The 72,089-nt window shown below is 33.2% G+C and overlaps 3 protein-coding genes and 2 pseudogenes across 3 annotated transcripts; 1 reads left to right on the top strand and 4 right to left on the bottom strand.

The window, feature by feature from the left end:
• The first annotated feature begins 6,703 nt into the window (after positions 1-6,703).
• On the top strand, positions 6,704-11,798 carry LOC131606278 (vacuolar cation/proton exchanger 3-like). The gene is made up of 11 exons (XM_058878528.1): positions 6,704-7,075; positions 8,320-8,387; positions 8,499-8,527; positions 8,858-9,054; positions 9,333-9,545; positions 9,630-9,755; positions 10,555-10,671; positions 10,766-10,819; positions 10,897-11,013; positions 11,158-11,248; positions 11,676-11,798. Exons 1-11 carry the CDS (start codon positions 6,779-6,781, stop codon positions 11,711-11,713), a joined length of 1,347 nt encoding a protein of 448 aa, XP_058734511.1. The 5' UTR covers positions 6,704-6,778; the 3' UTR covers positions 11,714-11,798.
• Positions 11,799-12,023: 225 nt separating this feature from the next.
• On the bottom strand, positions 12,024-13,458 carry LOC131604217 (uncharacterized; annotated as a pseudogene).
• A 31,499-nt stretch (positions 13,459-44,957) lies between these two features.
• LOC131604216 (uncharacterized) lies at positions 44,958-50,369 on the bottom strand. The gene is made up of 5 exons (XM_058876676.1): positions 50,169-50,369; positions 49,888-50,057; positions 49,509-49,728; positions 48,873-49,022; positions 44,958-45,095 (listed from the first exon to the last, which is right to left on the bottom strand). The coding sequence occupies exons 1-5, from the start codon at positions 50,367-50,369 to the stop codon at positions 44,958-44,960; spliced, it is 879 nt and encodes a 292-aa protein (XP_058732659.1).
• Positions 50,370-53,038: 2,669 nt separating this feature from the next.
• Positions 53,039-54,616, bottom strand: LOC131604215 (receptor-like protein 9b; annotated as a pseudogene).
• Positions 54,617-54,823: 207 nt separating this feature from the next.
• Positions 54,824-61,785, bottom strand: LOC131604214 (receptor-like protein 15). Its single transcript, XM_058876675.1, has 4 exons — positions 61,380-61,785; positions 59,506-59,652; positions 58,854-58,922; positions 54,824-54,918 (listed from the first exon to the last, which is right to left on the bottom strand). Exons 1-4 carry the CDS (start codon positions 61,783-61,785, stop codon positions 54,824-54,826), a joined length of 717 nt encoding a protein of 238 aa, XP_058732658.1.
• Positions 61,786-72,089: the final 10,304 nt, after the last annotated feature.

The raw sequence follows: 72,089 nt of genomic DNA, 5'->3' as shown, positions 1-72,089 counted from the left end.
TGCACAACTACTGGCAGCTCTACAATTAGAATCATTTTGATGATCACAAACAGCAAGAGCAAACTATTACAATTCTGCGGACAAAGATGATTGAATCTAAATGTCAGTAACAAAATAAATGCAACAAAATGAGATACTCCAGGACCAAATCTAGTCTTTGGGAGAACTAGATTGTTGCGGCAGAATGTTTCTAAAATGGCAAAAATTAACTCATTATAGTCAATGAAAACATACCTGCTCAGGTGGTGGAAGAGGGTGGGGTTCGTGGTTTCTCTTGGAATTAGAAAGGTCCCTCAAATTACCCTGCAGAATTTCATTTCCAAAAATGTGACTGTTGTACTCCCAAAAACACAATTATACAACTACTGGCAGCTCTACAATAAGATATTAATTAAATTTATAAAATTAAAAGTTGAAAATGAATCAACTCCTTTGAAAATGGTCCACCACTGGCATCAAATTCATTGAACCTAGCAACATACATTCAATATAAATAAGAAAATACTAAATGTTACTTCAATAATATCATTAGAAAATTAAGAATTACTTCTGCAACTCAAACATTTGATAGGCTAAAGTCTCATCAAAATAAGGTATATGACACACATGCAAAGCACATTCACAAACATCAACACGGTGAATCACTTCTAAGCAAAATACAAAGTAAATTAATAACCTTAACCGCAGAAAAAGCTGCAGTTCACTACAAAAACACATTCCAAGAAACAATTTTACAAGACATTGCATAAGAGAACTAAAGTTTAGTAGAGCCACAATCTCAGCACAAATCTAGTAGTTTGACCCTTGAAAATGCATGAACAAATGCTAGGCTTCTTTTTATTAAGCTCTATGATTTTCTACTCTATTCTCCTCAATATAGACAAAAACATGTAACATCAAAGACAACATAATTCATTAGTGAACACCATGACTTTCACAATAACAATAAGTAGAAGAAGAAAACTCGAAACGTTTTATATCAGTACGACATATAATAAATCATCCAGTCTTCTCTAGACTCAAATCCTGTACATATTAGTTGGTGAAAAAGTGACATATTCTAGAGTGATCTGTAGGGACATCATCTAGTTATTTCACAGGGACCCAATTCCAAGGTTTTTCTACATAATTCTGAAACTAAATAATTCTAGACAAAATATTAATATTTATTTATGAATAACTCTAATTATATACACAATTTTCTTACCTATTTGTCAATTATCAATGTGTCAGTAGTCATATGAGTACATTGAATGGGATACTGAACTCTTTTAAGTTTGAAAAAGTTTTTGAATTTGAAAATATTTGGCAATGTTTTATTTTCATTAATGGAAAAGGACAGAGAAGGTACTAGTAAAAGTTTAGCTTCTTTGAATTAAAGTTGCAGAAATTTTGAGTTGGATCACAATCACATATATGCTGCTTCAATTGTCTGGGAACCGCTTGAAATCAAAATATGAAAATGGAAGAGAAAAAGTAATGGACATGGTCTTTCCTTACTTTATTTGTTTTTCGATGTAGATACTTGAAACTATCTTATGGGAGCTAAAAATGTCTATTATCTATTTTTTTTAAAACAAGTAGATAGTCACAAAAAAGGTTAAAGCAACTTCTAAATGTACTATTTAAATTTTACAAAACAAGAGGATGTATGCACTATAGGATTATATATGCTATTGTGTCATATGAGTAAAATAAAAAGAATACAAATCAAACATTAAAATAAGAAATGCTGAAGAACCAGATAGTTGTAGAGTATATAGTAATTGTTTACCAATGTCTCCCTGTGGAGCTGTCTGTGAAGAAACTCTATCACTTTGGCAAATTTATCAGTTCCAGCTATCTGCCATTTCAAATACATGTATAGAGTGGTTCAGCACATCAAGTTTTAAGAATACTTATCAAACATAGGATTCGGCTCAATAAATTTATCCCGAAATCCCAACTTTGGCCAGAGACAACTTTTTCTTATATCGAGGGGCACCACATTTAGGACACTCATTCAACGCTGCATACTCGTTTCGAAACAAAACGCAATCGTTTGGACATGCATGTATCTTATCACAGCTCATGCCAATAGAGGACAACATCTTTTTGGCCTCATACGTTTGATTGGGAAGAACATTATCATCTGGTAGCATATATTTCATAAGGGCTAATAACTCTGTGAAACTTTTATCAGACCATCCATTGTCCGCCTTTAAGTTGTACAACTTTAACACCGCAGACAATCTTGTGAATTTTCTACAACCATCATACAACGGTTTCTCTGCATCGCTTACCAACCTCTCAAACATTTTAGGACAATCCTCAAGATCTTCTTCAATCGCTTCTGCAATCTCTTCGACTCGATCATAATCATATGCGTCTGTGCAATTGTCGTTTGAAGCATACTTCATATTACACCTCGACTCAACATTCCCGTTACTTTTCTCACCATGCATTGTCCAACATGTATAACTTCTATCAATTCCAAACCGTAGTAAATGCGATGCCAACTGATTCCCGTCAACCTTACCCCCATAACATAAACCCAAGCAAGGACACACCATTTGAATCGGGTCTTCGGCGTGCGCAACCGAAAACTTAACGAATTCCCATACCCCTTTCTCGTACTCTTTCGATAATCGGTTTGAATTCATCCATGTCTTAACATGTCTTAATTAAGCTAAACAAAAATGATCAAACTTTCACTCTTCACAAGTAACCCCTATAGCGAATTCAGAAAGTTATTAAGTTCATCACTTAACGATTAACGAAATTGACATTAAGAATATTCCACATGTCGGAATAATGAGCAAAGCTCTTGAGCCTCTTTCATTTCTTCTTTGAAAGTAGATAACATGACTATAGTTTATGTTTGTAGTTTACCATTAAACAAAATATTAAAATCAAGTGGTTACAAAAAGTAGGTGCATGTGATCATATTATAAGACATCATAATGTCAGTATAATGCGTTTCTGTCAAAACGCAAAGTATAAATGAAATGAATCCGGAGCAATAAAACGCAACATATATAATCACACAATTTCAGACAAAATCATCGTAATACCAGCAATTTGAGAAAGACAAAATCGATTGAAAGAAACTTGAAATACTAACTTTCCTTTTAATTTTCAATCCAACAAAAATAAATTTATATGTATAATCGATTGAAAAAGAATTATAATCGATTAAGCATCACTATTATAAAAATATATTTTTACAAGGTAAACTGTTAAAACAAATACAAAGCAAATACAAGATATCAATAATAGCCCACCTTTCAACAGAGGAGCTATATAAGAGCCAATGAACCTGTAGCTACAAAAGAACCCGCAAAAGACAAAAAAATATGCGAAAGAAATTAATTAGTGTATATGTTTGTGGAACTTTGTGTTGCAGATACAAGTAATTTGAGAAAGAAATTTACCTTGGATTTTACCGAACTCAAGAAAACGCAGAGAATGAGCGTTGTACGTCGAACTAGGGTGGGAAACACTACTAATTCAAAGGAAAGAAGAGAATTAGTAAGTAATCAAATTTTATTTTCATACTGCACAAATGTACTATTAGAGTTAATTCTGATTTCATAACTAGAAAAATAGAGTTATCAAGACATTTCAAAAATTAGTCTAACTTGAAACCATCTTATTAATAACATCATACAAGATAGTTGTTTCATAAATCAGTCTAACTTCAAACCATATAAGTATTAGCATATCATATATAAAAAAGATATTCTATAAACTATTCGCATACATCAATAAGAATTTAAAAATCTAAACATGTATAAACCAATTTCTAAACATGTATTAGTAATACTCGACTTTTTATGCTTTTCAGCTGGTATCATAATAGTCCGTAAAATAGTTATCTTACTATAATATTATTATTGATAATACATGGAAACTATTAGAAGAAAATAATTTCTATTTGGAATGCTTAACTTGGTCACTATTTTTTGTTTGTTTCATGAAACTAAAAGATAACAGGAAGGCTTCAATATATTTTTTATTCATGAATCTGTGTTAAATTTGACCGTTTACATTGCAATCCTCGTATCTCATATTGATATGTTAAGCTTTATAAACTAATTGCAGGTATAATAATGGACCTCATTTCCCTATTGTTTCAATCTGTGTTAAATTTGACCGTTTACATTGCAATCTTTCAACAGAACTACTGGAGTAATGACAACAACATTGAACTACAACAGAACCACAACAAAGACAACAGAACCACAACAACAGTAATAACAACTAGAATCCTTAAGAAACATACCTCTAACGTGGCTGAGATGGTGAATCTTCTTTCACAACAACAGAACCAAACAATATATTGAGTCTTCTTCTCCGGTGGCTCACGGTTTTCTGATTTGGAATGGTGGCAACGAAGACGGTGGCAACGAAGTGGTGGCTCACGGTCTTGGTCTTCTTCTCCGACAGAATTCTGAGTTCTATGAGAGAAAGAGGGAATTAGGGATTTGTGAGGGGCAAACGCGCATTCTGTCTAATTTTGTTTTCAGAAATTTTAATTTTAAAACATCTATGAAATCGCTTTTGAAAAGCGCCTTAGTACACATGGCTATACCAGCGCTTTTTAGGGTAAAAGCGCTCTTGTACCCCACCCCCTATAGCAGCGCTTTTGAAAGTGCTTTCGTACCCATGCCTTTACCAGCGCTTTTTGAAAGCGCTTTCGTAACCCCCCTATAAGAGCGCTTTTTTTGCGTGTTTTTTAATTTTGTTTTTAGCAAAACCTATACCAGCACTTTTTCCTAAAAGCGCTTTCGTAGGGGTGCTGCTAAAAGACAAATTTGGCATAGTGAACATATATGGTTTCAAATCTCTCAACAAAACTACATCATCAATAATAAACCTATAACATCAGTTTCTTAATAAAATTACAACAACATCAACCATAAACCTAAAACATCAATCTCAATTTTTAAAAAAAAGATTAAGCCTCTAGGATTTTGGATCTCACCAACAACAAGCACAACAACGACAACAACAACAACAACAATATTAATGTAAACAGAGTAATGACGTTTAACGAAACAGATCTGTGAAGAAAAGGTGAAACAAATGATTTATATTTTTCATTTTGGTAAGTACCAAGCAAGATACCCAAACACATATCATCATCGTATTGAAGATGATAAGTGTTTAAATTTCTCGTTGTTTAGGGCTCTTTCTTAGGGTCATGTCTCTATTGTTTTTAGTATGTTATTTTTAGGGAAGTAAAATTGAATGTTAATATATATATATATATATATATATATATATATATATATATATATATATATATATATTAGAGAAAAAATTTCACCTCGGTTGAAAAATATAATCGATGTGAAAAGGGGTTTATTTATGGATTAAAAATAAAATAGGCAGGAAGTGGTTACTTTTAATGAAATATAAACATAAACTGAAGCTGTTGGGATTAGAAGCAGGTACTCTAAATTAGTTTAACCATCGATTTTCAACTAAAACCGATGGAATAGATTATATAATTTTAAAAGAAAAAAGACATGGCGCATTCAAGAATTATACGTCGATTTCTTCTATTACATCATTGTCATAAATTAAATATAGGTTTTTTGGTCGCCTATTTTCTGGATCGAACGTCCATTTTCTTGATGCGTCGCCCCTCCTAAAGTATGTCGTCCACTCTGTTGGCTATTCACCCAAATGTACATACTTGGGAAGTGACATAGCGTTATCGTTGCTGCCATTGCTTATGCAGCTGCTGCCAGCGGCTCTCCCTATTAGAGCGCTGGGCCGGATACGCCTAAGTGGCTAACGGAGGTTGCCGGTTCCTTCTCGGTTGCTTCTTGTTTTAGCGAGATGCATAAGTTAGCTTGTCCGATTGGTCCGGTAAACCGTTATGATTTCATTTATTCCAAGGTGTGGAAGGTTGAGGTTCCCCTTAAAGTTAAAGCCTTTGGGTAGAGATGTTTCAGGAATAGGATTCCTAGAAGAAATTTGCTTTTGAAACGAGATATATCTCTATCTTCTTCGAATCTTGTTTGCGTGTTTTGCGAAGAGACTATCGAAATTTCTAAGCATTTGTTGTTGGATTGTCGGATGGCCGAAGCGGTTTGGCATAATATGGCTCTTTGGATAGGAATGAATTTTGAAAAACCTTATGACTTTATGGAGAGTTATTGGAATTGGAGTAGTTTTTGTCATAAAAAGAAAGTAAGGAGAGGCAAAGAGGGTTGCATTTGGTTGGCTATTATGCGGAGTCTTTGGCTTAATAGGAATGATATCATCTTCAAAAATTCCTCTTGCAATGTTAATGATTTAGTTTGGTCTTGTAAATTCCTTGTGTGGAGATGGTCTTTTGTAGGGAAAATTAATCATCGTCCTAATTGCAACATCTATGAGTTTTGCAAAAACCCTTTGTATTACTTAAGTTAGGTTCAATTTGGTGACTAATTTTCTGTTTCGGCGGTCATCGCCTTTTGTAACCGAGTTTGTAGAACTTTCGTTCTCATCTTGCTTTATTATATTGTATGATTGTATGATATCTTAATCTCTTTTACATGTATTTTCCTATTTTCACAGGCTTGCATAAATATTTTGAAATAGTAAACAAACAAATATATTAATACCATATTTATGATAATTTACTTTCTCCATTTAAATTATATTTTGAAAATATATAAAACTAAATGTATAAAGCTTCTTAGAAATTGCACTACACAAAATCCTATGCCACATTACCAAAACCCCTCGTGTATCACAGCAATTGTAACATATCCAAGTTCCTCGTTTTGTGTCCTATTCAAAAATGAGTTCTCTTCACCATCAACATGATCATGATCGTGATTACGAAGCATGTTTGATAGAGAATGTAGAGAACACAAAGGCAACAACATTGAGCAAGGAAAGTATGAAACATGGTAGAACAGCACATAACATATCATCATCTTCATTCCGTAGGAAATCTAATGTCACTCTTGTCTCTAATCCTCGTTATGGAAATGTTTTGGCTAATTTTCAAGAGGTTATTCTTGGAACAAAGCTTTCTATTCTGTTTGTAGCGATTCCTTTTGCCATTTTTGCTCAATGCTATGGATTTTCAAAAGTAAGTATACTATACACTATACTTTTTGCATGTGTATGAATCATATAGTTTTAAATTGTGATCACAATTACACTTGATATTGTTGCAGTCTTGGATATAAAATTCTAAGATTTTGATACTGTGGCTGTAATTGCAGTTGCGAAATGCAAATTAAAACGGTATAATAAATGTGTGTATTAATTATTTTTTCATTTTTAATAAATTTTTACCTACACAATTAATTTATGTGCCTGTGTCGTAAGTTACAATGCATTCTGAGTTTTAAATTGTAGTAGGACCCAGATGCATCATATCAAAATTTATATTTGCATGTTATGCACTTTTCTAGAAATATCAGTAATGAAGGCCATCAATGCCAAGGATATTGGTTGTCTCAAGGGAAAGAACCTAATTATAAAGATTAGGTCTCTTTTATTGCAAAATTGGATTCCGGTTGCGGTCACTGTGGTTGCAGCTATTGCGAATGTTGCTATGCGAATTGGGTCGTTGCACCATGAATTTATATTTTATGAATATAAAATATTATATTTTATCATTTATTTTATGTTTCATATGTCTTTTATTTCTTATATAAATTTTCATATACACTCCACATTTTAATTATATCTATTTTAATCCTTTTAAAACATACTTTAAATTTTTGATATAAATAAGAAGAAAGATAAACCAAATAATTTTTACGAGAATTGCACAATCTCTTGCGGTGTGATGCGGTCTGATGTGGGTTGATGAGACAATTGTGGTGTTATGATACAGCCGTTGCGGCATTATGATGCGGTTTTTATTGTGATTTACAATCACAAGAAATTGCTTCCTAATGCGGATGCGGACATTACTGCAACCACAATATTACGGACGCATCAAGTGATGCGGTCCGCAATTTAAAACCATGATTGAAACATCGGGAGACTAATTATTGTTTAAATTGTTTAACTAGAAGTGGAATTGATCTTCTTGAAACTATGTGTATTTTTTATGCATGTCCAGCCTTCATTACTCATTTGTTAGAGCATGATTTGTTGGGACCTCCCTGTTTCCCTGTTAATACTGATGTAATCTTCTGAAACTAATCATATGCTTTTATAATTAACTAGAGATTAAAAAAAATTGGATTTTTATAAGAATCAAAATAAAATAATTAACATACCAATTTTGTAGTATTATAAAACACATTTAATACAGTTTATTAGAATTATTACTTCTATATTTCTTATCTTAAGTAAAGCCTTTTTTTTTCAATGTAGCCTTTGGTTTTTGCTTTGAGCTTACTTGGCCTTATCCCTCTTGCAGAAAGAGTCAGCTTCTTGACAGAGTAAGAAAACCATGATATTTATTAATATTATTATTACTTTTTTCTGCTATGAATGATGATTCTGACTTATGTTCTTTTGTCATAAAAATGGGGATGTTTCAAATATGGAAGAGAGATAGCTTATTACACAGGTCCTACAGGTATTCTACAACTAAGCTTTATAAATTATTTTTTATTCACGTCGCAATCTTTGATATTGTGAAGAATCGTGGCAAAAATGATGTTTCGGCCGAAATTGCAATCCCAAAAAAAAGACGGTTATTGAGACTAACGGTCTTCTATATATGTCAATTTGTACTATTAGAAATAAAAGTTCTTACAAACGACAATTAAGTCTAAAAGAATAGATTAAACTCTCACAACGCCTTGATGGAGAGGAGTGAGGACCTTAAAAAAAACTTCGGAATTGTGGTTTCGAATTTGTTTAGATTTTGTTACTGAAATTTTTCATTATGTTTTTTGGATAATAGTGGGAGGACTTTTGAATGCAACTTGTGGGAATGCTACAGAGCTCATCATTGCAATATTTGCACTTAGCAATAACAAAATTGATGTGGTCAAGTATTCTCTACTTGGTTCAATCCTCTCCAACCTTCTTCTTGTTCTTGGAACCTCTCTATTATGTGGCGGCATTGCAAATATTCGAGCCGAGCAAAAATTCGACAGAGTAATTTCCTACATTTCATTTAATTGCATTTCTATATTGAGATTTTCGTTGTCAAAGCCGTCTTTAGTTTTTGAAAACCCTGTGTAGATCTGTCGTAGTTTAACTATGACGAAACAAATAAAGATATAATATTTAGTAATGGCTTAAACGTGACAAATATTTTATAATTCCCTATTTAGTCTTGGTTTAATCGTAACAAATTTTAAACCCTGTCTGTTGTAGTAATGTTATAATGCTTGATACTATGGAAGTTTTTTTCTTGGATGTTTCATTTGCAGAGACAGGCAGATATGAACTTGCTTATGCTTCTTCTGGCATTGTTGTGTCACTTACTGCCCTTATTGTTCCAATATGGTGGGGCTTCGGTTGCTATCGATGCAGATTCATCTCTGCAGTTCTCAAGATTTGCGAGCATTTTGATGGTGATTGCATATTTGGTATATCTTATCTTCCAACTATGGACGCATCGGCAATTATTTGAAGCTCGAGATGTATGTTTTGTTTTCTACTTTTCTTTAACTTTGTTTATGTATATTTTTTTATTAGTAATAGTCAGTTTCATTAATTTATTGTAGGAAGAGGATGAAGAGAATGAAAATGCTTCAAAAGCAGTTATTGGATTTTGGAGTGGATTTGCTTGGCTTGTTTTTATGACGGTGTTTATTGCGATTTTGTCCGAATATGTGGTTGACACTATTGAGGTAACTGTTTTATTTTTTAAATTGAGTTTTTATATATATGCGCAACACTTGGTTAATTAATCACGTGCAAAAATGTGGTTAATTCAGTTGATCAGATGAATAAACCAATTCATACTTAAAATTGTGATTAATTCAATCCGATGAATTAACCATATTTTTTAAGGTGAATTGACTTAATGATCTGTTCAGCTGAATTAACGATGATGTGAATTGAAATGATTATCTATTCAACTTAATTAACCATATTTTTATTTATCGGAGACAATTGAGTGCTTCTATTGTGACCAAGGTTGTCAAGATCGAGATCTTACATAAGATCGGGAGAGAATAGCAAGATCGTAAAATATAAAATCGTAGTTAAGATCGGAAGATCCTACCCAATTGTTTTTGTAAGATCGAGAGGGAATAACATGACCGTAAAACATAAGGTCGCAACCGAAATCATAGGATCTTGCTTAAATAAAAAAATAATAGTATATATTTTAAGTATTTTTACATGGTATATGTTACTAGACAAGTGTATTAGTGACAAAATGACTCCTTTTCAAATTCTTTAGACATGTATGATTCAGTTTTTATACGTTATTACTACCAGATGGACAGTTTGTTAGACATTAGGGACATATTTGGCCAATTACTAGACATAAGGGATATTTTTTTACAATTTGACTACAATATGCGATTCTACTTAAGATCGGGATCGTTGGGGGTGAGCAAGATCGTAAAATTTTAAGATCTTAAGATCTAGATCGAGATCTTGACAACCATGATTGTGACGACTATAACACTTTTGAAACAGGATGCATCGGATTCATGGGGTCTATCTATCAGCTTCCTCTCCATAATCTTGCTACCAATAGTTGGCAATGCAGCTGAACACGCAGGAGCTATCATATTTGCTTTCAAGAATAAGCTGGTTGGAATTTTTAGTGTTTCTTTTTCATTAAACTTTATCCTTCCAATTTTTTTAAACAAAATTTCTTGAAACTAATCTATTGATATTACAATAGGACATCTCTTTGGGTGTTGCTTTGGGTTCTGCAACTCAAATTGGAATGTTTGTGGTAAGAATTAATCCATATTATCATCCACATAAAAAAAATCTATATTGTAAAATTAATTTAATTTAATTACTATATAGGTTCCCTTGTGTGTAATTGTTGCTTGGATTCTTGGCATCAAAATGGACCTTAACTTCAACCTTCTAGAAACAGGTTCTCTTGCTTTGGCAATTATAACAACAGGTTTCACATTACAGGTATACCGAGTCTTCTGTTATAGAAATAACTTATACATAAGCACTTATATAATAATTACTTATGCTATAACGATTTCATTAAGTTATACCTTGATTTAATCGTTCAATGACATTTAAGTATTCTTGGTAAATCTTTTTTCATAGGATGGAACTTCTCACTACTTGAAAGGCCTTATTCTCTTGCTCTTGTATATTGTTATCGGGGCATGCTTTTTCGTACAAAGAACACCCTCTGGTATGCATAATGAGTAACACTATCAGATCGAGTTTCTCAGAGTTGTTGTAGTCATCAAATTAATATTGTTAGATGAAGATCAGACGACTCATATTTAACATTGATATTGTGAATCATATTCACTAAAGTCAACATGAGCCGTCCAATCTTGATCAGACATTGTTCATTTGCCAATTGTGACCTTGTGATAACAATTGCGGTCGCGATCTTTTATAGCATGGAGAATCATGATCAAATGTGGCTGATGCAGCCTCAATCGTGACCCTATTTGGTTTCAACAACGTCAAAAAACACGTTATGTCCAAGTCCATATCGCGGTTGTAGACCTTTATTTAAAACCATAGTGGCTTGCTATCATGTTTTGTAAGCAATATTTTCCTTGCATAAATATACTTATATGGAACTAACTCCATGAACTTGATTGCAGGCTTTGGAGCATTTTCGTCTTTTGGAGGTGAAGAGTAGTTGGAGCAACCAAACTTATGCAACAAAATTTATTGGATTTGTTGTTTTGTTCCTCATATATCCTAGAAAGATAGCTAGTTATTTGTGTACATAATATATACCTTTCAAAGGATTGAGTCAAAAAATTCCAACACATACATATAATATATTGGATTACTCAAAATGCACAAGATATAATATTTATTATATATGAAAACAAATAGCAACAAAACATTATTATTATCTAAATACAATACTTGGCTTATCATTAAGCATTACAAGTCTGAAAACAAAGGAAAACATAAAAACTCCCAACACAAATAACAATTATTCAACTAACTAAAGAATAATCAACTTGATATTTTATATGTCTAAAACACCAATCAAAGAGATAGAAATTTCCATCAAAAACTCCTCCACTATGTGTGTATATTTCTATTGGTTTATCAACATTCCTCCATTCATACATAATACAACCTGATCTACCACCAACTTCATACACATAATTACTTTCATATCCAAATCTCTCGGGGTTGCTCAACGCACAAATTTTATACGGAGAAACAAAAAATAATGCAATGTCACCCAAAGTTTCCATCTTAACATAATTCATGGTGGACAAGTCTATCTTGTAAACAACACCTCTTTTGTACGAGGATCGGCAATCAAACACTAAAAGTTGCTCATCACAATTAACCAACTTAAAGGATATTTTTGAGGGATCTGTATAGGGAACTTTATCAGGAGCATTCTTGAGGCTTAGAAATTTAATATTTCTAGAATTCAAGTTTAGCACACCTATGTTGGCAAGGTTAGTGACAACATATATTATATTATTCAAAACCACAAAGTCAACTACCATCTCTGGTTCAATTTCAACCTCTGATTTTAATGTTGAATAAGTAAACCAACCACCGCATCGAGATTGATAGACATACAAAGAGCTAGAACGTTTGCATAAAACGAGCAAAACAAATTCCTCAGAGCATTTCTCAAAAGCAAGTAAGGCTTCGTACTGGAAACATATCAAATAATTAACCGAAAAGATAGCATTTTTTACTACCATTTTTATTTCTTGTAAATGGATTGAATAGCATAAATGAATTATTTCTATGGGCAAAGATGAAATATCCGCTGGAAACTCTAACGTAGACACAGTTGGGGTACTGGAAGTAACTCGTCGTCTTCAAATCATAAACTTTTTGATTGCGTATGCTAATAAAGGAATGCGAGTCAGCAGCTATACGATTGTTAATAGTAATGCGAACAAGCAATGGTTCCTTGGATGAGAAGAAATTTGATTTATGAAAAGTCCTCCAATTCATGCAAACACCCGAAAACGAAAAGAGGTCGTCGAAATCCAACGCTTTGCAAATGATATCAAGCACATCCCATGGAAGTTGAGCAAATTGACCATTATCTTTTGTAGGATCAAAACAATGATAGTGTTAGGAGATTTCTTTCTAAACAATACAATAGAAAAGCAACAACAACACACACAAAAAAAAAAAAAAGAGAAGAAACTAGTACTAACCGGTGGTCTTGATACGATATTGAGATGGCATGAATGTGTTGAATTCAATAGTTTGATAATCCTTGATAACTTTTACAAAATCACTATATATATATTCAACGGCGGTGCCTAAATTTTGCTTTTGTGAATTAGAGGAAGAAACATATTTATACCTGTTTGAGAAGAAGCCGTATTGTATGGATTGGGCCGCACTTTTCATTTCAGATATAAGGATATAAGAAGAATCTACCATATTCCCAAAATATTTCTAATACTATTAACTCAAAATTTTTACTATTATTGAAAACAAATTACTTTTGGAAAAATTAGCCAAAAAGTAAATTTTTGGTACCCTTTAACAAATTTTCGATACCTTTATTTGTGCGATACGAGAAATTATTTGATTTTTAACAAATTTCCGGTATCTATTTACCGGAAATTCCAAATTTCCGGTGCGATTTACCGGGAAATTTAAATTTTCGGTACTTTTACGAAACTCATTTTCCCATACCAGAAATTTCCCAAAATTCCAATATATAACCCGCTGCGGAGATTTCGTTAAACCTGAAATTTCTGGTATGACAGATGAAGTTTGATATCTTTGCGGTCCTGAACCGGAAGCTTCAGCTTCTTCTATGGATTCTTGCAGTGATGTTACGCAGTACTTCGTGACAAATATGGTATGTTTACCTTACTCATACACAATTTTTTTTTTTATAAATTAATACAGTTATGTGATTGTACATTTTTATGATTGTCAGATTTTTGAATCATGAGATAAGGTTCTAGAATGGGCACATGCTATTGGAAGAACTCATGTGTTGTTGTTGTTACAAACCGATCTGACTCTGTTAATAGAATGCGAGGGAGGAAGGATAAATTGATTATGGGTTGTGACCGAGGAGGAAATTATAAAATGAAAAATGAAGTTGCGGCCCCTTTTGATGACAATTTTACTATGAGGCTTAGATGCCCATTTAGGCTGAGATATGCTCCGAGTGGTATTAGTTGGAAGGTGGTGGTTAAATGTGGGATGCATAATCATAGACTAGATAAGGATATGTTAGGTCATGACATCTTGGGGCGTCTAAAAGATGATGAAAGAAAGTTTGTGAATGACATGACGAAGTACAATGTGGCACCAAGGTACATCGCATCTACTTTGATAGACAAAGACCCAAACAATCTCACGAGTATTACCCAGATTTACCGAGCTAGAGAAACATACATACTAGGTAAGAGAGGTGCACTGACAGAAATGCAAATGTTATTGAGCCTTATTCACCAAGAAAAATACATGTGTTGGTCTAGAAATAAGGAGAATTTAGATATTATGGCTGATATCTTCTGGACACACCCTGACTCTGTCAAGTTGTTGAATATGTTTCTTCAGGTGTTGATTTTTGATTGCACGTATAAGACAAACAGGTCAGAATATTAATATTAATTTCTCTCATCTTAAAAATATGTAGAGTGATCTAGTTTATGGATGCGTTTTTTAATCGTGCAGGTCACAACTAAAATAAGTCATGATAGTGATGGTTTTTACTGACTGAATTTTAACTTTGGTCTCTAATTCTTTAGTCGCAAATCTCAGTGACGGATATTTTTATATTGATTTAATTCTTTTAACCTTGCTTTGTAAAAATCTAATTTATTTTCATATTCTAAAAGGTGTTTTATAATTCTTTCAATTTCAAAATCAACTCCTATTATTAAATAATAATCTAGTCTATCATATAATATTTTTATGTGACCTCTTGTTCTTTTAATTAAACTATTAAGTTCTATAATTCGTAATCTTTCATTAACTATACTATTTTTTAGTTTTAAAATAATTTTTTGTTTTTCACGTTTTTATTAAAAAAAAATTAATTAATTTGAATCTTAGTGCTCTGATACCAAAAATGATACTTCATTATTTTTTGAAATAATATTAATTTAATCATCATCTAAATAGTCCCAAATTTCATCATTTTCTATTAAAGTTAAATCTATTATAAATTCATTATCATACATACTTTCAACTAATAAATTATAATCTATATCTCTTAAATCACACTCTATTGCATAATCTATTTCATTTTAAAAAAGTATAGCTTGTCCAAATAATTTTCCATATTCTTTACATATTTTTGTTTTTATGTCATTTGGTAAATTAAATTTCCAAATACTTCTTATTTTTTCATAAAAATATTTTTCTTTATTTTCAATATCATAAAAAAAAAATTATAACCATATTTTTTATTTTAATAATTATTTCCTTTTCTTTTTCTTTAATACTTAATTCAGCAATATTCATTTTATTTTAAAATTATAACCTGTTCTTTAAATAGGTTGTTAAGTCCTTTACTTGGTTTGATAATTTATCAATATCACTTTCTTCAATTTTTTCAGTATCATAATATTTAAGTGGCTTTGGTATTTGATTTTTTCTCAGTTCTAAGAATTTTGATTTAGTCATAAAAGTTCCAAGCTCAGTTATTTCATTTTTCTTTGGTTAGTAAATTTTTCCTATATCTTCAAAAAGACTTGGTTATGATTTTCTAAAGGTAATATACTATGATGAGAATTAGTTAGTTCATAATTGACACAATAGGTTATTGAAAATATTTTATCTCCTGGTCTCATTAAATTCCCTCTAAGGAATTTGTGTTCAAGAGTTAAAGTTTGGTCTAGTCTTTGAGTATTTAAAGGTATTCCAATATTAGAATGTATTTCAAATTTTAGTTTACCATAAGCTAAATTTCCTTCTACCACTCTAAGTATTTTATCTACTGGATCTGTAATTCTATCATCTTTTAATATTAGTTCTACTGGAGAATTTATTCCTTCTTGAAAAGTTGCTTTGATAAATACTTGCACTGTTCCTATATGAATATATCCTATTTTATTTCTATGTTCATCTTTCTTTATATTTTTCTTGAGTTCCATGAGTTTCTTTTTATTTAATAATTATATATAGGTATGTCCTTGGGCATCTGCTATATCAGTTGGTGTTTCATTAATTATTTTACCATAGTATATAATATTATCCTTTTGGTTAAATCTTTTCATTATTCCTCCAAGTCTCCGCACACAATGATAAGAAACAAAAGAATATGTTGCTCCACAATCAACTAACACAAACAAAGGTTAATTATTGACATAACACGTACCCGCAACAAGATTAATGTTCCCTTGAGCCTTCCTAGCGTCCAAGGTGTAAACACGACCTTTAGTCTTCTCAGGAGTATCGTGCACAGGGCATTCCTTCCTAATGTGACCAAATGCTTGACATTTGAATCATTGCATTGTACAACAAACTACGAAAAAGATTAAGATGATTCAGGAGAAGATAAAAGCTTCTCAAAGTCGTCAGAAGAGTTATCACAACAAGAGGAGGAAAACACTTGAGTTTCAAGAGGGAGATCATGTGTTTATGAGGGTTACTCCTATGACGGGTATTGGTCGGGATTTGAAGTCAAAGAAGTTGACTCCGTATTTTATTGGTCCGTTTCAGATTTCAGAACGAGTAGGCGAAGTTGCCTATCATATTGCTTTACCGCCGATGCTTGCAAATCTGCATGATGTATTTCATGTGTCTCTGTTGAGGAAATACGTCGTGGATCCGTCTCATGTGATCCAGATAAATGATGTACAAGTGAAAGATAACTTAACCGTCGAGGCTTTACCCGTGAGGATTGAAGATCGAAAGCTGAAGCAGTTACGTGGCAAAGAGATAGCTTTGGTCAAAGTGACATGGGGAGGACCAGCTGATGGGAATGTCACCTGGGAGCTAGAAAGTCGGATGAAGGATTCCTATCCGAAACTCTTTACTTGAGGAATGTTTTCGAGGACGAAAACTCTTTTAGTAAGGGAGAGTTGTAACACCCCATAAATTTTGATTTATTAATTTAATTGAATTTTTAAATTAATTAATTAATATCAGTATTTTAAATTGGGATTTATTGGAAAATTATGGATTAAAGGTCATTGGGTCGGATGGTGAGATTAGTAGTGTGGGGGTGCTAAGTGAGTAAGCCCATTACTAATTATTTTATGTTTTCATAAAGTAAAGGAAATAAGGGAAAAGAGTCAGAACGTGAAAAAGGAGAAGTTGAAGAGAAGAGCTGAGGAATGTAAAGAGGAACATAAGAGGAAGGGACCAAAATCAAGAATTTGGCTAGGGTAAGGAGGGAATCTTCCAATTACCATCTCTTATCGTGTTATAAATGATAGGGCATGATTAGGGATATTGTTTGAGTCAATTTGATCATATGTCAGAGTTGGGTTTTGAGATAATTTTAATAGAAGTTGAATAATTGATGAACACCTCTATGAATTCTATATAGAATTGTATGTTAATTGATATTTATGTTGTGGGTATTATATCAATTGATGTGTTGTGATTTTTCTTCCTAGAAAACTAAATATGAACATATGAGTTCTAATTGATTGATGAGAAATTGGGCTTTGGATGTATAAAACTAATATAGGGTAATAGAGTAATGAAGCTGAATGAATCCTATGAGTTAAAACATGTTTAAATGTTGTGTTGGGACCTAAATCGCAGCCTGTTATGAGTGAAAACAAGTGGAAAAACAGACTGGTACGAAATTGCAGGTTTTTTTTGTAGAATACTGGTGTTTTGCGTATGGAATGGAGTCATACGCGTATGGGATGAGGTCATACGCGTATGAGGATGTTGATACGCGTATGGGAAATTTTAGTTAAAAATCAGTTCTCTTGATACGCGTATGGGATGACTGATATGCGTATGAGTATGTGTGATACACGTATGGGAGGTGCCATACGCGTATGGCCGTTGTATGTTAAATTTTCTGTTTTTGTGATTTTCTTCGAAAGTTCAATGATGCGTAACTTTTGATCCGTAACTCCATTTTTAGTGTCGTTTCGAGCATGATGAACCTTATGAGATAACCTATGTGATTAAATGAGGAAATGAGGTGTAACTTGTGATATGATCTTATGTTTATTGATGATTTGAATTATATTGAATGATGCTAATACACATATGAACATACTTAATGATGATGACTATGATGATGATGATATAAGTATGTTGTGTATGTTGCATTCATTCATAGCCATTTGTTGAGGGATGAATCCTAATGATGAGGGGATTCAGTGAAGGGCATAATTCCTATTGTGTGGAATTTGTGCTGGCAGGGCCGTATCTTGATGATGTTGGATTGGTCGGTGGGTTAATCCCATTGATGATGTTTGGTACCACATGCATAGATTCAGTTGCATTCATATGCATGAATTTATTTATAACGTGACTGAATGTACTTCATTGTTATGGTTTGGTGATATATGTTTTATTTGATGATGGATTATCTAAATGTAGATGAATTGGGTGAATAATATAACTATTGATGTGTTGTTATTTATAATGCAATGATATTTGTTAATTGCGAATGAGACTCATCCTTAAACTATATTTTTCAGATTGAGGATAACGGCTTCGACTTGGTGAGGATTAGCTCATGAGTCTTTGTTTAGTTAGCGTCGAGTGTCATGCTCTGATAGATGTGACACTGAGGAACGTTATGTTTTGAAATTAATGTGATAACACTGTTTTCTTTTAAATTAATTTTGAGGATTTGTGGCATTGATGATGAAATACTAATTTTGATAATTTATTCCGCTTTGTAAACATGAGGTTGATGAGTTATCACAAATTATTCCCTAGTAAATGCATGACAGTGACGAATAATGTTTATTTTATTATCAATTGTGGCACCCTTGTTCGTATGTATTCTGATTTAATTATTAATTGTCGCGGGGGATTAGAAGGGTGTTACAAACAATATTAGGGGTAGCAAAATGGATGGATTGGATGGTTAATGGATGGACCAAACCAATCCATTAATCCATTATCAATCCACTAAACTCTCTTAATAATATCCAATCTAATCAATTCACTAAAGAAAAAAATCCATCCAATTCATCCATTAACATATTTCTAATGGATGAATATCCATCCATTCATAAAATAATTAAAAAATTTTATTTTTTTTAAATTTCATAAAAAAATAATTTAAATATTTTAAAATATTTTTTAAATTTCATAAAAAAAATTAAATATTCTAAAATATTTTTTTCGTTCTTCTGAAAAATCTCGATTTTTCGTTTTTCTGAAAAGAAAAAAAGATGACATTTTGGTTTTTCCGAAAAAACTCGATTTTTGTTGTTGTTGTGTTCAAGGTTTTTTTTAATCAATACTGCGTTCTTTTTTTTGTACGATAAACATCCTAACTCAGTATAAATACTGTACTTTTAGTTTTTACAGAAAAAGTTTACTCATCATAGTAAAAAAAAAAGCACGTACAATCATCCAGAAATTCTACAATTTTACACTCACAATCTCTCACAACTATTTTACAAACTCTTACAATTTTTCATACACTGTTTTTCTTAGTTTTCAATTTTGGCCAATGATTTCAATATGTGGCCCCCTACCTAATTTTAATTTGTTTATTATTCAACCAGATGATGATAATTCTGATGGTACCTTTTTATTTAAATTACTGTATCGACAATTCCACTAACAATTTCTCTCATTTTAGACATCTAAAAATAAAATTTTTATGAACTTTCCACAACACATGAATAGGATTATACACTAACCTTCTCTAAAGGACATATATTTTCAACATTCTTCACATCACTTACAATGTTAAGCACATTGCTTTGGGTTGAGTTAACATTTTCTAATTTGACAAACAAATTGTTTCCCGGAAGAGCAATCCTCTTAGATCTTAACGAAAGATAAGAAACGCAACAACAATAACAAGCCATTTATCCAGTGTTACTTATTAGCAAATGCTAGACAGCAAATAGTTCTGAATGATTTGCTTAAGTTCACAACGGTGTTTTGACATAGACATCAAAATAGCTCTGAATGATTTGCAGAAGTTTGCAACGGTGTTTTGACATAGACATCAAAATAGTTCTAAATGATTTGCATAAGTTTGCAACGGTGTTTTGACAACCCGATTATACTTGTGAAAATTATGCTAAAACTTAGTACCGGAAAACCTTTTCAACCGTCTATAGAATCAATTTTTTCTGCCTGTTCAACTACCATTTTCCTCAGGTTCTCTATTTCTTTGTCTTGTTCATTGACCCTTTCCTTTAATCGGATAAACTCTAGGGGTAGAAAAATGGATGGATTTGATGGTTAATGAATGGACCAAACCAATCTACTAAGCTCTCATAATTAAAATCTAATCCAATCCATCCACTAAAGAATAAAATCCATCCAATCCATCCATTAACATATTTCTAATGGATGGATATCCATCCATCCAAAAAATAATTAAAAAATTCTTAATTTTTTTTAAATTTCATAAAAAAAAAATTTAAATATTCTAAAATATTTTTTAAATTAAAAAAAATTAAATATTCTAAAATATTTTTGGCTTAATTGCAACTTTGGTCCCTCTATTTTGTCTTTTTCTAGATTTTAGTCCCCCCATTTTTAAAATCACGATTTTTGGTTTTTTCGAAAAAACTCGAGTTTTCGTTTTTCTGAAAAAAAACTTGACTTTTTGGTTGTTTCGAAAAAACTTGACTTTTCGAAAAATCTTGCTTTTTTCGTTTTTCCGAAAAAGCTCGTTTTTAAGAAAAACTAGATTTTTTTCGTTTTTTTCCAAAAAAAACTCAATTTTTCGTTTTTCTGAAAAAAACCTCGCCTTTTTTTTCGTTTTACAGAAGAAAAAAAACTCGATTTTTCGAAAAAAACCTTGATTTTTCTTTTTTTTCGAAAAACCTCGCATTCTTCTTGTATATTCATAACACATCTCAGACTCTTAGAATAGTTTGATTTCCGTTGTCATCTAGTATATTCATAACACATTAAATCTTAGACTCTTAGAATACATTCATAATAACATTTCATTTAATTTGTCTCTTTAGAAAATGAAAAATGGACAGCCTGACAAAAGAATGCTTTGAGAGCTGCAGTGAATAACAACCAAGCAACAGCCGAGGTACACCACTCCAAAGATGGTATTCCATTCAACAACAAGTCGGGCTGATGGATCGATCCATAAATGCTATTATGATTCAAGCGCGGAGACTTGAAGACAGTAATGCAGTTCATGCCATACCAGCTCAGGAGGCTATACCAGCTATCCTGGTTATTCCGAATTGGGGAAGACACGGAAGGAGAACCATACCTAATTTGGTTTCTGATAAATACCATAGGTTAAATATAATTTGATTAATGGTAAGAAATAAAACTTACATTCAAATGTTGCAGGGACTGTTGTTGAAAACTTGTCTATTGAGCCTGGAAACTTGCCTATTGAGCCTAAAAACATGCCTATTGAGCCTGAAAATTTGCCTCTGATTGTTGATGTTGCTACTGCGCAACACGGTATCCTGATAAATACAGATTTTAAATTGATATCATATGTTAAATGTAATTTGATTAATGGCAAGAAATAAAACCGACATTCAAATGTTGCAGGGCCTGTTGTTGAAAACTTACTTATTGAGCCTGAAAACTTGCCTATTGAGCCTGAAAATTTGCCTTTAATTGTTGACGTTGCTGCTGCACAACACGGTATCCTAATAAAAACATACAGAATTAAAAATTGATATCATATGTTAAATGTAATTTGAATAATGTTAAGAAACTGACATCCAAAGGTCTTAGGGCCTGTTGAAAACTTGCATATTGAGCCTAAGAATGTGCCTCTAATCGTTGACGCTGCTGCACAACACGGTATGCTAATAAGAGGAATGCTAAGGTCAAACATTTTAACACACTCTTCTAACACACTCCAATTATAATCATCCACGTCATCCACTATATTTAATGTTGCACTTGATACGGATTACTCCTACATCTTAACAGATGCCATTATTTATTTTATTATTTTTATTTAAACTTTAACTTTTCATCTTCTTCTTCACATTTGATCTTTATTACTTCAACCTTCTACCAAGACTCTCATGTCACTAATAAGGTCAAGTTCCAAAAATCAACATTCCAAGTTATTGAAAAAAAGTTACAAAAAATCCAAAATTAAAGTCCATCAAAACATTTTCAAGAGCTGTAAAAATGATATCGTGGTTGATAATACTCAGATCCAGATCTGTCGTAACTAAATTGAACCAAAATCAAAAATTAAAATTGGAACCTAAGTCAGTTATAAGAAATGAAACCCAGTAGTCAAAAGCAATTTAGATTGAAGAATAAAACTTGGAACAAATCTTAATGGAGATATGAAGTTTACTAACAGTGTGCTTGGAACAGAGAAATAAAAATGACATTATTTATTTGTTAAACAATAGTGGCTAATAACTTGATATAGATATGAAGTAGATGCGTGTAGTGTAGCTATGGAGATGAAATATTACCGTTTTTGTTTTTTTTAATTGTTTTGTTTTGAGAGTGTTGCAGATAAATTTTAAAAACTAAAATAAATTGTACCTTTCAACTTGTATAATCGGTTACCGATAAAAATATTAAAATAGATGGATGACATGGCTAATTATAATTGGAGTGTGTTAGAGGAGTGTGTCTAAGAGTTTGACGCTAGCATTTCTCATGCTAATAAATACATACAGAATTATAAACTGATATCATATTGAGCCTGAAAATACTCTGAATACAAATGACGTGCCTATTGATGTTGGAGAGCTACCTGCAGATACTGAAGTTGTTATTGAGCATCATGCTAGAGATAAAGTTGATGAACCTCAACCCGATGCTGAAGACAAACTAGGAACCTATTGAGCCTGAAAATACTCCGAATGCAAATGACGTGCATATTGATGTTGGATAGCTCCCAGTAGGCACTGAAGTTTTTATTGAGCATCGTGCTGGAGATAAAGTTGATGAACCTCGACCCGATGTTGAAGACAAAATAGGTACCTATTGAGCTTGAAAATACTTCAAATGAAAATACTCTGAATGAAAATGACGTGCCTATAGATGTTGGAGAGCTACCTGCAGGTACAAAAGTTGTTATTGATCATCGTGCTGGAGATAAAGTTGATGAACTCGACCTGATGTTGAAGACAAACTAGGTACCTATTGAGCCTGACAATACTCCGAATGAAAATACTCCGAATGCAAATGACGTGCGTACTGATGTTGGAGAGCTCCCTGCAGGTACTAAAGTTGTTATTGAGCATCGTGCTGGAGATAGGGGTGGAAATAGGCTAGGTTAAGCTAGGCTTTTTAAGGCTTGGGACTAGCCTACGATAAACTAAAAAGGATTGAGCCTGGCCTGTGTCCTAACATAGGCTCTCTTTTTTGGCCTGACTTGGCCTTTTTAAAAAGCATGACCTGGCCTGAAAGCCTATTTAAAAGCCTATTTTTCATTATGGTTTTCAATTAATATATATTAGGGTTAATAGCTATTTATCCCCCTGCCATATAAGCAAGTTTTGATTTAACCCCTATAAATATTCTAAAATATTTTTTAAATTTATAAAAAAATTAAATATTCTAAAATATTTTTTCCGTTCTTCTGAAAAAACACTCGATTTTTTTGTTTTTATGAAGAAAAAAACATGACTTTTGGTTTTTCCCGAAAAAACTCAATTTTTGGTTTTTCTGAAAAAACCTGACATTTTGGTTTTTTTCGAAAAAAGTATATTTTTCGTTTTTCTGGAAAAAAACTCGACTGTTTTTGTTATTCCGAAAATACTCGATTTATCGCATTTATGAAATAAAAACTCGTCTTTTTGGTTTTTTCGCAAAAACTTGAGTTTTCGTTTTTCTGAAAAAAAACTCGACTTTTTGGTTTTATCGAAAAAACTTGATTTTTCGAAAAACCTTGCTTTTTTCGTTTTTCCGAAAAAGCTCGTTTTTAAGAAAAACTAGGTTTTTTTTTTCCGTTTTTTTCAAAAAAAAACTCAATTTTTCGTTTTTTTGAAAAAAACCTCGCCTTTTTTTCGTTTTACAGAAGAAAAAAAACTCGATTTTTCGAAAAATAACCTTGATTTTTCTTTTTTTTCGAAAAACCTCGCATTATTCTTGTATATTCATAACACATCTCAGACTCTTAGAATAGTTGGATTTTCGTTGTCATCTAGTATATTCATAACACATTAAATCTTAGACTCTTATAATACATTCATAATAACATTTCATTTAATTGGTCTCTTTAGAAAATGAAAAATGGACAGCCGGACAAAAGAATGCTTCTAGAGCTGCAGTGAATAACAACCAAGCAACAGTCGAGGTACACCACTCCAAAGATAGTATTCCATTCAACAACAAGTCGGGCTGATGGATCGATCCATAAATGCTATTAAGATTCAAGCGTGGAGACTTGAAGACAGCAATGCAGTTCAGGCCGTACCAGCTCAGGAGGCTATACCAGCTATCCTAGTTATTTCGAATTGGGGAAGACACGGAAGGAGAACCATACCTAATTTGGTATCTGATAAATACCATAGGTTAAATATAATTTGATTAATGGTAAGAAATAAAACTTACATTCAAATGTTGCAGAGACTGTTGTTGAAAACTTGTCTATTGAGCTTGAAACCTTGCCTATTGAGCCTAAAAACTTGCCTATTAACCTGAGAATGTGCCTCTGATTGTTGATGTTGCTACTGCGCAACACGGTATCCTGATAAATCCAAATTTTAAATTGATATCATATGTTAAATGTAATTTGATTAATGGCAAGAAATAAAACCGACATTCAAATGTTGCAGGGCCTGTTGTTGAAAACTTACCTATTGAGCCTGAAAACTTGTCTATTGAGCCTAAAAACGTGCCTTTAATTGTTGACGACGCTGCTGCACAACACGGTATCCTAATAAAAACATATAGAATTATAAATTGATATCATATGTTAAATGTAATTTGAATAATGTTAAGAAACTGACATCCAAAGGTTGCATGGCCTGGTGAAAACTTGCCTATTGAGCCTAAAAACGTGCCTCTAATTGTTGACACTGTTGCGCTACACGTTATGCTAATAAATACATACAAAATTATAAACTGATATCATATTGAGCCTGAAAATACTCTGAATACAAATGACGTGCCTATTGATGTTGGAGAGCTACCTGCAAGTACTGAAGTTGTTATTGAGCATCATGCTAGAGATAAAGTTGATGAACCTCAACCCAATATTGAAGACAAACTAGGAACCTATTGAGCCTGAAAATACTCCGAATGCAAATGACGTGCCTATTGATGTTGGATAGCTCCCAGTAGGTACTGAAGTTTTTATTGAGCATCGTGCTGGAGATAAAGTTGATGAACCTCGACCCGATGTTGAAGACAAACTAGGTACCTATTGAGCTTGAAAATACTTCAAATGAAAATACTCCGAATGCAAATGACGTGCTTATTGATGTTGGAGAGCTCCCTGGAGGTACTGAAGTTGTTATTGAGCATCGTGCTGGAGATAGGGGTGGAAATAGGCTAGGTTAGGCTAGGCTTTTAAAGGCTTGGGCCTGACCAATGATAAACTAAAAAGGACTGAGCCTGGTCTGTGGCCTAACATAGGCTCTCTTTTTTGGCCAAACTTGACCTTTTTAAAAGCCTGACCTGGCCTGAAAGCCTATTTTTCATTATGGTTTTCAGATAAGATATATTAGGGTTAATAGCTATTTATCTCCTGCCATATAAGCAAGTTTTGATTTACCCCCTATAAATATTCTAAAATATTTTTTAAATTTATAAAAAAATTAAATATTCTAAAATATTTTTTCCGTTCTTCTGAAAAAAACTCGATTTTTTTTGTTTTTATGAAGAAAAAAACATGACTTTTTGGTTTTTCCCGAAAAAACTCAATTTTTGGTTTTTCTGAAAAAATCTGACTTTTTGGTTTTTTTCGAAAAAAGTATATTTTTCGTTTTTCTGGAAAAAAACTCGACTTTTTCGTTATTCCGAAAATACTCAATTTATCGCATTTATGAAAGAAAAACTCAACTTTTTTGTTTTTTCGAAAAAAATCGAGTTTTCGTTTTTCTGCAAAAAAACTCGACTTTTTGGTTTTTTCGAAAAACCTTGCTTTTTTCGTTTTTCCGAAAAAGCTCGTTTTTTAGGAAAACTAGATTTTTTTCGTCTTAACCAAAAAAACTCGCCTTTTTTCGTTTTACAGAAGAAAAAAAACTCGATTTTTCGAAAAAAACCCTTGATTTTTCTTTTTTTTCGAAAAACCTCACATTCTTCTTGTATATTCATAACACATCTCAGACTCTTAGAATAGTTTGATTTTCGTTGTCATGTAGTATATTCATAACACATTAAATCTTAGACTCTTAGAATACATTCATAATAACATTTCATTTAATTTGTCTATGTAGAAAATGAAAAATGGACAGCCGGACAAAAGATTGCTTTGAGAGCTGCAGCGAATAACAACCAAGCAACAACCGAGGTACACCACTCCAAAGATGATATTCCATTCAACAACAAGCCGGGCTAATGGATCGATCCATAAATGCTATTAAGATTCAAGCGTGGAGAATTGAAGACATCATTGTAGTTCAAGCCATACCAGCTCAGGGGGCTATACCAACTATCCTACTTATTCCGAATTGGGGAAGACACGGAAGCAGAACCATACCTAATTTGGTATATGATAAATACCATAGGTTAAATATAATTTGATTAATGGTAAGAAATAAAACTTACATTCAAATGTTGCAGGGACTGTTGTTGAAAACTTGTCTATTGAGCCTGAAAACTTCCCTATTAAGCCTAAAAACATGCCTATTGAGCCTGAAAATTTGCCTCTGATTGTTGATGTTGCTACTGCGCAACACGGTATCCTGATAAATACAGATTTTAAATTGATATCATATGTTAAATGTAATTTGATTAATGGCAAGAAATAAAACCGACATTCAAATGTTGCAAGGCCTGTTGTTGAAAACTTACTTATTTAGCCTGAAAACTTGCCTATTGAGCTTGAAAATTTGCCTTTAATTGTTGACGTTGCTGCTGCACAACACGGTATCCTAATAAAAACATACAGAATTATAAATTGATATCATATGTTAAATGTAATTTGAATAATGTTAAGAAACTGACATCCAAAGGTTGCAGGGCCTGTTGTAAAGTTGCCTATTGAGCCTAAGAATGTGCCTCTAATCGTTGACGCTGCTGCACAACACATATGCTAATAAATACATACAGAATTATAAACTGATATCATATTAAGCCTGAAAATACTCCGAATGCAAATGACGTGCCTATTGATGTTGGAGAGCTACCTGCAGGTACTGAAGTTTTTATTGAGCATCGTGCTGGAGATAAAGTTGATGAACCTCGACCCGATGTTGAAGACAAAGTAGGTACCTATTGAGCTTGAAAATACTTCAAATGAAAATACTCTGAATGAAAATGACGTGCCTATAGATGTTGGAGAGCTACCTGCAGGTACAAAAGTTGTTATTGATCCTCGTGATGGAGATAACGTTGATGAACTCGACCTGATGTTGAAGACAAACTAGGTACCTATTGAGCATGACAATACTCCGAATGAAAATACTCCGAATGCAAATGACGTGCCTACTGATGTTGGAGAGCTCCCTGCAGGTACTGAAGTTGTTATTGAGCATCTTGCTGGAGATAGGGGTGGAAATAGGCTAGGTTAAGCTAGGCTTTTTAAGGCTTGGGCCTGGTCTACGATAAACTAAAAAGGACTGAGCCTGGCCTGTGTCCTAACATAGGCTCTCTTTTTTGGCCTGACTTGGCCTTTTTAAAAAGCATGACCTGGCCTGAAAGCCTATTTAAAAGCCTATTTTTCATTATGGTTTTCAATTAACATATATTAGGGTTAATAGCTATTTATCCCCCTGCCATATAAGCAAGTTTTGATTTAACCCCTATAAATATTCTAAAATATTTTTTAAATTTATAAAAAAATTAAATATTCTAAAATATTTTTTCCGTTCTTCTGAAAAAAACTCGATTTTTTTGTTTTTATGAAGAAAATAACATGACTTTTTGGTTTTTCCCGAAAAAACTCAATTTTTGGTTTTTCTGAAAAAACCTGACATTTTGGTTTTTTTTCGAAAAAAGTATATTTTTCGTTTTTCTGGAAAAAAACTCGACTCTTTTCGTTATTCCGAAAATACTCGATTTATCGCATTTATGAAATAAAAACTCGTCTTTTTGGTTTTTTCGCAAAAACTTGAGTTTTCGTTTTTCTGAAAAAAAAACTCGACTTTTTGGTTTTATCGAAAAAACTTGATTTTTCGAAAAACCTTGCTTTTTTCGTTTTTCCAAAAAAGCTCGTTTTTAAGAAAAACTAGGTTTTTTTTTTTCGTTTTTTTCAAAAAAAAACTCAATTTTTCGTTTTTTTGAAAAAAACCTCGCCTTTTTTTCGTTTTATAGAAGAAGAAAAAATTGATTTTTCGAAAAAAACCTTGATTTTTCTTTTTTTTTGAAAAACCTCGAGTTCTTCTTGTATATTCATAACACATCTCAGACTCTTAGAATAGTTGGATTTTCGTTGTCATCTAGTATATTCATAACACATTAAATCTTAGACTCTTATAATACATTCACAATAACATTTCATTTAATTGGTCTCTTTAGAAAATGAAAAATGGACAGCCGGACAAAAGAATGCTTTGAGAGCTGCAGTGAATAACAACCAAGCAACAGCCGAGGTACACCACTCCAAAGATGGTATTCCATTCAACAACAAGCCAGGCTGATGGATCGATCCATAAATGCTATTAAGATTCAAGCGTGGAGACTTGAAGACAACAATGCAGTTCAGGCCATACCAGCTCAGGAGGCTATACCACCTATCCTAGTTATTTCGAAATGGGGAAGACACGGAAGGAGAGCCATAGCTAATTTGGTATCTGATAAATACCATAGGTTAAATATAATTTGATTAATGGTAAGAAATAAAACTTACATTCAAATGTTGCAGGGACTGTTGTTGAAAACTTGTCTATTGAGCTTGAAAACTTGCCTACTGAGCCTAAAAACTTGCCTATTGAGCCTAAAAACTTGCCTATTGAGTCTGAGAATGTGCCTCTGATTGTTGATGTTGCTACTGCGCAACACGGTATCCTGATAAATCCAGATTTTAAATTGATATCATATGTTAAATGTAATTTGATTAATGGCAAGAAATAAAACCGACATTCAAATGTTGCAGGGCCTGTTGTTGAAAACTTACCTATTGAGCCTGAAAACCTGCCTATTGAGCCTAAAAACGTGCCTTTAATTGTTGACGATGCTGCTGCACAACACGGTATCCTAATAAAAACATACAGAATTATAAATTGATATCATATGTTAAATGTAATTTGAATAATGTTAAGAAACTGACATCCAAAGGTTGCATGGCCTGTTGAAAACTTGCCTATTGAGCCAAAAAATGTGCCTCTAATTGTTGACGCTGCTGCGCAACACGGTATGCTAATAAATACATACAGAATTATAAACTGAAATCATATTGAGCCTGAAAATACTCTGAATACAAATGACGTGCCTATTGATGTTGGAGAGCTGCCTGCAGGTACTGAAGTTGTTATTGAGCATCATGCTAGAGATAAAGTTGATGAACCTCAACCCAATGTTGAAGACAAACTAGGAACCTATTGAGCCTGAAAATACTCCGAATGCAAATGACGTGCCTATTGATGTTGGATAGCTCCCAGTAGGTACTGAAGTTTTTATTGAGCATCGTGCTGGAGATAAAGTTGATGAACCTCGACCCGATGTTGAAGACAAACTAGGTACCTATTGAGCTTGAAAATACTTCAAATGAAAATACTCCGAATGCAAATGACGTGCCTATTGATGTTGGAGAGCTCCCTAGAGGTACTGAAGTTGTTATTGAGCATCGTGCTGGAGATAGGGGTGGAAATAGGCTAGGTTAGGCTAGGCTTTTTAAGGTTTGGGCCTGGCCAATGATAAACTAAAAAGGACTGAGCCTGGTCTGTGGCCTAACATAGGCTCTCTTTTTGGCCTGACTTGACCTTTTTAAAAGCCTGACCTGGCCTGAAAGCCTATTTTTCATTATGGTTTTCAATTAATATATATTAGGGTTAATAGCTATTTATCTCCTGCCATATAAGCAAGTTTTGATTTACCCCCTATAAATATTCTAAAATATTTTTTAAATTTATAAAAAAATTAAATATTCTAAAATATTTTTTCCGTTCTTCTGAAAAAAACTCGATTTTTTTGTTTTTATGAAGAAAAAAACATGACTTTTTGGTTTTTCCCGAAAAAACTCAATTTTTGGTTTTTCTGAAAAAACCTGACATTTTGGTTTTTTTCGAAAAAAGTATATTTTTCGTTTTTCTGGAAAAAAACTCGACTTTTTTCGTTATTCCGAAAATACTCGATTTATCGCATTTATTAAATAAAAACTCGACTCTTTGGTTTTTTCGCAAAACCTCGTGTTTTCGTTTTTCTGAAGAAAAAAAACTCGACTTTTAGGTTTTTTCGAAAAAACTTGATTTTTCGAAAAACCTTGCTTTTTTCGTTTTTCCGAAAAAGCTCTTTTTAAGAAAAACTAGATTTTTTTTCGTTTTTTCCAAAAAAAACTCAATTTTTCGTTTTTTTTGAAAAAAACCTCGCCCTTTTTTCGTTTTACAAAAGAAAAAAAACTCGATTTTTCGAAAAAAAACCTCGATTTTTCTTTTTTTTGAAAAACCTCGCATTCTTCTTGTATATTCATAACACATCTCAGACTCTTAGAATAGTTTAATTTTCGTTGTCATCTAGTATATTCATAACACATTAAATCTTAGACTCTTAGAATACATTCATAATGACATTTTATTTAATTGGTCTCTTTAGAAAATGAAAATGGACAGCCGGACAAAAGAATGTTTTGAGAGCTGCAGTGAATTACAACCAAGCAACAGCCGAGGTACACCACTCCAAAGATGGTATTCCATTCAACAACAAGCCGGGCTGATGGATCGATCCATAAATGCTATTAAGATTCGAGCGCGGAGACTTGAAGACAGCAATGCAGTTCAGGCCATACCAGTTCAGGAGGCTATACCAGCTATCCTGGTTATTCCGAATTGGGGAAGACGCGGAAGGAGAACCATACCTAATTTGGTATCTGATAAATACCATATGTTAAATATAATTTGATTAATGGTAAGAAATAAAACTTACATTCAAATGTTGCAGGGACTGTTGTTGAAAACTTGTCTATTGAGCCTGAAAACTTGCCTATTGAGCCTAAAAACTTGCCTATTGAGCCTGAAAATGTGCCTCTGATTGTTGATGTTGCTACTGCGCAACACGGTATCCTGATAAATCCAGATTTTAAATTGATATCATATGTTAAATGTAATTTGATTAATTGCAAGAAATAAAACCGACATTCAAATGTTGCAGGGCCTGTTGTTGAAAACTTACCTATTGAGCCTGAAAACTTGCCTATTGAGCCTGAAAATATGCCTTTAATTGTTGACGTTGCTGCTGCACAACTCGGTATCCTAATAAAAACATACAAAATTAAAAATTGATATCATATGTTAAATGTAATTTGAATAATGTTAAGAAACTGACATCCAAAGGTTGCAGGGCCTGTTGAAAACTTGCCTATTGAGCCTAAGAATGTGCCTCTAATCGTTGACGCTGCTGCACAACATGGTATGCTAATAAATACATACAGAATTATAAACTGATATCATATTGAGCCTAAAAATACTCTGAATGCAAATGACGTGCCTATTGATGTTGGAGAGCTGCCTGCAGGTACTAAAGTTGTTATTGAGCATCATGCTAGAGATAAAGTTGATGAACCTCAACCCGATGCTGAAGACAAACTAGGAACCTATTGAGCCTGAAAATACTCCGAATGCAAATGACGTGCCTATTGATGTTGGATAGCTCCCAGTAGGTACTGAAGTTTTTATTGAGCATCGTGCTGGAGATAAAGTTGATGAACCTCGACCCGATGTTGAAGACAAACTAGGTACCCATTGAGCTTGAAAATACTTCAAATGAAAATACTCTGAATGAAAATTGCGTGCCTATAGATGTTGGAGAGCTACCTGTAGGTACAAAAGTTGTTATTGATCAGCGTGCTGGAGATAAAGTTGATGAACTCGACCTGATGTTGAAGACAAACTAGGTACCTATTGAGCCTGACAATACTCCGAATGAAAATACTCCGAATGAAAATGACGTGCCTATTGATGTTGGAGAGCTCCCTGCAGGTACTGAAGTTGTTATTGAGCATCGTGCTGGAGATAGGGGTGGAAATAGGCTAGGTTAGGCTTTTTAAGGCTTGGGTCTGGCCTACGATAAATTAAAAAGGACTAAGCCTGGCCTGTGGCCTAACATAGGTTCTCTTTTTTGGCCTGACTTGGCCTTTTTAAAAGCCTGACCTGGCCTGAAAGCCTATTTAAAAGCCTATTTTTCATTATGGTTTTCAATTAATATATATTAGGGTTAATAGCTATTTATCCCCCTACCATATAAGCAAGTTTTGATTTACCACCTATAAATATTCTAAAATATTTTTTAAATTTATAAAAAAATTAAATATTCTAAAATATTTTTTCCGTTCTTCCGAAAAAAACTCGATTTTTCTGTTTTTATGAAGAAAAAAACATGACTTTTTGGTTTTTCCCGAAAAAACTCAATTTTTGGTTTTTCTGAAAAAAACTCAAATTTTTGGTTTTTCAGAAAAAACTCTATTTTTTTAAGTTTTTCTGAAGAAAAAAAACTCGACTTTTTATTTTGGAATTGTTCTGAATATTTTCTGCCCATTTTCATTTCACATAATTATTTAAATACACGTAACAAAAGTAACTGAGTAAAACTGTCTACTATAACTGTATAATAGAAACTGCGTAACCACCTAATATAAACTGACTAATTTAAACTATTACATTTATTATTATTGTTTAACATAATCATTCAAATGTGCAGGTGTTGTGATAACCCGTTTAGGCCTGGATGACAATTGTGAAAGTCCATTATTCTGCTCAGTTTGAAGTGGTCCAGTTGTATCACATTCTTTTCTTTTTGTTCTTCTCATAACCTTCTTTTCAATATGGACTTTTAACCTTGGCCTCTGTTTCATTTTCTTCTTTCACTGGGATCCCAATGATAAAACTAACTCCCTAGGAAAGTGTAAGTATTTTTATTTTTGTTGTTGTGTTCAAGGTTTTCTTTAATCAATACTGTGTTCTTTTTTTTGTACAATTCACATCCTAACTAAGTATAAATACTGTACTTTTAGTTTTTACATAAATTTTTTACTCAGCATAGTAAGAAAGAAAGCACGTACAATCATCCAAAAATTCTACAATTTTACACCCACAATCTCTCACAACTATTTTACAAGAGTAGTGCTATTTAGTACAAAGGAATTTGAACAAGAAACACAAGAATGTACATGTGTCATTAATTTAATGGATAATTTTTAATTTATTATAAATTACATTTCCTTTTTAATAGGGATCGTGGGTGGTTGTGATAAAAAATGGTTGAGATTTATTCTTGTTTTTCTTTTTTTTTTACTTTTTCTTACTAATAAGCATTTTCCATTTTACAAACACTTACAACTTTTCATACACTATTTTTCTTAGTTTACAATTTTGGCCAATGATTTCAATATGAGGCCCCCCTCCCTAATTTTAATTTGTTTATTATTCAATCAGATGATGATAATTCTGATGGCACCTTCTTTTTTTTTTAAATTACTGTTACGACAATTCCATTAACAATTTCTCATGAACAGGATTATACACTAACCTTCTCTAAAGGGCATCTGTTTTCAACATTCTTCACATCACTTACAATGTTAAGCACATTGCTTTGTATTGAATTAACATTTTCTAATTTGACAAACAAATTGCTTCCCGAAAGAGCAATCCTCCAAGATCATAACGAAAGATAAAAAACACAACAACAATAACAAGCCATCTAGACAGTGTTATTTATTAGCAAATGCTAGATTGCAAATAGTTCTGAATGATTTGCATAAGTTTGCAACGATGTTGTGACATAGACATCAAAATAGTTCTGAATGATTTGCATAAGTTTGCAACGATGTTTTGACATAGACAGCAAAATAGTTCTAAATGATTTGCATAAGTTTGGAACGGTGTTTTGACAACCCGATTATACTTGTGAATTTTATGCTAAAATTTAGTACCGGAAAACCTTTTCAACCGTCTAGAGAATCAATTTTTTCTGCCTCTTTAACTACCATTTGCCTCGGGTTCTCTATTTCTTTGTATTGTTCCTTGACCCTTTCATTTAATCAAATCAACACTAGGGGTGACAAAATGGATGGATTAGATGGTTAATAGATGAACCAAACCAATCCACTTAACGCTCTTAATAAAAATCTAATCCAATCCATCCATTTTGTCTAGCATTCCATAAGTGGCAAGATTGGTTTTTGGCCCAAAATCTTCGGGAAACGCAGGTAGATAACGGAGAGTTGGTTCATTGGAATCCGCCTCCTTTTGGTTGCTTTAAATGTAACGTCGATACCGCTTTTAATCAGCGTGTCGGATCTACGAATCGAGGTTGGTGTATTCGTAACGATCATGATAACTTTATTGTTGCAGGTACTGCATGGGATAGTTGTACTTTCTCTGTGCTAGAGGCGGAGGCCTAGCCCTCAAGGAAGTAATCCAAGCTATTTCTACGTTTCATAATGCCCCGATGATTTGTGAGAGTGATTCCCAACAGGTGGTCAAAGCTCTTAGTTCCAGTTTGAAGGGTAGCTCGGAGTTTATCTCTATTATTATTTCTATTAAGTCATTACTTTTAGATTTTCCCAACTTTGAGGTTAAGTTTATAAAGCGTCAAGCGAATATGGTTGCTCATACTTTAGCCAAGGCGGCCAATTCTTAATCTCGTCGTTGTATGTTTGATGTAATTTCTCCTTCTATTTGATTAATGAAAGCAGTTGAATTTGCTCCCGTAAAGAAAAACGTCAATATTAAATGTATTTATATCATAGTGATATTTTAGTACTATCATATCATACAATCATACATATTAATTACACTATAAATATTACTTAATATAGATACCTATTTAAGATTTAAAAAATATTTAATGGAAAATAAAATAAAATTTTAAAACAAAAAATATATGAAAATGTAATAAATAACAAATAGTTATTTATACAAAATTAATTAGCATTACACAAACAATATTTCCGTAATCATTAGGTTATTTAATAAGAAAAAAAAAACTAAGCACCAATATATGAACGAAACATAATTTAAAGATATATTTTTCTAGTATGTAAAAATTATATTTTGTTTTTCTTATAAAAAAGATATATTATTTTTAGTTTCGATATTATTTATAAAAATATTTGGATCAATAAATTTTTTATTACCTTTTAAAAAAATTAATATTCACTCATTAAAATAAAAATACATTAAATTAATTTATAAAAAACACAAACACACGCGTGTGTGTATATATATATATATATATATATATATATATATATATATATATATATATATATATATATATATATATATATATATATATATATATATATATATATATATATTCTCGTATTTGAATATTACTAACATAAAAAATAATTAATTTAGTTATATTTTCTCCAAAGTTATGCAAACGATATTTCAAGTTCAAAAAAAAAAATGTTTCACTAAGGGAATCTTTCATTTTAATTTTCTTTTACAAATTATTCAATTATTTTATAGTTCATATAATACACTATGCCAGAAAAATAAAAACGAATATACACACAATAATAATTTTTTTGAGAATCGGTCACTATTCTTTTAATATTATTGATGCTTTGATTATCATTCATTCATAAATATGTATTTAAAATAATTAAATTTTTTTATTCTTCTCATGAATATAACTTAATTACCATTTCAAATTTGATATATAGAAATATATTTATTAATTATTTAATAATTTTTTGATTTGCTATATATAAATATTAATTATAAATATACAATAAAAAATAATTTTTGTATAATTTTTATATAATTCGTATATTGTAATAAAAAATAACATTTACAATTATGTATTTCTTTGACATAATGTATTTCTTTTTGTTATAGTGGCGGAAGGGCTCAAACTTTTGATTAATAAGGCGGTAGAAAATGGAGATTTTGCGGGGTGCAATGTGAAGGGTAGATGTTTTGTTGACGTCCTTCAATTTGCGGATGACACTCTTCTTATAGGTGATGGGAGTTGGAACCACCTTTGGGCTATTAAGGCGATTTTGAGGGGGTTTGAGTTAGTTTCGGGTCTTGGGATTAATTTTCACAAGAGCAAGCTTATAGGTTACAACATTAATCTTCGCTTTTTGGAAGTGGCTAAATCCTTTCTTGGTTGTAAGTTGGAAGCTAAGGAGTTCAACTTTCTTGGCATTATGGTAGGTATTAATCCTAGAAGGGTGAAATTTTGGAAACCTTTGGTAGATAAGATGAGGAGGAGATTATCTAATTGGAAAAATAGGTGGGTTTCTTTCGGTGGAAGAATCACTCTTATCAAATCGGTGCTTAGTAGTATTGCTATTTTCACATTATCTTTCTATAAAGCTTCGGTGAAGATCATTAAGGAAATCAACAAAATTCAAAGCAATTTCTTATGGGGTGGATCGGAGGAAAGGAGGAAAACTCATTGGGTTGGATGGAGTAACGTATGTTTACCGGTAGAAAAAGGAGGTCTTGGCTTGCGAAGAATGGAAGAATTTAATTTGGCCCTTTTATTGAAATGGAAGTGGAGAATCCTTGAAGAATCCAATTCTTTATGGGTTCGCATGTTGAAGGCTAGATATGTCGACATTAGAATTCAAATGATTGGTAACGGAGGAAGAATGATTAATAGGAAGTCTAGCTCCGTGTGGTGGTCGGACATTTGTGCTTTGGAAAAAAAATTCCCGGAAGATTTCTTTGCTAAACACAGTTTTTTTAGTTTGGGAAATGGTTACTCTACTTCCTTTTGGCATTCCCATTGGAATGACGAAGGACCTCTCAAGGACCGTTTTCCCGTTTCTTTCAATGCTTCTACTTTACAGGAGGTATCCGTTGCTAGCATGGGAGGTTGGAGAGACGATTGTTGGCATTGGAGCGATTTAGGTGTGATGCTGCCAGCCGATTCTGCTACTCACTCAGAAGTCGCGCGGCTGAATCTGTTTTTGTGTCAGCGCTGCCCGACTGGCAGTTTTGAAGACACAGTCCGTTGGAAGCCGTCCCCGGACGGTAGGTTCTCGGTTGCATCTTGTTATTCGGCTTTATGTGAGAGGTATGTTTGCTTCGGTCCGTCTAATCGTTTTGATTCTTCTTTCTCGTCTATTTGGAAAGTGGAAGTACCTCTTAAAGTTAGAGCTTTTGGGTGGAGATGCCTTCTTAATAGAATTCCTTCTAAGGATTCTCTTTTTCTTAGAGGAATAATTCCTCCTTCCTCTAGCCTTGCTTGTGTTTTTTGTGAGGATGCTACCGAATCGTCGAACCATTTGTTTTTGCTTTGTTGTAAAACGGTGGATGTGTGGAAGGATTTGTCCGATTGGTTGGGGTTGAATTTCCATATATGCCATGACTTCCAAGAAAGCTTTTGTAGGTGGAGAGTAGCTTGTCTTAAGTTGAAAATTAAGAGCGGGAAGGCGGGAAGCATTTGGTTGGCAATTGTTTGGAGTATTTGGCTTTGTAGGAATAATATCATTTTCAAAAATGGTGGATGGAACTATAGAGACATCGTTTGGGATTGCAAAGCTTTGCTATGGAGGTGGTCTTTTATAGGGAAAATTAATCATTCTAATTGTAACTTTTATGAGTTTAGCAAAAACCCTTTGCTATACTTATCTTAGGTTCTATTTAGTGAGTAATTTTCTTGTATTTTGGGTTAGTTCCTAGGCCCTCATCTTGTAATCTTGCTTGGATCCTTTTGATCCTTATTAATATATTTCTTGATTACAAAAAAAAAAACTATATATCAATGACAATATTAACTCCAAACCATAGCCGGAGAAAATGTATACATTGTTGGCTTGTATTGACAAAGAAAGAATCATATGTAATGATTTGACTAAAAAAACCTTTAATAAAACCATTGCAAATAAACAATAATTTGAAAATTGACAATCAAACAAATAGGTTCATCAATCTCTTCAAGCTCATCAATCTCTTCTGACTACACAATGAGCAACCGACCTTCCCCATAAGAAAATGAAATAATTCTCTTTGAAGATCTATCCTTAATAACATAAATTCGATATCCATGTTCACCCCACTGCTTCCATGAGGTACCACCCATCAATACTCGTGCTTATCAGTATTATCATTGGCTTCCTAATTATGTTAAAACACAAGTATGACTAAACTTAAAGGAATAATAGATTGTCATTGCAAAATTGCTGCTCATCAAAAGATAATTGACCAAAGTAACGATGTTACCATCTAATATCCCAGGATGAATGGTGGGTTTCGTTTGGCTGGCTTTATGAATCTACCTCTTCAGGAAAGGTGGCTTGACCAGAGTAAATATATTGCATTTCATCCTTCCATGTCTGCAGAAGCACCAATAAATCTTAATCACAAAAGAACATAATAACGGTAATCATTAAAGGATAACTAAACCAAATAGCACGAATAAAATAAGAAGTTTGTGTTGAACTTTCAACCTCATATCAGAATAAGATCCTCAAACTGGGAAATGTATTGTGAATGTCCTTTCCTTTAGAAGCTCTCAAGAAATATTTATTCCCTAGCCACTGTAAGTGAAAGGAAAAAACTACAACAAAATAATGTAAACAATAAACAAAGACACTCATGAGGATGGAAGGAATTTAGCAAAGAAGAGTTTGGATCAGAAATAGTTACTAATAACTTATTCTTGGGAATTAACTTTTAATACATGAAACAGACACACCCTTAACATATAATAAAGATATAACCGTTAAATAACAAATTATTTAAGTCCAAAAAATGAAATCATTGGATCAAAAGTAAAAAAAATATGCATAACAATCAATAATTTGTATTCAGTATAAATACAGTTATGCAAAAGCATGAAATTCCTACATTCTTCTCAATTACCTTGGCTTCATGTGAAAATCCAGATTGGTAAACAGAATGTATAGCTATCTAAAACAGATCACAAGCAGGAGCTTCCATACATGCAATGCACATTTAGTTACATATATTATACCAAGGAAAGTTGACAAAATATTTGACCACTATTTAAACAAACATGCTAAGAATTATGTAAAAAACAACCTTTGCTGCAGCACGATATTCTTCTAACAGTGGCTCTTTTGCCAAATCAATTTACAAAGGATCATTGGTAGATAGAGTGACATTCTGCCATCGCTGGAAAAATATGGGCAAAGGATTGCGGTGATAGTCCAAGAAAAGGGAATTATAGCTAAGCGGCGGCATAGCTAATCCAACCTAAAAAGAACATAAACATGCATCAAAAAATTTATGCGCAGACTAAGTTGTTAAAAGTTAAAAGTTGTAACCTCTAGATTAACCGGTGCAAAACCAGATGAAGGTGGCAAGTGAAACGCTGCAATAAGAAGCTTCTCATTCTCATCTCTATTAACCAAATACAATGGTGTCGCTACTGGTACCCCGATGATGTCTCCTTCTTCAAGGTTGAATCTCTCAGTTCTATCTTCCGCCACCAATGACGATGTTTTCAAGACCTGCATCCATGTCACAAAATTAGGTATATGTTTCACAAGAATATAACCTTGGACCATATCTTCCCAAATTTTGATCCATTTCTTTCTGCAAATATGAAGAAAAATTTATAAACTTGGACTATAAACTATGGTGTGAAATCTTTTGTTACAATTAAGATTTATTGTCTAACCAACACAATCATAACTACCCCAAGTTCCATTGCAGCTGCAGTCTCCACCATGACAAATGTAACACCCCTTTTAAAACTCCAAAGTCTAACATAATCAAATACTCAGAGTAATCATGCATATAAACAAGAGGCGTCACATCGACGTTTTCAAAAACTAAAAGCTTTTAAAAACCAACAAAATACATTCATTAACATGTGAATCATGTGGTCATCAATATAACACATTATATTTAACATAATTCATCAAGAATATGCATACACACCGGAAAGACAACGAATACTCATGCATTGTATAAATGATCCATGTCCCATACCATGATCATATCTCAATAACATCCAAATGGAAACATAATAACATACCCAGAATAATTGGCACTATGCCTCCAACAACAACAATAAACATCATACGAAATCTTAAAGTAGTATCAAGATACAAATCCAAATCAACATGAGTTCGACACACTAATTCTAACCCAGTGTTACATGACCAGAGCATCGACTCACTACCTAATAAAAACGAAACCTCAAAGCTCTCCGGCTAAGTCACGAATCAAGTAACTACTCGTCTGAACCTGCACGTTACCAACCAAGGGTAACATTCAAACAGAAGGGTGAGAATTCAAATTCTCAATAGAAAATATAATAATGGGAAATGCAACATAAGTAAGCATACATTTCACAACTCTTCACTCTTCTCAAAACATACATTTATCTCCAATATAAAGTTAACATGTTTAATACAATTAAGTATCACAATCAAATTCACAACCTCGTATATTGACGATTTACATATATACACATATATCACTCATATATATATATATATATATATATATATATATATATATATATATATATATATATATATATATATATATATATATATATATATATATATATATGTATATATCACTACAGCATTTTTGACTTTAGGCAACGGAAGAATAGGCAACGGCTAGAAAACCGTCGCTTAAAGGGATAATAGACCGCACTTTTTTAAGCGTTGATAAGTTTCTAGATTTTTGTAGAAAGCCGTCCCTAGTTTATTTATTGCCACGCTTTTGAAAACGTGGGTATAACATAACCGTAGTCTATTGACTATAAGCAACGCGTACTGAAACGTTGATGTAATATAACCGTGGCTTATTCCTTTTATTATTTTTGTACTTTAAAAATAACGAAGAAAATACTTTATTCAAAAGTGTAAAAAAGGAAAGAATCGAACCCTAGTCTCATCAATTTCAAATTCCACACGTTTACCACTGGACTAAATGCCTTAGGTTTTAATTTTAATTTAATTGAAACATAATTATCAATTAAAAGTTTGCGTTTTTCTAAAACTAACTTAAAAACAATTTCCTAAAAACTAAGATGGTATGAAACCCTAGCATTTTCTTCTTCTCTCTGAACAGATACGTGCGATTTTCTCTGCAAATCAATCAAATACCTACATCGTGTTTCAATTAAAACCTCTGTTTCTCCCTTCTCGCCGTCGTGAATCGCTTCAGTTTGCAAAGAGCTAGGGTTTTGAAAACAAAGATTAAAGAATCAATGGAATGCCGTGGCTGCTACTTAGCAAAGGGGAGCGGTTGGCTGCTCTCGCGTCTTCCAAACCAATCATCAACACTATCAGATCTTCTCTTATCTCTCCATTGTTAGTTTTCAAACTCTCTAATCTCTTTGTTTTTTTCTCTAAATCTTCGTTTATTATTTTCAATTAACCTTCTCATTTCGTTTGAGTAGCGTTCATATGCCACTGAATCTACCAACCTTTTTACTCTGTTTTAGGAATTTAAGTTAATATTAATTGCCTTCCATGGTGGAATTCATGTTTGACAATAGGCTTTCTCTTGTGAATTCTTTTAAAGCTCAGAATATCCACTTGATTTTGACCATACTCTGTTTGGCTTAAAATAAAGATGGATATGGTTCCAACAGTTAAAACCTACTCCTTATTTTGAAAAGAAAAATAGAGGACCTTTAACTGGAACATTTGGGGTTACAACTTCAATTCTCAGTCTTTATAGGTGAGTCTTTTTGAATTTCAAGCTTTTGAATTTTATTTGGTTATAATGTTTTTGTTGCTTGCAGATGCATAGTTTTTTGGCTCTTATTCTCTGTGATTAAATTGTATTTCAAAGCATCTCTTAATTGTATTGGCTATGAAGTTAGAATCCAATCGTTGTTGTCTAAAAGGTCTAGTCTCAAATGAAAGTAGCTAGTGTGACACATTTTCTAGGGGATTTTGAAAAACCTGTTAAAAATGAACTTGAAATGGGGATTAACCCACTACTGGCTTTGCTATCAAAAATGAATTAGTTTGGCTATGACAAAAGACTTAATATTAATTGATGTTGAATCTAAACTGGAAGTTGTGACCTTGATGGTTTGGTGATCAAAATGAAAGAATTTAAAGCAAAATTTTAAGATTCATGATCTGTCATATCTTCCATGAGGTTAAATATGAGGCAAATTATTTTGCAAAATTTGGTCTTAAGAGATGGATTTAGATAAACACACCTTTGAGAGTGTTACTCAATTAGTTTCTCTTACTTTATTGACCGATAGTAGTTATGTTCACTTTTTTTTTTTGGAAGTTTTAAGTTTGTTTTTGTTTTTCTCATATTTCACCATGATGGATAGTGTTTCACCAATATAACATCAAGTTAAATAAACATGTCAGTAAGAAATAATAAGAAACTACAATTTTTTCAATTATGGAATGATTGATTGGTTGTTGAAAAATAAAGTCTTAATAATGACTATCGTTGAAAAATAAGTCTTAATACTTGTTATTTGTTTTAAATGGAATTTTAGCCATTTAATATATCTATTATTAGCCATGTTAATACTTGTAACTTGTTACAGGTTACTTGTTATTTTAATACTTGTATGGGATGATTGATTCCTATAATATTAAATTAGCGATGTCAAATGGCGTGGGATAGTGCCACGTTAAAAAATAATTGTAGAATTAAGTTGAAGTGGGCCCAGAGTATACCATATATCATACCATGAGAAGCCACCTACATATATCATCTCATCATCTGATTAAACCCCTTTTTCTCTTTTGTCAATTTAGGCACACCTAATTGATAGGTTTTTATGTCTCTGACTTGTTTGCTTTGTTTTTCAATTAACAATGTTTTATGACTAAGCTGTGTGATGATTTTATTTGGTAAAATCTTCTGACTTATTCAATTTCTCTTGCATTCTCATGATTGTCTCTGCCATTTTGAAAAGATAGTCAATGTCGATTTCGAACAAGATCAACACTTAACTACAACTTTATTGTTTAAATCTTTCAGGTCACAAGGAAATATTCTACATCAGAATGCTAGCGCCCTAGAACTTGATATACTATATTACAATCCATGATATCAGAACATGTTCTGTTTTTACTTTGTTAGTACAATTTTTGAAATGGAACTAATAGTTAGTTGTGATTTTTTTAATGATTTTATACACTACATTTGGTTCAGATATGTGACATTGAAAATAAAGTAGTTATTACCCTGCATTTTGTAATGAGTATATTTCATGAAAATTGAAAATTTGAAGGTTGTTTTTATTGGTCATAGCATTGGCAGTACTTTCATTTCTTATGCATTGGAACTTTATCCACACAATATCTCAAAAAACCATTTTGGTGCTACAATGGTAACCCGAGGTCAAAGGCCTTTGATGTTGTTGCTGATCAAGTATATAGAACTTTCATTTACTTATGTGACTAGTTGATTTGAGAGTTCATATACTATATGATGAATAAATATTTAAATGGCGATTTAAGACACCATTTTCTATGTTTTAGGCGCTGCTCTGTATGTTTTGTAAAATTGAAACTACGGCTTAGGCTACGGTTTTTATGTGTTGCGTATTAATAACCGTGGCCATTTCTTATGTTTTAGGGACGGTTATCTTTTGTTGCTATCAGAAAACCGCAGTCTAAAATTATTACTAAAACCGTGGCCTTTTAATATTTAAAGCGACGGTTTTCAAAATTCGTGGGTAGAAATACAAAAACCGCACTCTAAAGCAATAGGCAACGGCCGTTTATTCCACGCCTGAAAAACCGCCCCCTAAAGCTTTAGGCTACGGATTTCTGACTTTAGGCTGCAGTTTTCCGTTGTTGCCTAAAGTCATTTTTGTTGTAGTGTATATATATATATATATTTGTATTATATATATATAATACAAATATATATATATATATATATATATATATATATATATATATATATATATATATATATATATTTCACATTTCACATCAAATATGCATTAATCACATATATCTTATTCTCATCACATTCCCAAATTCATATCAAATGATTCATCATTCCCACATATATGCATATCAATTAAATTCACATCCACACATTCATACCACATAATTACACATAAAAACATTTCACACCGACGCGTGCGACTCAAGTGTGACTCTATGCTATATGCATGTGGATCCCTCTGTTATCATTTCTGGTTATGCTGATTGTCATTCTATCTAGACTAGATAACCACCTCAAAGCCTCATACTCGTTAAGTTTTGGACTAGTAAATAACCTTTGCGAGATTACCCAACATTGCCACTTTCAAAGACTCATGCTTGTATACGTGTGCAACAAAACAAGACTCATGCATTTAAGACGATCTCTCTATCTCTTAAACTACACAATCACATCTTTCCAACTTTGCACAACATTACGCAACATGACATTCCACCAATATCAAACATCAATTAGCATTTAGAACTCAATCACATAATTCACGGTTATCATATCACATAATGTATCCATGAACATTGATCATGCACAATTCATCCATAACATACACATATAATTAAATATTATTCCTAATTATCATAATAATTAATCAAACAAGTGCAATTCCATTCTATTCTATCATATCGACAATTATTTAAGCTTCAATATGCTTCAAACGGCACCTAAAAAGGAGTTGCGGATCAAAAGTTATGACATTTCAAAGTTTGGAAAACTTTGCATACAACAAGGTCCGCTCAGCGGACCACCAGCGGAGCTAGGCAGTAACTTTCCATTTTTGCAGCTCCGCTCAGTAGACCAGCTCTGCTTAGCAGGGCCTGCGATTTTCTGAAAAAAACAGCAAAACACAGAACTGCGAAAACCACATTCAACTACTCCAAATCACTTCCAAACATCAATAAACATCAAATACAACCAGTATACATCATTATTGAACAACATATATCATCAAAATCATGTTTAATCATGTAAATCCATAGAAAATAGCATAGAAATTAGAGTTCATACAATTCTCATGAAATAGTAAAGAATGAAGAGATTCACACAACATATACATTATCCAATCATAGATTCTACAAGAACTTGGATTCAAACTCTTACCTCTAACTCTTAATCCACCCTCTTCAAGAAATCTACAAATCTCTTCTCCTTCTCTTTTATGTTCTTCTTCTCTTCTTTCTATCTTTTTCCTCTTTTCTTTCTAATTAGGTTATGACACAAAATTCTCTCCTAATTCTCATTATTTCGTTGGGCTTAACCCACCTAATACTCTTTCTCACTCAACTAAGCCCATTTAACTAATTTATAAATAAATTATACTATTTATTAATTAGCTAAATAACATATTACCACCCAATTAAATAAGGGTTAAATATGTTTTTGGTCCCTATAAATATCTCAATTTTGGCTTTTAGTCCCTATAAAAAATATATTGACTTTTAGTCCCTATAAAATTACTTTTGCACTCACTTTTGGTCCCTCTACAGGGACTAAAACTGAGTGTAAAAGTAATTTTATAGGGACTAAAAGTCAATATATTTTTTATAGGGACTAAAAGTCATTTTTGATAATTTTATAGGGACTTAAAACATATTTAACCCATTAAATAATTATCACTCAAACAATAATTAAATAAAACACACAAACAATTATCAAATATCAAATAATCCGATTAAAATCTAATAAAAATAGGGTGTTACAACTCTCGCCCACTTAAAAGATTTTCGGCCTCAAAAATTACCTCAAACAAACAACTCCGGATACGATTCCCTCATCTATTCCTCGAGTTCCCAAGTGATATTGTTGTCGGCCACTCCACCCCATATCACTTTTACCAATGCAATCTCCTTACCACGAAGCTTCTTCACCTCTCGATCATCAATTTGCATAGGTGATGTGTCAACAATCATCTCTCACTTAAACATCATCTAATTGAAAAACATGTGATGGATCCGCAATGTACCTCCTTAATTGAGACACATGGAACACATCATGAAGATTAGAAAGGGACGGTGGCAATGCAATACGATATGCCACTTCTCCTACCCTTTCCGAAATTTGATAAGGACCAATGAAATGCGGCGTCAACTTACACGACTTCAATGCTCTACCAACACCCGTTATTGGCGTAACTCGAAGAAACACATGATCATCCTTCTAAAACTCAAGAGCCTTCCGCCTCTTATCATGGTAACTCTTCTGACGACTTTGAGAAGCCTTCATCTTCCCTTGAATCATCTTAATCTTATTCATAGTCTCTTGAATTAACTCGGGTCCAACCACAGCTTTCTCTCCCGATTCATACCAACGCAAAGGAGTCATACACCTTCTACCATAAAGAGCCTCAAAAGGTGCCATTACAATACTCAAATGGAAACTGTTGTTATAAGTAAACTCAATCAAAGGTAAGAAACTATCCCAATTTCCTCCTTGTTCCAAAACACAAGAGCTCAAAAGATCTTTAAGCGACTGAATAGTCCTCTCCGATTGACCATCAGTTTGCGGATGATACACTGAACTCAAACGCAACTTCGTAACCAAAGCACTTTGCAAACCTTCCCAAAATCTAGAAGTGAACCTTGGATCTCTATCCGAAACGATACTTGACGGAATACCATGCAAACACACAATTCTCTCGATGTACAACTTAGCGAGTCTTTCCATCGAATAGTCCATCCTCATTGGAATAAAATGAGCACATTTCGTCAATCTATCCACAACAACCCAAATTGCTTCACAATTACTCGACGTTCTCGGAAAACCCGAAACAAAATCCAAAGAGATACTATCCCACTTCCACTCGGGAATAGATAACGGTTACATCAAACCAGACGACTTTTGATGTTCAATCTTTGACTTTTGACAAGTCAAACATGAATAAACAAATTCCGCTATATCTTTCTTCATACCATGCCACCAAAATATTTTCCTCAAATCTTGATACATTTTAGTAGCACCGGGATGAATACTCAAACCACTTCTATGTCCTTCCTCAAGAATTCTCTTCCTCAAATCCGCAACATTCAGAATACAAACTCGATCACAACATCTCATAACACCATTCTCATCAATCCGAAAATCACCACCTCTACCTTGATTTATCAATGTCATAATGTCCACCAATTTCAAATCCAATTTTTGTCCTTCCCTAATTTCCTCCAAAATACCACTAGTAAGCTTCAACATACCAAGCTTAACACACGAAGACGTCACTTCACAAACCAAACTCAAATCTCTAAATTGTTCCAACAATTCCAATTCTTGAATCATCAACATAGACATATGCAATGATTTCCTACTCAATGCATCGGCTACAACATTCGCTTTTCCAGGATGGTAGTTCAAACTAAAATCATAATCTTTCAAGAATTTCAACCATCTTCGTTGCCTCATATTCAACTCTCTTTGATCAAACAAATACTTCAAACTCTTGTGATCACTATACACATCAAATCTTGATCCAAACAAATAATGCCTCTAAAGTTTCAAAACAAACACGACGGCGGCCAACTTTAAATCATGCGTCGGATAGTTCTTCTCATGAACTTTGAAATGCCTTGAAGCATAAGCTACCACTTGCCCCTTTTGCATCAAAACTCCTCCCAAACCCAACAATGAAGCATCATAATACACAACAAACGGTTCCAAAGGATCCGGCAAAATCAAAATAGGAGCAGAAGTCAACCATCTCTTAAGCTCTTGAAAATTCGCTTCACATTGCGAAGTCCAAATGAAAGCTTGACCCTTCCTAGTCAACAACGTCAGCGGAAAAGATAACTTAGAAAATCCCTCAATGAACTTCCTATAATAACCAGCCAAACCAAGAAAACTTCTAACCTCAGAAACAAACTTAGGAGCTACCCATTGAGATATAGCTTCAATCTTCGACGGGTCAACAGAAATACCTCCACTAGAGATCACATGGCCAAGAAAACTCACTTCCTTTAACCAAAAATCACACTTAGAAAACTTAGCAAACAACCTCTTCTCTTTCAACACCGATAACACAATTCTCAAATGCTCAGCATGATCATCTTCACTCTTGGAATAAATCAAAATATCATCAATGAACACAACCACAAACTTATCAAGATAATCATGAAAAATCCTATTCATATACACCATGAATACACCAGGTGCATTAGTCACCCCAAACGGCATAACAGAATACTCATAATGACCATACCTCGTTCTAAAAGCAGTTTTTTGAATATCCTCCGCTTTCACACGAATCTGATGATACCCAGACCTCGAATCAATCTTGCTAAACACACAAGCTCCAACCAACTGATCCATCAAATCATAAATCCTCAGAAGTGGATATTTGTTCTTAATCGTCACTTTGCTCATCTGTCTATAATTGACACAAAGTCTCATAGAACCTTCCTTCTTCTTAACCAACAAAACAGGCGCATCCCACGGTGATACACTAGGACGAATAAACTTCTTCTCCAACAAATCCTCAAGTTGACTCTTCAACTCCTTCAACTCAGAAGCAGACATCCTATATCGAGCCATCGATACAGGACTAGTTCCAAGAACTAAATCAATCGAAAACTCAACTTCATGTTCCGGCGGTAAATCACTTACATCCTCAAGAAATACCTCCGCAATATCACAAACTATTGGAAATTCCTCAATGGTTCTCTTCTCATGCACATCTAAGATTGCCAATAACATAAACAATTCCACTCCATCTTGCACAGATTCATCAACTTGCTTAGCAGATAGAAACAAATCTTCCTTAACACCAATCTCAGAAAAAATAACAGTCTTATCAAAGCAGTTGATATACACACGACTAAATTCCAACTAATTCATACCCAAAATCACATCAAGTTGCTCTAACGGAAGACAAACCAAATCAATCCCAAAATCTCTACCAAAAATACTCAAAGGATAATTTAAACACACATAAGAAGTAGAAACAGAACCCATAGCAGGTGTATCAATAACCATACTTCTACGCATATCAGATAACACAAGATTTAATCTCTTAGCACAATCCAAAGAAATGAAAGAATGTGTCGCATCAGTATCAATAATAGCAATCAAAGGTGTACCATTAATAAAGCACGTATCTTGGATTAGCCTATCATCGGTAGAAGCCTCCGCACCAGACAATGCAAACACTTTCCGTTTCGCTTGTTCCTTCTTTGGCTTATCACATTTCGTGCTAATGTGACCTTGCTCCCCACAATTGTAACAAGTCACCTTCGAACCTTATCTACTCTCGTTTGCCTTGTGACCACTCTTGCCACACATGAAACATGTCACTTCAACTTTGGAACAATTAACAGCACGATGTCCCTCAACACTACATTTGAAGCACTTGATCGGAGCACTAGATCCTCCCCCACTTGGCTTTCTGCCAAAACCAGCTTTCTTCTTATTATCATATGGTTTTCCACGATATTGAACTTTCTTCTCATTCATAGCCTTGTAGTGAGAAGCACTCTCCCTACTATCCTAATCATAAATCCGACTCTTATTGATCAACTCAGAGAAACGGGTAATCTGTTGGTAACCAATTGCCTTCTTGATATCAGGTCTCAAACCATTCACAAACTTCAAACACTTAGATCTCTCCGCATTCATAGTATTGTAGCGAGGACAATACTTGATAAGCTCTTGAAATCTAGCAGAATACTCCGCCACGGTACCATTTCCTTGCTCCAACTCAAGGAATTCCACCTCTTTCTTTCCATGACAATCTTCCGGAAAATAGTTTTCCAAAAATGCATTGCAGAAAAGATCCCAAGAAACCTGAATACCTTCCTCATCAAACCTCTGAGCCATATTGCCCCACCAATCCTCAGCTTCCTTTTCTAGCATGTGAGTACCAAACTGCACTCTCTGAGCATTGGTGCAATTCATGACCCGAAAAATCTTCTCACTCGCCTTCAACCAAGCTTGAGCTTTATCTGGTTCATGCTCTCCCTCAAAGATGGGAGGATTGTCCCTTTGGAACTTCCTCAAAGCACGATATTCATCATCATCACCATTTCGATTTCCAGCATTCGCATGAGGAATTTGACCAAAAGATCCAGCCAACATCCTTAATGCATCAGCAATGGCATCATCATTCCTCCCAGCAACCATTGTCCTACGACAACCAACAACCAATGCAAACAAAATAGTATCGATCGTGTTAGATACACAAATCTAATACAAAGGGAATAGAGACATTAATTAATATTGACCAACTGGTCGACCAGGCTCTGATACCACTAATGTAACACCCCTTTTAATACCCCAAAGTCTAACATAATTAAATACTCAGAGTAATCATGCATATAAACAAGAGGCGTCACATCGACGTTTTAAAAAACTAAAAGCTTTTAAAAACCAACAAAGCACATTCATTAACATGTGAATCATCTGGTCATCAATATAACACATTATACTTAACATAATTCATCAAGAATATGCATACAGAGCGGAAAGACAACAAATACTCATGCATTGTATAAATGATCCATGTCCCATACCATGATCATATCTTAATAACATCCAAATGGAAACATAATAACATATCCAGAATAATTGGCACTATGCCTCTAACAACAACAATAAACATCATACGAAATCTTAAAGTAGTATCAAGATACAAATCCAAATCAACATGAGTTCGACACACTAATTCTAACCCAGTGTTACATGACCAGAACATCGACTCACTACCTAATCAAAACGAAACCTCAGAGCTCTCCGGCTAAGTCACGAATCAAGCAACTACTCTTCCGAACTTGCACGTTACCAACCAAGGGTAACATTCAAACAGAAGGGTGAGAATTCAAATTCTCAATAGAAAATATAATAATGGGAAATGCAACATAAGTGAGCATACATTTCACAATTCTTCACTCTTCTCAAAACATGCATTTATCTCCAATATAAAGTTAACATGTTTAATACAATTAAGTATCACAATCAAATTCACGAGGTATATATATATATATATATATATATATATATATATATATATATATATATATATATATATATATATATATATATATATATATATATATATATATATATATATATATATATATATATTATTTCACATTTCACATCAAATTTGTATTAATCACATATATCTTATTCTTATCACATTCCGTAATTCATATCAAATGATTCATCATTCCACATATATGCATATCAATCAAATTCACATCCACACATTCATACCACATAATTACACATAACAACATTTCACACCGACACGTACGGCTCAAGTGTGACTCTATGCGATATATATGCATGTGGATCCCTCTGTTATCATTTCCGGTCATGTTGATTGTCATTCTCTCTAGACTAGATAACCACTTCAAAGCCCCATGCTCGTTAAACTTTCAAACCCCATACTCGTTAGGTTAGGGACAAGTAAATAACCTTCGAGGAGTGGAGAAGGTTTGTGGTGTACTTATGTTTGGCCATTGTATGAATATGTTTGTTGAATAATTTATAAATTACTCCGAGATAGTGTAGAAAGCACAGGGCATCATCATTCAACATACTTGTTAATGTGTTAAGTTCTGAAAACTTGCGCCGTTTCTTTTGAAGGTTTTCCACAATTCAAAAATTGAAGACATTAGACCTTTCAGCTAACCGTCTAAATGGCAACATCTTGTCAAGTTTGAATGGATTAACTGCCCTTACAACTTTGAGCCTCAGCGATAATTCAATAGGAGATAACTTCTCCGTTCAAGGTACTTTAAATTATGATTTAATAAACTTCTTGTACTCGGATGTTAAATTATTAATCTTAAATTTTTTTTTATAGAGTGATCTCCTTCCTTCCATACCGACTAATTTAAAATGATTTATATTGATAACTTTAACTCTTTAAAAAATACTAGTATTAGTTAATTTTTTTGTCCAATTAAAAAATAAATTTAGAGATCAATTAGTTAATTAGACAAAAAACATTTTAAACAGTTAAGAGGTTTAGTATACAGTGGCTACTGTGTCAAAGTCCTTGTGTGAGGCAGAATATCGTGCTTTATCATCCGCTACGTGTGAAATACAGTGGCTGTTGTACTTATTCAAAGACTTAAATGTGTGCTGCACCAAGATTCCCTTGATGTACTGCGATAATCAGAGTGCTATTCACATAGCGTCGAATCCGGTATTTCATGAGAGAACGAAACATTTGGACATAGATTGTCATCTGGTGTGTGAGAAAGTGCAGAAGGAAATACTCAAATTACTTCCTATTTCATCTTCAGAGCAACTGGCAAATTTTCTTACAATGATTGTAAGTGTGACTATGATGAAGCATCTGTACTCTCTTTTTATTATCAATGAATGGAGAATATAATTTAGAATCTTTCAGATATTCTGTTACTCAATAACTACAGACATCAACACCCAAAGTTGCTGTGAGGAACCCAAAGAAAAATTTAGAAATATTCCTTTAGGGGAACCACTGAATCTAAATAGCGTCAACTACAGAACAAGATCAAACCCGGACAAAATAAATAAAACAGTCTTCCATAATTTACAGAGATGGAACCACTGAATTATGATGTTTAAATATAAAGACCATGCATAAAAATATGTTTATATATTATTTTCTTCCATAATTTTATTGGTTTTTTATGACTGATATATGCATTTAGCATATAACATAGAAATTAAACTTATATAGGCATTAGTGTGAAGAAAAAATAACTATAACAATATAAAAGCATTGTCAAACAACTGCATACAAGTACATCATGCAAACACAATATATAAAAAGACAATGCTTTTAGTTGCTAACATATGATATAAAGTTTACAAAACAAACATAATTAACATCAAAGTGTCTGAAATTAAATGGGAAGATAAAAATTACACTGTCCACATATTTTAAAATCCACATAAGGTTTCAACCGATGATATGGAAAATCTTTAATACAATATCGGAAAAGTTGGAAAAAAATTACGTAAAATCTTACTCATGAAATAAAACCAGATCATGCGCCAACGAGCATTGATGCACAACACTGCTATGATGCTTAGTAGTATTATTATATAAGATGCAATGAAACTCCAGTAGAATGATATCATGTCCACTTTAGTTTCCTTTTCTACACTTTTCTTGGTTTGTGATGAAGACGACTCGACACCTCCACACTTCCGGTTAAGGAGTGGTCCACAGAGTCCAGGGTTACCTCGATAGTTTTTCTCATCGAAGCCTCCAAATTGTCCAGTATTAGGTGGTGTTCCAGAGAAGTTGTTGTATGACACATTGAAGTTTGATAAAAAGTTCAATTGGGTTAATTCATACGGTATCTTACCACTCAAGTTATTGTAAGATAAGTCAAGGCTCTCTATATTGGTAAGATTTGCAAAAGTGGATGGAATAGGACCTGACAAGTAATTATGCGATAGATTCAAGGCTCTAATTTGTTGTAAATCTCCAAGTTGAGACTTGGAAAATAGGACCACTTTCATGTTTTACCGTAGCAGTGGGATTGTAACGGTAATCATCATCGTCATCATTAAATTGCCCCATTCCAAAGGATAAATCTTGGAAGCAATATGTTATTGAAGCATTGAGCATGTTCCTTGATAGGTCCATTATGTCGATTTTTTTTAAACGACATAATTGACTTGGAATATCTCCTTCCAAAATGTTCCCTCCTAGTAAAAGTACACGTAACTCCGAGAGATTATCCATCCAATTAGGAATTTTCCCTAAAAATCTGTTGTCACTTAAGTCTAGAAATTTCCATCTTACCAATTGATGAAGGTATATTTCCTTTAAGGCTATTCCCTGAAAGGTTCAAATATGTTACACTGGGAAGAACTATACCAATATCTTTTGGAAGAAAACCACTTAGATTGTTGTGTGATAGATCAAAATATTGCATGACATTACTTTTTATCAACCAACTTGGGAATGATCCAACAATCTTGTTCCTGGATAGGTCCACCAATATCAATTTGTATTGATATAAAAGAAAACTAGGAATGACACTTCCCATTTTCATGTTTAGATTGAAATTTCGAAGAACAAGTGATTTCAATTGAAATTTAGGAAACCACTTTGTTTCTTCAGTTCCAATGTGAGCATCAGTCCTTTGTGATGAAATATATAAATCCTGAAGATTTGAGTGATTAGCCAAAGTACTTAACGGAAATGATCCTTGCATGTAGTTTTCATATAAGGACAAGTATGTCAAGGATGTGAGATTGCTAATGAAAGATGGAAATTTTCCACTAAAAAAATTGTGGCCAAGTTCAAGAACTCGGAGGCTTGTCAAGTTGCTTAAACATTCAGGAAGTTGTCCACTGAACATGCTATTGCTGATATCTATCTCTATCAAATTCTTCAATTTGCATAATCCTGATATAATTAAATATGTTATATTTGTAGTATGTATTTTAAATCAATCTTGAGAAACATATAAATACCGTGATAAGTACAAAAGATAGAATTACATTATGAGATATATATCTTTTACAATATAAAAAAGTTATTTAAGTATTGGTGTGAATGATTAAAAATTATAGTTTAAAACAAACTCTTATAAATGTTTAACATTGTCATATACATTAATCTATTTAGTAGAAGTAAGAATAATACCTTCAACTAGGCCATTGATGTAATTATCTCTTAAGCTTAAGAATTTCAAGTTTCTCAGATTTTGAACAACTGCACCCAAAAGATATATGTAGATACATAGTCACGATTATAATAATATTCAACAAATTTGTAGAACTATATTTGACATGCAAAGTTTTTATGTCTTTGTTATTATTGTTAGTTGTATAACAGAAATGGATTTCATGCAGTTAGGAATGAGAATAGACCAAACCGAATTACAAGGATATATAATCTATCTATATAAGATCAAGATAGAACAAACCTATATATATATATATATATATATATATATATATATATATATATATATATATATATATATATATATATATATATATATATATATATATATATATATATATATATATATATATATATATATATATATATATATATATATATAAAAGGAGCATATCAAGTGAGAGCATTTTTAAATGAGAGATGACAGGGATAAATATCAACCATTGGATTCATCAAGAGAGAAGGTTAATGCATTAATGTGGCGGGATATAATCAATCTTGACAGGTATATATATATATATATATATATATATATATATATATATATATATATATATATATATATATATATATATATATATGTATATGTATATATATATATGTATATGTATATATATATATGTATATATATATATATATATATATATATATATATATATATATATATGTATATGTATATATGTATATGTATATATATATATATATATATATATATATACATACTAGTCATGGGAGGTTGCAAATGTAGGGAGATTGTTAATTGCGTGCTTCTTATTAGTGTATTGTTTTTGTATGCTTTTCAGATTCCTCAACATTTGTTTTGGCAATCTTTATATAATTTTTTCTTCAACCCCATGATTCCTTCAACAATGGGCCATAATCAGTTGTCTAACATCTCTCATGATTGAATGTTAAGGGTAAATATCAAATTTTTATTTCCCAAACTCCCCATTCTTTGAGATTTGAGTATTTTGAAACTCTATTCCAAAATTATCTTTAAAGTTTTACACCATCAACAATTGATCAACTATAAGGTGAGCGAATATCTGTTATAACTACGGTTAACTAGGCGACCGAAGTAATATGGTTTCACCAAAGGTACATTTCATAGTAGTGTGATCACGAAACAACTTTAGGTAATTAATCTCGTTTTTACCTTACTTCCTTTTTGTTTGATTTATGATGGTGGTAATACGTGAATGCGATGATCGGGGAAACATGTCGATTCCTCGAAATGCCCAAGTGAGAAAAGAAATTTGAGATTTATGCCTGAGAGAGTGTAAAGATCACTTGGGAAAAGTTGAATTAGACCATATTATTAAGAAAGTTTATGGCAATATTTTTTCATCTATTGGCGAAACTGATTCAGAATCTTCGTCATCATGTTTTATAGAGATAGTGATGGAGATCTCTAGTTCCTTCATCTTTGATGTATATCTCTATAATCTATATTCTAATGCTAAATTCTAATTTGTCTAGATGATTATCTCTAGATTATATCATAAATGAACCTCTGGTACAACTATTCATATTGTACTATGTCTAAAATTATTCAGTTATTTTTGTGTTATTTTCTTTTATATATTCACAAGTATTTAAATTGATTTAAAGAACGCAATTGACCAATAACCAAGACCGTTGGAACTATACCTAGGGTAATTGTTCAACAAATAGCAACTTTAGACATATTGAGTTATCTTATGTAATTAAGAAATTAGCAGGAATTAAAACTTCCGATAACATTAATCTGCCATCACCAGTTGTCTTCTTCTTACGAAAGATTAATGCTCTTGATACCTATATGAAGGTTACTCACCAATTCATGCTCCTAGACAAAAAATTATTTTCCACCTGAGATCATAAACCCATATATTGTCCTGACAATGGCATGTGTTTGACTTTCTAATCCTAGTGGGTTGATATTTGGAAGAGCCTGGAAAAAGGCTCTCAAAGAGGTCGATCTCGTCCAATGATCATCCTAGAATGAGTTAAGGAAGTCATTGCCTAACTTCCTAGGTATACCTTAAACTAACCAGCTTGTGGTAGCATCGAGATCCATACCTTGAAGTGATATTCTCTTCTCAGCAAGTAGAATTTAATCTGAAGCAAATATACTGATCCCTAAGAAGAGAAGTAATATTTTGGGTCTCATATCACGCTGTCAGGATATCACACCATAAGCCAGTGGCCCCTAGAATAAATATCTACCACCAATATCCAATGGCATTCATATTGACAAGGCGGATATCACACACACCCAACCAACCTCTACTTTAGCCTAACAAACTTCTAACCACCTAATCTAATAACTATTTTATGAAAGTGTAACATCCGAGGTTCAAGAAGTCGAGGGGTGGTTGCATCACATGTAAGAGGGCAAGGGTGGTCACCACATCGGGAATAAGAGGAATCTTGAGGCCGTGCATGTGTGGGACTGCAAGGTTGAAGGAAAGCTTATAAGGATTGATAGATACTACCTATACCAACAAGATGAATCTTCTTTTCGGTAGCCCGTTCCATAAGAACTCCATAGTTAAGTTTGCTCGACTTGGAGCAATTCTAGGATGGGTGATTTTCTTAGAAGTTTCCCGGAAAGCGTATGAGTGAGAACAAATCATGCTGAAAAGACTCGTGTTGGTTTATGAGATTAGTCGATCATCTCGAAAGCAATCTGGAGCGTTACATAAAGTCTCTTATTTATAATGCAAAAAGCCGTTAGCTAAATTTAAAAAAGTTACATCCATATTAACCTTAATGAGACATAGAGCTTATGAGAAACAACAAAGTCAGAACAACCAACCTTAAACCCAAAGAAAAGATCAAAGCCCACTTATGTAACAAACAAATTATTTAACCTTTTTACCACTAGTAAAAACAGAAAAAAAAAGTCTAAAAGGCCTCCTTGCTTTATCTCCTTTTGGACATTAATCTATTGGATGGAGAAGCCATTATCAATGATGGTATGGTTTCAAAAGAAAATATACGCATGTATCCAATAGTGTTGTTTATCTCTAAAACCGAACCTACGCAACATATAATCTAAGAAGCTCTAACTAACTGAGTTGTACGCCTTTTCAAAATTAAATTTAAGGATAAGACAATATCCTTCTTATTCTTCTTTTCGAAATCCATAAGTTCATTAACCACCATTACCCATTAATTAGAAGTCTTCATTTGATATAACATAAGCATACTAGCTACTGGATATAAGCTAATCCATAAGACACAATAACCTGACCTTGGCCAATAGAACTTTTGCCACTAACTTGTACGACGGAAATCACCCAAGTGATTTGGTTAATCAACCTTAGAAATTGAGAGGTAATGATGCTCAAAAATGCTAAACTTACACCCACATTTACACCCACATTTGACATATACACCATATATAAATATAAAAGATGCATTTTTTCCCTTTATTTTATTATCATATGTGCATTGGAATTTGGAATCTGAATCATTTTTAAAGTAATATACGGTGTAAATAGAATACGGTGTGATAAACTAGTGTAAACATAGCATCTCTTAACGATGCTAGGTAGTAGAACTAGTAAAACATGATCCCGCACATGTTTTGATAAGTGGCCAAATTGAAGAAATAGAAATTGAAACCATCCGAACTTCAACCCTTGTTGCCCTCAGACTCACCAAGCCTAGCTAGTGACTTGTCAATTCTTCCTTTTCAATAAGTCTTGTGACTTGTCAATTCTCTTTTTTTAATTTCTTTTGTATACCTAGAAATTACATATAGAGTTAATCTTTGTAGTTTTTATTATTGGAATATTCTACCTCTTCTTTGTTTTGAAAGGTAGATTTTCTTTGTTGTATCGGGGTGGAGCATCCCTTTTGCTCCCTTTAATTCCATCACTTATTTAAAAAAAACATATAGGATGAAACATGCCTTTTCTCTTATTTAACATTTAGTTGTGTTACAGACTATTTAACAAAAGTAGTAAAAGTACCTTCAATAGAACCAGTAAAATGATTACCACCCAAGTCTAATAGTTCTAGCCGGCTAAATTTGGTCAAATCTGTTGCAAAGAACATAATATATTATTTTAATAATAAATAATATATATATATATATATATATATATATATATATATATATATATATATATATATATATATATATATATATATATATATATATATATATATATATATATATATGGGGACGACTCAAGTGAGAACACTTGGTTATTATGAGAAATGAGAACAATGAATCATGATCATTAAATTTTAATTTTGTTGATTTTAATGGATTGGATTGATTTCTTTTTCTATGATCTTAATATTTATTATAAATCAAAATAGAAATAGAAATCAATCTAGTCCATTAAAATCAACAAAATTAAAATTTAATGATCATGATTCATTGTTCTCATTTCTCATAATAACCAAGTGTTCTCACTTGAGTCGTCCCCATATATATATATATATATATATATATATATATATATATATATATATATATATATATATATATATATATATATATATATATATATATATATATATATATATATATATATATATATATATATATATATATATATATATAAAAGGAGAGATCAAATTATATATAAGTATTTAAGAATTGAAGATGCGTGCCTATAGCAGATAGAGAACAATTAAAGTTGTTGTCACTTAGCATCAAACTCTTTAATGATGTGAGTCCATACAAACTTGTTAGAATGCTGCAGTTTAGCATATTGCTCGAAAAGTCCAAGACCTCCAATTTCTTTAAACTTGAAAATCCTTCAACAAATATCAAATGATGAGTAGCTTAAATATTAAAAAAATGTGTATATTACATTCACTTTTGTTTTTAATTTCTTTCTTTCAAAGGATTTTTGTTTTAATTATTTACTTCAATTATACAAATGATTTCTTAATTTTTTTACATTTATTTCGTATATAAATTATATATTTAAATAATAATTTTTAACGATTTATTTTTTATAATTTACTTGGCACTTAAAAGCACCAACAATGCCCCACAAAGGTAACCATGATTCATATCGAACTGTCAGGAAAAAATTAGTGGAGTACTAGAACAAATAGAAAATATTAGTTAACTTTTCTTTCACATTTGACAACTTTAATCTAAGTTTGGATAATTGCATGTTATGTGAAGTTTTATAATTTTTCTACAAAAATTATATTTAAAAGAATTTGTAATGTTTCTGTATAAAAATTGTATTGTAAAAGAACTTGTAATTTTTTTTGTGAAAAAATTATAGTTGAAAAGATTTAGAATTTTTTTTTTCTTCTTGGCTCCTTGTATAATTTGGTGACTAAAGTGTTGGCTGCAAGTTGACTGATAAAGGTTACGGGGAAGATATTTCCCTAAAGCAATCAGTTTGTTTGAAGGGGAGGCAGTTTGTAGATGGAGTGGAGTGGTCGCTCTTAATGATGTTTTACATCTTGCTAACATGTCTAAACAAGAGTGTTTTATGTTTAAAATGGATTTTAAGAAGGCTTACAACTCTGTCCGTTGGTCTTTTCTGTATTATATGTTGCGCAAATTTGGTTTTGATTATCAAGAGAGGGCTTGGACGCATGCATGCGTTTTTTTTTTGTTAACAACTAAGTTTTTGTGAATGGGTGTCCAATGGAGGAGATTAGTATTCAAAAGGGAAGCAAAGAGTCCATTGCCCCCTTTCTTTTCCTCTTTGTAGTTGAGAGTCTTAGTGCTTCATTGAAATGGTGGCTTCGCTGTGTGTTTCAAGGATTCAAACGGTGGGATCGAAAGGGCTTTAGGTGTCTCATTTCCAATATGATGATGATACAGGGTTGGTGGGTTGCCTTCTACTGACAACCTTTTGACTACTAAGACGATTTTGAGAAGTTTCGAGCTTGCCTCCGGCCTTAAATTGAAATTTTTCCAAGAGTTGTAACCTTGGAGTGAATGTGCGTTTCTTGAATTTTGCAGAGGGTTTTTTTACACTATAAGCTAGGCTGGTTCCCTTCCTTTTAATCATTTGAGGCTCTCGGTGGGTGCAAATCCGAAGAAGGGAAGGTGGTCTAAAGAGAGACTCATTGGTAGAGAGGTGTTTCTCTTCTTAGGAATTTTTAAAGTGTCTGACTGATTCGCCTCCTCTTGTGTGAGTAGGGTTGAAGATGGGAAAAATATTAGCTTTTGGTATAATGTATGGGTAGAATAATCCTCATGAGTGTTTATTTCAAGAGACTATTTCTCATCCCAGAGCTAAAGTCTCGGGTGGTGGGTTGTGCTTGGGAAATTTACTTACACTAAAAGTAGATGTACTGAACAAAAACTCATGGTTAATAAATATCTCTCTCAATTAAAATTTGTACATTGATTCATATGTTATGAAAAAACTACTCTTGTATAAAATCCATTGGTAAACTTTTAAAACAAAATAAAAATGAATAATAAATTTAAGTCGTGAATCTAAATGCTTAAAATTTCCTAATTTTGTATGAATTTGTCCCCATAAAATAAAGGATGAAAGTTGTACCTCTGCTCTCATTGAAGCCGACAAGGCTATTGCTAGACAAGTTGAGAAGGCGTAACTCTTCAAATGGACGGAACACTGAAACATTTAACATCGAACCCATCCCGGTCAAATGTGAGAAGTATGGTATCTCTAATTCTCCGAGGTTTAGTTCAGTAATGTGACCAGAAGAGATGTTGGAGCACTTGACTCTTTCCCAATAACAACAATTACTACTTTTATTATCAACCCATGAAAAGATTAGATCGCTAGGATCCCCTCTTTGTGACAGGAAGTGTTCCCCTCCTGTTGACAGGATGAAATATTTGATATCCAGCAGACCAATTCTCTCATTCTCTAGGCATCCGTAACATGTCAGTTGATTGTGTATTAACATTAAACTCACCAAATAAAAAAGACCCAACTTCATTTTGGTCAAATATGTTTTGTGTTTCACTTTGCCTCAAATTTCTATATTCACATATCTTATGAAGATGATACTACTTTTCCTATTGCATGAAACTTACTCGAAACACAAGAAAAACTTTTACAGTTGACTAGTGATCATGGCATTAATAAATATGTTGAATTTATCTTGAATGATTAATAACTATGTCAACATTAGTAGTTCAGATGTTGCTTTCAATACGGCAACTAGAGTGGGTTTTTAAGGGGGTTTGAATGAGAAACATAAGGATTTGAAGGGCCCGTTTCTTTTATCTTTAAAAAAAATAGTTTTTTTTTTATTTAAAAAAATAATTTTTATAAAAATAATTTTTTTATTATTATAATTTTTTTAATTCATTTTTTATAAATTGAAAATTAATTTTGACATTCTGTAATATAAATATAAATTATTGAATATGAAATATTGTCAAAATTACAATTTTTTTAAAAATGTGTCTCAAATTTTTTTTTATGAAAAGTTAAAAAAAATAGTTAATATTAATATTTTAAATATTTAAATATTTTAAAAAAAATTTATGAATTTTTTTTTAATGAAAAGTTATTTAAAATAGTTAATATTAATATTGAAAAGTTATTTAAATTATTTAAAATATTGTCAATATTAATATTTTAAAAACATAAAATATTTAAATTAACATTTTAATATTTAAAAATGATAAAATATTTAAATTACCATTTTAAAAACATTATTGTATTGCTTTATTGTATACCACTAAAAAATATAAATATACTCTATTGTGATCTCTGTAGACACACAATATTATTTAATTCATCCATTAATCTATTAGCAATCCACTAAAACCTAATAAGGTAAAATATTTAAAAGAACATTTGAAGAATAACTATTGTATTATCACTCATATAAATAGTGTGATCTCAGTATATACACAACATTATTAAAAAAAAAATCATTATGGTATAAGAGACATGCATGTTTTAGATTCAGTTGTCTATTTGCTATTGGATTTCTTTTATCGGTCGCCCATCGTTTATTTTTTTTATTTTTGATGTGTTAAAAATCTCACATGAAATAATATATTACATAAAGATGTCTTTATATCTTTATAAATGAAAGTAATATGATGATACAAACTAAGTTGAATTAGGTTATTACATTTCTTAACAACAAATATATGTATATTATGCTTCAACTTAAATTCCTGTAATCACCTTATATATTATTATTATTATTATTATTATTATTATTATTATTATTATTATTATTATTATTATTATTATTATTATTATTATTATTATTATTATTATTATTATTATTATTATTATTATTATTATTATTATTATTATTATTATTATTATAAACAAATGAGAATTTTCGAATGAAATATTACATGGACATTAAAAAGTTTTGGATGAGTTGGAGACTTTTTTTAGTTGTTGACAAAATTGGAGAGTTGTTTGAAACATAAAGATTGGAGTGATAGATACGTTGAGTTCGATTTTTTTCTCTCTAAAAAAAATATAAGTACTTCCTTCATACCCAAAATAAATAAAAAAGGAAAATAAAGGAATTTTTCTGGACTAAAATAATAAATAAATAAAATATTTATATTTTATCTTTTTAAAGTATAATTTTTTTTCTTTCGCACCGGTTCTAACCTACATAGTAGATCGACTAATCCGGCTCATGCTATGGAGGCACGTGCACTGGTCAAGCGTTGTTTCTGCCAGAAAAACTCGGTATTCCCCGAATATCGTCCTTTGCAGAGACTCGTTTGTCACTCGAGCCCAAGCGCTTGGTTTTTTTAAAGTACAATTTAATCCCGCCTTATCTTAATTCCGTCAAAAAGAGCGGACAAGTCCGTCAAATAGAAATGGGAATATAAATCTAGTCTGCGCTCCGTCAAGATGGAAGGCGACAGACTTATTGTTTACGGTGATTTCCGGTAAACAACTGCTAGTCTTCCAAACTATAATAAATATGATTTGGTTACTCGCAGGATCGACTGGATTGATCCTAGGACACATAGTCAAAAAGATTGTTATCAATGTTCGTTCGAACCATATTCATGATTCGTCTTCGTCAATAAACGTTGTTCGATTAGAGAACAAGTAATCTTGATAATCACTTCGTTATATGTAAGTATGATTTCAATAAAAAGATAAGTAACATAACATATGAAACTAAAAGACTGTTAAAACGTAAAGAATCTTAGAATACAGAAACGTTAAAGACTTTGAAAGTAAATAACATGAAAGTAATTCGAAAGTAAATGACATTAAAGTAAAGATACAGAAATGTAAATGGCAAGAAGTAAATGGAATGCAATAATTCTGAAAGATATTTGAAAGCGAAAGATAATACACATGTATTAAAGTGGTGGTGTCATACGTACATTTTCTCAGCGAACTCTTTCTCTTAACGCTTGATACTCGAGTAAATATGTGAGTGATTTGTACAAAATGAACACACAGAATCCTAACATTAAGACTCCTATTTATACTAGTTTCGACCTTAACGGTCCTATACTAATCTGCTGCCACGTCTCTCATAAGAACTTCCAGCGACGCCATCTGTTACTTGGACAGTTACGAAACCGTCTTCGAATTTCAAATCTTCCCGCCTGAGTCCGTCTTCGACGCGTGGCAGTGTATTAAAAACACTACGAAAACACGCTAAGTAGTAATACTTGAATATATTTTATAAATTTTGTCTAAGTCCCCGAAGACACATACTTTCACTAGCTTTCAGTATTCATTATCTTCATAATGAACTTAGAAATTTTTATTCTCGAAGCATGACCATCAGTAGCCATTTTATTTTTTAAGGGATGACCATCAGTAACCATCTTTCCTTCGATTTTCCCCTTCTTCGAAGGATAAATATTACAAAACGAAATCTTCAGCTAACAAATTGCCCCCAATAAATGCCTGTTTCGAAAATCAACAGAAATAGGCGTTTCTTGTCATCATAAGATTTCGTTTCCTATTGATCTTTGAGAGTTCCAAGACTGCTGACTAACGTCATAATCATTGATGACCCTGTTCCCGAAACATCTTGTCATTTTTCAAAGATGTCTTCTCATAACTTACATTCCCACGTTTTTGACCTTACTTCTTGATCATTACTCCTACATACTAGGAGTGAAGCTAATTTATTCGACCGCCGTCGGATTAAATCACCAGCCGCCACGTGTTCTTTGGGTTTTACCCAAAAGATTTAAAAAGGGTTTCCGTTAAACCTTTAAATACTTGGTCTTGCACTTCTATACAACATTTCATTCCTATTTCTTCATCTTCTTCAACAGAAAAAACAACACCCTCAATCTTTTCAAAATCTTGCTTTCTCAATCAAAAACCTCTCTATGGCTTCATCTTCAAATGTTCTTCAACCTGTTCTAAAACTCCAATCAACAACATGGTCTGGGGAACAGGAGCATATTCCAAACCCTAACACCGAAGAAGTACGCGCTATTTACGCTTCCCAGGTAATCATTCCCTTTGAACTTTCTGGAAAATCTCTTGCCTTTATGGGTCCGTTACCAGGTGAAAATATTTCATCTCTGAATAGATTCTTCCCTGCTTATTACAAGACTAGACCATTAGTTAGCAAAACTAAGATAGATGAAGATGGTTGTTCTCCCTCAGGAAAATCTGCTAACATTGAAGAAACTTCAACTGTAGCCCCTTTGGCTTTGACGAAAATTAGGTTAAACTATATGACCAACTCTGTAAAAGTGTTTAGGTCAATTCCTTTAGCCAAAGATCCTGATTTGTACTATGCCTGGTTAGAAAAAGTAGAGAAACAGAAAGAATCCTTCTGGAAATCGTTAGGAATATACGATTTGATTCAACTGTCAAAAACAGGCTTAGAATATAACCAACCCATGCTAGTAGCAGCGGTTCATTTTTGGGATGCTTCTCACAACACTTTCCATCTCCCATGTGGAATGGTTACCCCCACTCTTTTCGATGTGGCTGCGATTACAGGACTTCGACCAACTGGCGAAACCTTCGATCCCAATGAGATGGATACTGATACTATTGGTTTTAATGACTCGCAAGTCACTTATACTGCATTCATCCAGAAGCACCATATCACCACTGAAACGGCAGTATCCGACGAAGAGCATATTGCTTTCCTAGCGCTATGGCTCTCACGATGTGCCTTCTGCTCAAGATCCATACAAGTTGCAAAGGGATACCTTTGCATGGCTAATCAGTTGCATGCAAGAATTTCAAATCCGGTAGTTTACTTTATGCTGGTCCTTTCTGGCTATTGCAACTGTGGCTTAACGCTACATTCGAAACTCATCTTCCCTTTCGAGGAAACGTCAATGAGGAAGATAGCAAAATCAAGAATCAAACTATAGAAGGGACCAGGTTAGCTTACCTAACTCCAAAAGAAGAAATTGGGAAGCTTCGTGAACACTTTCTGGCGTTTTCAATGATGTTTGCCCAGTGTAATCAGTTCGATCCTTCTATGGCCCCGTTTGTACACAGAACAATAGGTCCCGAATGGTTTACTCGAAAATTCCCAACAACAACTCAGGATCAGCAAACTGAGTCTATGGAAATTTGGGAAGCCTTTCTGACTCCAAGGTTGTTTTCTCATCGCCTTCGACTATCAAAGGGTCAATGTATTCTCGTGTGCTATCAACCAAATTTGGTCTCGAGACAGTTTGGGTTGGTTCAAATAAAACCCAAGTGCTTATATGAGAAAAGGAGCCATATGTGTTTCCATACCTTGTACTTGACTGAAGAGGAATGTGAAACAAAAATCAACAAATACGTTGGCACCACCAATTTTTCTCCTGTTCCTTTCGAACCTGCTTTTTACTCCACACCAGATTTTCACCAATGGTGGACGGATTATTATAGCTCTCAAATCTTTGATGCTGATAGCCTTGCTCAAGAACTAACTGCAGCTTTTACTGATGTGCAGGAGAATTTTCAAAAAGGTACTTCAACTCATATTAAAGAAATCCAAGCTTTTCAAAAATTCTTTGAAACTATCTACAGGCCTGATGATCTTAGTCGGACCGTTCGTGAGGCTACAGTCATTTTGCGCGAAAAGTTTTCCGCCAAACTGGATAAGTTGAAATTGCCCTCGTATGTTCGACCAGAACTACGTTATGAAGTGGCTTTCAAATTTAATCCTCCAAAATTCCCTCCACTACCAAGTGCTGACTTTGGTGTGGCTTTAAGTCCTCCTTTCCCAGACTGGTTCGTATGTGGGAATGCTCTCAAAATTCTTCGAGAGAGTACCAAAAAACGCGCTGAACGAGTGGTTCCGACTAAGCACACCTTGGATACTTTCAAAGGACATCTTCATATAGATCTTGAACATGTTCGTGTCTTGACTCCAATACCTGAAGGTTTGGATTAAGACAATCTTTTCGACTGACTTTTCTTTTCTTTGCTGATATACTAATTTCAGTTTCAACTACAGCTGTTGCACGAAGGAGGAAGATTAAGGAAGCTTTTGCCCAAAAAGATTCTGGGACATCTAAGAGCAACAAACCAAGTGAGAGTGACTCCATCGTTACTGACAAGAAGCCCACGGTACATACTCATCTCATATTCTTAATCTTGTACAATCTGTGAGTAGTACTCATCTTACTTATCATCTGTTTCCCAGAGCTCGAAACCCCCAACAGGTTCGAAGCGGAAAGTTTCTTCGACAGCTGCCTCAGATGGCGAAGATAAATCCCCTCCCCAAACTAGACAAGGACACGAGAAGAAACACAAAGCTGTTACCCCTTCAAGAAAAGGGAAAAGGATAAGTCCCTCTAAAGCTGCTTCTCCTGGCGATAAGGCGTCCTCTGAAGAGTCTCCTTTGAAAGCTGCCAGTAATGCTTTCGTTGTTGAAAGTCATAATTCAAGTCCAGACAATATCCCAACCAAGGTATTTGGGTTTCTCCCCACATATTATCTTGTGATTTTAACTAAATAATTGAACTGACATTTTACCTTGTTATTGCAGGATGATGCTGGCACTGCCACTTCAGGTTTTAAGGATCATGGCCTTACCATTAATGTTGACAAACTTTACGGTAATCACTAAACTTTGACTTTCGTCAATAAACCCCTCAAAGGTTTATCTTTATGACTAACTCTGCTCCGTTTAATACAGATACCTCTCAAAACAAAACTCATGTTCTCTCGCCAGTCTTCGAAGATGTTAGGCCAATCGCCACCATATTGCCTAATGAACCAGTCGAAGAAAGCCAATCCACTGACGAATCTCCACCTACTCACCAAGACAAAAATTTGGAAGAAGATCACCCATTCTCAGGCAGCGACAATGTGAACCTACAACCGCATGACAGCGAAGATACTGCATCGGAGCAAGATGCTATGGAGGAGACTTCTAAACCAGAAAAACAAGATCCTCAAGGAACTTCGACTCTTGATACAGAAGCCATTCCTGGGACAACTTCGACACTTGCCCCTGCGAAGCCTACTCCTTCGGAGCTGGAACAACTTAAGCAAACTGATCCTCTTAGTTTCCTAAAGGCTATCATGAATGTGAATAATTCTTCGCCTTCGGAACTTGATGTCTCTCCAGCTGTGACTGTAGAATCTAGTGAAAAGGAAGATATTCCTAGCCTCCTTCGACAAATAAAAGAGAGATTCTTTGGGGTCAATCTTGTGGATGTTCTCAGCCGGGAACCTATTAAGAGTCACAACTTAAATCAACTTTTAAAGAAAGTAGATTTGCTTCAAGTCTCCACAGAAGTTTCAGAGGTAATTGTTTTGCTAGGTTCTCTACTTGATCAACTCCAGGCCAACATTCTTCGAAAGCAAAATGTCGAAAAAGAGCTATCTGAGACAATGGCCTCTCATGACTCTTCATGGAATTCTGCTGTGGATGCAACGAAACAAGGTGAGGCCCTCAAGCTTAAGCATTCAGAAAATCAGAAGGCTTTTGATGATTATGAGAAGAACATCAACTCCTGGAAACAAGAGATAAAGGTACTCGAGAACAAGATAAAGGAAGCTGAACGTTGTCAGGCAGCCATACAAAAATCCAACCAACAGGATTTGCTCGAGGTGGTGCAGTCGGGGATTAAACATTTCGAGACTGCACAGAAATTAGTGCCAGAGATCGAAAGATTGAAGAAACAACGGGTACTAATTGAGCTTCGTATGTCTTCGTGGGAAACTCACTACTTGAAGATCAAAAACAATCTCCCTGAGGATTTTAACTAGTTGTTTCCAATCCTGTAACTTGTTGCATTTTCGTTTTGTAATCGAAGCTTTTGTAGAAACATCTATTTGTATGCTTGACTTCTATTTTCTTCGTTCATATCTACAATGTTTGCCAACACTATTTTAGCGAATCTTTCAGTTTCTGCCAAAATATATCTTTAGATTTTCTACAGTGCTTTTATTCAATGCAACGTATAGACCCTGAACATCCTTCGCAGCATCCTTGCCTCTAGACTTGACGTTTCCACTTCTCTAGCCATAATCATTATTGAACAGTGACGTCACTTTCTTCAAAACGTCAGTTTAAGACGTGCGTGCATCAGTTTCATGATTACTTCTCAACTTCCAAGGGCGGGAAACGGCGGAAGCCATAACTTCTCTCTTTGGAAAACCAAACGCAGTCCAATCAATCATTAACAATTTAAAACCACCCTTCAGTATCCCCAGTCTATATAAAGGGCCTAATATTGCCTTCATTTCTTCATTCATGCACTTTCTCTCCAAACTAAACACAGAAAAAGAAAACAACACAACTTCTTTCTCAAAAAACCTTTCTTTTCCTTGCAATGGCTGAACCTCTTTCCTTTAATAACATCAAAGCCCTCATCAAGAGCGAGTGCAGACTTTCTGAGGATGAACTTGTTCGTAACTTCATCAACATCGAAACCCTCTTTGTCAATAAAGAACTGGACTTCTATTTTGAAGAAGTCCTGGAGGGTGCTATCTACCCCAACATGGTGGCAGAATTCTGGATGAATGCGTCTTTACGCATAGACCCTGAAGGTAGGACCACCATTGATTCTGAAATTCGACATGCTCGTCTTAGCATCACTCCCACCACTATTGCCAACCTAATGAGATGCAATAACTCTAGGGCAACTTTTGATGACAACAGTTTCAGCATGACTACTCATCTCATGTTGAGAACTCTTATGGACAACGATCGCTTCAGTGCCAAAGTTATCAGGATCTGGCACCAGATGCTTGTGGGAAACTTCCAACCTCGGAGGATCGATGAAAACAACATCATGGTTGAAGACTTGGAGTTTATCCTCTGTGGTCTTCAAGGGAAGAAAATTAACATTCCTTTGATGATCTTCAAAGGACTTGTTAAGGTTGTCTCTATCGGTGTCGATCGTCAAGGGAGTGTGACCTGTCTTCCATACGGGAGACTCCTCAGTTACATTTTCCTTAAGAAAGGTGTAGTGAGGAGGATGCGCAATTCTGGAGCCAGGGATATGTTCGAAGCTGAACCCTCGCCTGTGCTGTCCTTGGAAGGTTTAGACCAAAGGATTAACTAGCAAGTATTTACCTTAGGTTTTTTATGCTTTTTCTTTTGTAATCTCAGATCTTGTTCTTTGGATCCTTTGGTAATGCATGTACTCCCATGTTTTGAATGAAAAATATTTTGGTGTCTCTTTAGACTCTTTTCCTTCCATTTAACAATCTATTCTGATTGTAAAGCCATTTTGATCAATGTGACATATATGTTTTGACGCATGCCTGACCATTTTGGCTTTCGTAGTACCCTGAGTATCTACGTTTTTGCAATCTTTACTTCGTACATACTTGGTTTATATCTCTTCAAATATTTCCCGTTTACTCTTAAGATCCTACGATCTTCTGCTAACTCTTCAATTTCGTAAGCATTGTTCGAGAATACTTTTAAGATTCGAAAGGGTCCTTCCCAATGTGGGGACCATTTACCAAGTGCCTGATTCTTTCGATCTATAGGTAAAATAACTTTCCAAACTAGGTCATTATTAACAAAAGTTTTACCTTTCACCTTTTTGTTGTATGCTCTGGACACTCTTTCCTTTTGCCTTTTTATCATTTCCAGTGCTCGAAGTCTGTCTTCGTCCAAATCTACTAACTCATTCATCATTAACTCCCAGTACACGTTGGGAGGAATGTCTGCTTGTCTTTGTATTCTTACCGATTGCAAATATATTTCAATTGGGAGTACTGCATCATGTCCAAACGTCAACTGAAAAGGAGTTGTATTTGTAGCTTCTTTTGGAGATGTTCGACAAGCCCAGAGTGCTTGATCTAAAGTCTTATGCCAGTTCTTGGGTTTCTTTCCCACATGTTTCTTAATAAGTCCAATTATTATTTTGTTTGCTGCTTCAACCTGTCCATTTGCTTGAGCATAGTAAGGTGTAGAAGTAAATAACTTGAAACCTATTTCTCTGGCAAAGTCTTGCACTTTTCGTCCAGTAAAGACTGATCCCTGATCGGTTGTTATACTTTCTAGGATTCCAAACCTATATATAATATGTTTCTGAATAAACTCAATCACAGCCTCTTGATCCACATTTGCCAGTGGTATTGCTTCGACCCATTTCGTGAAATAGTCTATTCCTACCAAAATGTACCTTTGACCTTTAGATGACTTGGGGTGAATTTCTCCAATTAAATCTAATGCCCATCCCCTAAAAGGCCACGGTTTTACTATCGTACTTAATTCGTTTGCTGGAGCGTGTTGGATACCTGCATGTTCTTGGCACTCTTGGCACCCTTTCACAAACTCTATGCAATCTTTTAACATCGAAGGCCAATACATCCCATATCGAAACAAGAGCCATTTCATTTTGTGCCCTGCTTGGTGTGCACCACATGCCCCACTATGTACGTTCGACAGAGCCAATTATGCCTCTACTTCACCCAAGCATTTCAATAATACCCCTTCAGGAGTTTTCTTGAACAATTCATTTCCCATCAGGAAATACGACAAGGCTCTATACTTGATTTTCCTGTGTGTATTCGTCGAAGGATTTTTCAGATAGTTAATAATTGGACTCCTCCAATCTGTGTCTGCCAACGAATCTATATTTAGTACTTCGAATTCTTCTTTGTTGGCATAACCCAACTGTGAGTTCTCTAGATCACTTGGAGAAAGTTTAGTAGACATTGCTCTTCCTCTTACTTCAATCAATTCCTCCAACTTTTCTTTCGATACTTTATATCCTGAAGCCAATTGTGCCAAGTCGTTTGCTTCCTGGTTATTCACCCTTGATACGTGTTTTAATTCCACATATTCGAATCTTTTGAGTAGCCTATTTGCAACGACAAAATACATGATCAAATTCTCTT

This window comes from Vicia villosa, linkage group LG5, assembly GCF_029867415.1.
Source record: "Vicia villosa cultivar HV-30 ecotype Madison, WI linkage group LG5, Vvil1.0, whole genome shotgun sequence".
Taxonomy (NCBI): domain Eukaryota; kingdom Viridiplantae; phylum Streptophyta; class Magnoliopsida; order Fabales; family Fabaceae; genus Vicia; species Vicia villosa.
The sequence above is the reverse complement of the archived record's forward strand: the minus strand, read 5'-3'. Positions and strand labels throughout refer to the sequence as shown.

Bases quoted from the DNA above. Each gene is read 5' to 3' on its own strand.
- LOC131606278 (XM_058878528.1), top strand. From the start codon at position 6,779: ATGAGTTCTCTTCACCATCAACATGATCATGATCGTGATTACGAAGCA. The intron at 8,528-8,857 runs GTATTCTACAAC...TTTGGATAATAG, and splicing joins TTATTACACAGGTCCTACAG to TGGGAGGACTTTTGAATGCA. The intron at 9,546-9,629 runs GTATGTTTTGTT...AATTTATTGTAG, and splicing joins AATTATTTGAAGCTCGAGAT to GAAGAGGATGAAGAGAATGA.
- LOC131604214 (XM_058876675.1), bottom strand. From the start codon at position 61,785: ATGAAGTTGGGTCTTTTTTATTTGGTGAGTTTAATGTTAATACACAAT. The intron at 59,653-61,379 runs GTACAACTTTCA...TATTTGTTGAAG, and splicing joins CGGCTTCAATGAGAGCAGAG to GATTTTCAAGTTTAAAGAAA. The intron at 54,919-58,853 runs GTACTTTTACTA...TTTTGGGTGCAG, and splicing joins TTTTACTGGTTCTATTGAAG to TTGTTCAAAATCTGAGAAAC.
- LOC131604216 (XM_058876676.1), bottom strand. From the start codon at position 50,369: ATGGTTGCTGGGAGGAATGATGATGCCATTGCTGATGCATTAAGGATG. The intron at 50,058-50,168 runs GCGAGTGAGAAG...AATATGGCTCAG, and splicing joins AAGCTCAAGCTTGGTTGAAG to AGGTTTGATGAGGAAGGTAT. The intron at 45,096-48,872 runs GTATTTCTTGAG...TGTTTTTTTCAG, and splicing joins TAGTTTGTGATATTGCGGAG to AAAATCGCAGGCCCTGCTAA.